This window comes from Carcharhinus amblyrhynchos, unplaced genomic scaffold (genome assembly GCF_965287045.1).
Source record: "Carcharhinus amblyrhynchos unplaced genomic scaffold, sCarAmb.v2.hapA chromosome_222, whole genome shotgun sequence".
NCBI classification, from domain to species: Eukaryota; Metazoa; Chordata; class Chondrichthyes; order Carcharhiniformes; family Carcharhinidae; genus Carcharhinus; species Carcharhinus amblyrhynchos.
This window is the reverse complement of record NW_027649962.1, coordinates 87,391-159,479: the sequence shown is the minus strand read 5'-3', so window position 1 is coordinate 159,479 and position 72,089 is coordinate 87,391. Positions and strand designations below refer to the sequence as shown.

At 46.7% G+C, this 72,089-nt stretch overlaps 1 protein-coding gene across 2 annotated transcripts; it reads left to right on the top strand.

The window, feature by feature from the left end:
* The first annotated feature begins 12,613 nt into the window (after positions 1-12,613).
* On the top strand, positions 12,614-65,314 carry LOC145338896 (NACHT, LRR and PYD domains-containing protein 3-like). 2 transcript variants are annotated; one of them, XM_080183292.1, is made up of 8 exons: positions 20,148-20,318; positions 26,258-26,429; positions 26,533-26,598; positions 29,331-31,116; positions 42,521-42,607; positions 54,516-54,686; positions 60,285-60,452; positions 64,099-65,314. In XM_080183292.1, exons 1-8 carry the CDS (start codon positions 20,247-20,249, stop codon positions 64,184-64,186), a joined length of 2,610 nt encoding a protein of 869 aa, XP_080039418.1. In that variant the 5' UTR covers positions 20,148-20,246; the 3' UTR covers positions 64,187-65,314. The 2 variants fall into 2 exon arrangements, with proteins under 2 accessions (XP_080039417.1, XP_080039418.1); XM_080183291.1 differs by lacking the exons at positions 54,516-54,686; positions 60,285-60,452; positions 64,099-65,314 and adding an exon at positions 12,614-12,711 and having other exon boundaries at positions 20,152-20,318; positions 42,521-42,940.
* The last annotated feature ends 6,775 nt before the right edge of the window (positions 65,315-72,089 follow it).

Below are 72,089 nucleotides of genomic sequence, written 5' to 3'. Positions count from 1 at the left end.
ATTGAGACTAAGAGACCCAGAGGCCCTGAGACACTGAGACATTGAGACTCAGAGACCCAGAGGACGTCAGACACTGAGACACTGAGACCCAGAGGCCCTGAGACCCTGACACCCTGAGAAACTGAGACATTGAGACTCAGAGACCCAGAGGAAGTGAGACACTGAGACACAGAGACATTGAGACTCAGAGACCCAGAGACCCAGATGCCCTGAGACCCTAAGACACTGAGACATTGAGACTCAGAAACCCAGAGACTCAGAGGACATGAGACAAGCAGACCCAGAGGCCCTGAGACCCTGAGACACTGAGACATTGCGACTCAGAGACCCAGAGACCCAGAGGACGTGAGACACTGAGACACTGAGTCATTGAGACTCATAGACCCAGAGACCCAGAGGCCCTGAGGCCCAGAGACAATGAGACCCAGAGACCCTGAGGCCCTGAGACACTGAGACCCTGCGACCCTGAGACCCTGAGACCCAGAGGCCCTGAGACCCTGAGACCCTGAGACACTGAGACCCTGAGACCCAGAGGCCCTGAGACCCTGAGACTCTGAGACACTGAGACCCTGAGACCCAGAGGCCCTGAGACCCTGAGACACTGAGACACAGAGACCCAGAGACCCAGAGGACCTGAGACACTGAGACACTGAGACCCAAAGACCCTGAGACTCTGAGACACTGAGACCCCAAGACCCTGAGACCCTGAGACACTTAGACCCTGAGACCCTGAGTCCCTGAGACCCAGAGGCCCTAAGAACCTGAGGCACTGAGACACTGAGACTCAGAGACCCAGGGACCCAGAGGTCCTGAGACCCTGAGACACTGAGACACAGAGACACAGAGGCCCTGAGACCCGGAGACACTGAGACACTGAGACATTGAGACTCAGACACCCAGAGACCCAGAGGCCCTGAGACCCTGAGACACTGAGACAGTTTCTCTGACAAAATAGAATTAAATATCTAACGGTTGAAAACAAAGTTTTGTTTTTTTAACACATATTTCAACACTTTTCCTACATGATGATGTCTGAACCCAATAAAGGAACAATACGCTTTGCACATTGTTCTCTCTGGATGTTTATAGTCAAGTAATAAAGACATTATACAGTGGGTAACAAAATAAGGAAAACATCAAATCTAACAACTGTATAATGTTTCCCGGTAGATCGGAATTTACCAGGGGATGTATTACTCTCACAGGCACACAGAATGACTGACTTTGTTCAACTTGATCAGTGAATTATCGGTATAAGTTAATATAAATGAGAATATGAGTGATTCAGACCTAGCACTAAATTAGGGAAAATGTGATGAGGATTTGTACTGAGCAGGCTGAAGTTCATGTTTATGAATCTGCTGTGTGACAACAATTATCAAATTTTAACGAAGGGAAATTGTGAAATATTGACTTTTTGGTGCAGTCGTTATCTATCTATCTGTCTATCTATGTATCTATCTATCTATCTATCTGTCTATCTATCTCTCCCTCTCTCTCTCTATCTATCTGAGACACGTATATAAGTCCTCTGTGAAATTGGATTAGAAGTTTCTGAATCCTGTCACCAATTGTAACAGAGTCACACGAGTTAATGCTCAAAATGTCCATCATTTTGTACAACATTTAAATTTAGTGATTGAGAGCAAGTATGTTTCAAAGAAGAGAGTTTATTGTGTCCTGTTCTCTGCCGGATGAAACCCATAAATGAACATTGATCTTTGAACCTTGTTCTCCCGGGAATTGCCTCATTAAATAATAGATAAGTTAGACAGTGGGTGATAACATCTAACAACTGCTGACTATTTCTCTGTGGGTCTTAAAGAATCTGTGGACAATACTCTCTGTTATTAGGTACACAGAATGAATGTCTTCGTTTAAACTGATTACGGATTTATTGAAAGGATTCAGTAAAATTATACAGTTTAATTCAGACCCAGCTGGCATTAAGAGAAAGGTGTGGTGAGGAGTTGCACTGATCAGACTGAAGGTCGTATTTATGACTGTGTGTAACTGATCTTTACCCAGGGTGTGTTTGATAAGCGGTTGAATCCACTGTACGAATTTGTTCAGACTTTCTGGAACCAGGAGCGGGAACGGCTGTTCACGGTAAGAGCCCAGAATATCCTCACCACCTTTACGTTGTTTTAATGTAGGGAATCTGAACAATCTCGAGTTTTGGTGCCATGGATCGATAGGTTAGAAAGTTCTAGGAGGTCAGTGTGTCTGTGTTAGTTTTCCATAATACCAATCCAGCCAGTCCATCTTTCCCCTATTTGTCCATGTACCCCCTCATCCTTTCCTTCAAGAATTCTTCATTTCTGTTTAAACAAAGTGAAATGGGATAAAAATGCTTCCAAATCCTTCTAACAATGATAACAGTTTATCTGCAGTTAATATTAAACTGTTCAGTGTTTGTAACATCACGTGAAAGCTTCTATCGACCTCCCTTCCACATGTGCTGACAGTAATCATGCAACTGAGTTCCTTCATCCATGTATGATTTTACTAATTTTTCTTTGTCCTCTGTGAACCTTACATCTTCACTCTCGTGTGTGTCTTTTACTCGAGGGGATATTCCTGCTTGAAGCTGGAACAAAGTTTCATAAAGTTTCATTGTGACCTCCTAGGTCTGAGCAAGTCAAGTCTGACATGCAGTGTGGGGCCGGGGACATCCTAACTGTGAGGTATCCAAAGATGTCCCTACAACAGGCCAGAGGTCCTTTAGTCAGGGTTGTACCACATTGCCCAAGAAGTTCAATTCTGAGGGTTCCCACCACCTCTCCTGTGATAATACTGACACTCCCTCTGGTAGATCTGTTCTCTCATGTGACAGACATTGAGTGATTCCATTCCAAAAAATGAAACCAGCAGACAAAGGTAATTACCAAATATTGAGGCTAATTAGCTGCTATATTCCTGATCACATCTCAGGCTGTGAACAAAAAATAGCGCAGATAACCAACTGGAGACTAGTCTGAGACATTCTCCTCATTAATCTACTGTTGCTGGGAGAATTATCGATGATGGAAAACACACAAGTTCAGGGCAGTAGAATAGAATAGAAGCCTGGGTACCGAGATTAATGCATCAACAATATCAATAAATTACATTTACACAGATAGAATTGTAGCAAAATAAAGTGAAAATCTAGTGATTGAAAATGAAGATATTTTAATGGTAAATCTCAGTGTTTCCTATCCTCTGGTGTCTGAACCCAATAAACCAACAATGTTTGAGTTTTGAACTTTGCTATGTTTGAAAGTTGATATTCCAATAATAAAGGCATTATACAATACGTAACACAAAGAGAAAAAAAAAACATCACAGCCAGTAAATGGAGACTGTTTTTCTGTGTTTCTAAAAGAGCAGGGGGAAATGTAATCACTATCAACAGGCAACAAAATGAACATCCTTGTCAAAATTGGTCAGCAACTAATCAGAACAATTCAATTAAAATGATATGTTGTTTAATCCGGATGCAGCTCTAAATAAAAGTACAATGTGTTAATGGTTTGTGCTGATCAGGGTGAAGGTCTTGTTTATGACCCTGATGTGTAGTTATTCTTTACCCAGGGTGTGTTCGATAATCTGCTGTAAGCTCCACACTAATTTATCAGGACTCTCTGGAACCAGAATCAAGAACCACAGCACAAGGTAAGAACTGAGAATATACTAACAACTATTCCAGTGATTTAAGAAAGGAAACATGAGCCTTTGTTGCATTTTACAGGGTGGCCCAGTAGATTTATTGAATAGTTAACAGCACTGAGGAACGTCAGCGAGTCTGTGCCGGACACTGCAAGGTCAATCCTTCTAGCCCAAATATCCCACCTCCCTTATCACCCTGTTTCCTTCAAATCGATTGGTTTTCTTTGGAAGAGATCGGTGAAATTGAGACAAATATATTCAATTTTTCCAGCAATAGTTACAGTTTCTCTGCACTTCGTCTAAACCGCTCAGAACTTTAAACATCTATTGAAAATACTTCTCAATGCTGTTCTCCATGTTGCTAATGTATCTGAATGTTATCAGTGTAACTGAACGTAATGTTACCAATGTCATTTCTGGCACCATTTTTATCAACATTTTCTTCACCTCTCTGAACAGGTTATGTTCTTGTTTAAGTACATGTCCAATGTTCAACTCATTATTCCTGCTTAAGGCTGAACTAATGTTTTAGGTTATATTCAATTTGGGCTCATACTTTTCACACTCTGAGACATCCTAATTGGGCATACCCAAAAAAGATGCTGGAGACACCCACACCACACCCCAGAATCCCCCGGTAAATCTTGTGTGACAATTACCCGAGAAGTTCAATCTTTAACTGAGCCATCGTCCTGTAATGGATCCACCAGATATTGTGATGTAAATTACAAACTTCCGATTGTTCAGATTGACTGACAATAGTCATCACTTAGACCAATTTAGAAGAATTAAATCTACTTCAAATTTAGATCTCACTAGATTACTGAGGTATCTGTTGATAATATGGTGATCGATAGATCTTTAGATCCATAGACCACCCACCAGTGGCTAATAATCCAATAAGAACAATAGACTGCCATGACACTCCATGTTATTCCACATCTAACTTTCTAACATCCTGACCGTCCCCTCGATCCCCTCTGGCCAAATCCACAGAACATCTGTTCCCCTCCCCGTGTCCCGACTTCACCACCTCCACATTCCACTGGATCCCACGGAAAACCACCTGATCTACAGAGCACTTCTGACAGTGTCTTCCGTGTGAGCCCACCAGACCATGCCTGCCTACCAGACACTGCCATGTGAGTTATTATGACCCCCTTGGGGAAACCCCACCTCCCTTCCTCAGGACTACAAATTTAATTACCTCCAGTCAACTCGTCGCTGACTAAATGCCATTGAGCACCATTCACTACTGACCCCTATACCCACTGATCATCCAGACCATCTGAACATCCCCCTGCAGCCCACCCTCCCCACTGAGCACCATTCACTACTGACCCCTATACCCACTGATCATCCAGACCATCTGAACATCCCCCTGCAGCCCACCCTCCCCACTGAGCACCATTCACTACTGACCCCTATACCCACTGATCATCCAGACCATCTGAACATCCCCCTGCAGCCCACCCTCCCCACTGAGCACCATTCACTACTGACCCCTATACCCACTGATCATCCAGACCATCTGAACATCCCCCTGCAGCCCACCCTCCCCACTGAGCACCATTCACTACTGACCCCTATACCCACTGATCATCCAGACCATCTGAACATCCCCCTGCAGCCCACCCTCCCCACTGAGCACCATTCACTACTGACCCCTATACCCACTGATCATCCAGACCATCTGAACATCCCCCTGCAGCCCACCCTCCCCACTGAGCACCATTCACTACTGACCCCTATACCCACTGATCATCCAGACCATCTGAACATCGCCCTGCAGCCCGCCCTCCCCACTGAGCACCATTCACTACTGACCCCTATACCCACTGATCATCCAGACCATCTGAACATCCCCCTGCAGCCCACCCTCCCCACTGAGCACCATTCACTACTGACCCCTATACCCACTGATCATCCAGACCATCTGAACATCCCCCTGCGGCCCACCCTCCCCACTGAGCACCATTCACTACTGACCCCTATACCCACTGATCATCCAGACCACCTGAACATCCCCCTGCAGCCCACCCTCCCCACTGAGCACCATTCACTACTGACCCCTATACCCACTGATCATCCAGACCATCTGAACATCCCCCTGCAGCCCACCCTCCCCACTGAGCACCATTCACTACTGACCCCTATACCCACTGATCATCCAGACCATCTGAACATCCCCCTGCAGCCCACCCTCCCCACTGAGCACCATTCACTACTGACCCCTATACCCACTGATCATCCAGACCATCTGAACATCCCCCTGCAGCCCACCCTCCCCACTGAGCACCATTCACTACTGACCCCTATACCCACTGATCATCCAGACCATCTGAACATCCCCCTGCAGCCCACCCTCCCCACTGAGCACCATTCACTACTGACCCCTATACCCACTGATCATCCAGACCATCTGAACATCCCCCTGCAGCCCACCCTCCCCACTGAGCACCATCCAAAGACTTGACCATTCTAATGACTGACCCGGCTGACAATCTGACCGATCTCCACCAAGTAACGACGTCATTGAAAATATGACACCCCAGAGGAACTTCATTCACCGTTTGCCAACACCACACTGAACATGTCCTGTCCAAGCCTTTCACTGACCATCCCCCTGGCCACCTGTCCCTCTGGCAACTTCCTTGACCACCCAAAGGCCTAACATTGCCCACAGGTCCCACACTACATCCAAAACCCACTGCCATCACGTGACCTGCCTACAAACCTCCCAGAGATCCATGGGACAAAGCCATTTCTCTTCACCACAAGATTAGCCCCTCCATCCTGAATAGGGCAACATAACTGTCCCCCCACCAGCTGATGGATACAACACTGTCTCACTTGCAGCTCAGTGCACCCATCGAGAACCACCCAACATAGCACAGAATTCCAGCCCATCTTCCACAGCCGGGCCAACACCCCTCTGACTATTCTGATAATGATTTTCCAATCATCACTAGATATAGAGGAGATAACTGAGGGCTGCAGAAAGGCAAACTTAGTTCAATTGTTTTAAAAAAAGGTGTCAAGGGAAATGCCAAACAATTATAGGCCAGTTAGCCTTAAATTGGTGGTGGGCAAATGAATGGAAATAATCCTGAGTGGGCGGATTAATTGTCAAGTAGAAAGGCACAGATTTATCAGGAATGGTCAATGTGTATTTGTTAAAGGAAGATCTTGCTTCACAAATTTGATTGAATTCTTTGAGGATGTGATGAGAAAGGATGCTGGAGGTAGTGCTGTGTATGTTGTGTACATGGAACTTAGCCAGGTCTTTGACAAGGTCCCATATGGCAGATTGGTGAAAAGTGTAAAAACCCATGGGGTAGAGTGTAATGTGGCAAACTGGATAAAATGTTCCACAGTGCTCGCTTTTGCAGCTCCTTACACTTTGTGTTACAGATTAACATTGTGGAAATGAATGGGGCAGCATGATTTGGAAATTACAGAGTCATAGCCATAGAGATTTACAGCATGGAAACAGGCCCTTCGGCCCAACTTGTCCATGCTGCCCTTATTTTTTTAAACCCCTAGTTTAATCCCAATTACCCGCATTTGGCTCTTATCCCTCTATACCCATCCGACCCATGTAACTATCTAAATGTTTTTCTAAAAGATAAAATTGTACCTGCCTCTACTGCTACCTCTGGCAGCTTGTTCCAGACACTCACCACCCTCTGTATGAAAAAAGATGCCCCTCTGGACACTTTTGTATCTCTCCCCTCTCACCTTAAACCTCCAGTTGTAGACTCATCTGCCTTTGGGTAGGGGAGTCTAAAATTTGCAGATGGAAAAACATTGGCCCAGTAGTGAACAGTGTAGAGGGTAGCTATAATTTTGAAATAATATAAATGGGTTGGTGGAGTAGGTGGTGAAGAGGCAGATGCATTTTAACACAGAAGAGTGTGAAGTCATGTCATTAGGGAGGTAAAGCAGTTATAGAGATTACACGATAAATGGAAATATATTAAGAGGAATAGATAAGGTGAATGATCATGGTGTACAAGTACACTGGTGCCTAAATGCAGCAGTTCAAGTAGATAAGGTTGTAATGAAGGCACAGGAAATGTTCTCCTTCACTGCCAGAGGTATAGAATATAAAACTAGGGATGTAATGTTGGAATTGGACAAAATACTGATGAGGCCACAGCTGAAATGTAGTGTGCAGTTCTTGTCCCCATATTACAGTAAGAACGGAATTGTTCTGGAATGAATGTAGAGGAGGTTTACAAGAATGGTGCCAGGGCTAGAATACTGTTGCTATGAGGAGAGATTAAATAGGTTGTGGTTATTTTCCTTGGGAAATAGTTAACTTAACCCAAAAATTACTTGAGCCCGGGCACATTATTGGAATCTGGAGCTTTTTCCTTCACAAGTGATGAACACTGCACTATGGTTTTGTGACCGAGATATTCCACACTTTGCGCCTAGAAAATGCATTTGGTACAATTCTGATGCAATGCTGTTTCTGAAGACTCTAACACTTGATTCAGGGTTGCTGAGGTGTTCCTCCTCAGTTTTCCCTGTAATTAGATGTAATAAAAATGAACAGCTACAGGAGGAAAACCTTGTCACAGATTATCCATTGTTCCCAGCACGGTTTGAAAACAGAAACTCCAGGTAATCACGTACACACAGTATCATCATTTTTAATAACAGGGATATTTGATGCTCGCCAACTGAATGGACCCATCGAGTGGCTGCAAAGAATCAAACTCCTCCTCCTCCACTTTACCTTTCATGGTGAAGGACACTGTCCAGTACTTGAAAAAGTGAGGAGGATAATCTGTGGATCAACAAACAACTTCACTGTGGTGCCACGCAATGTGCCCAGTTCATCTGAATATTTCTGACTGGAATCCTCTGTCACCTTTGTGTGCTTTATTTCATCCCAGTTCTACAGAACTTCACTGAGCAGCCGTGTCCTATAGATAAGGCTCCTTCCCTTTTACCACAAGGACGTGTTCTCCCTTTGTGTGCAATGTCCATTTCTAACACTGGAAACAATGGTCTGGGCTCTCTGGTGTACATCTGAAGTTTGATCCCTGTCTGAGGAAGGGCTGGTGCCTGGTTAGAGTCCCAAGTTGTCTTGCTGGTCCTTTACAGAGGCAGAGGTTCCCGTGTCCACCACCACCTTGGTTTGTTTTCCACCGACCTTCACTGTTTCATAGATAGGTTTCACACACCCTGACTCACATTAAACATGTTGTAAGAGTGCTCCTAGAGCAAAGAAAAGTACAACACAAGATCACACCCTTCAGCCCTCCAAACCTGTGCTGATTATGATGTGCTAACTGAAATAAAAAGCCCTTCTGCCCTTACTCGGCCTGTATCCCTCTACTCCTTATTCATATACCCATCTAGGGTGGCACAGTAACACAGTGGTTAGCACTGCTGTTTCACAGTTCCAGGGACCTGGGTTCAATTCCCGGCTCGGGTCACTGTCTGTGTGGAGTTTGCACATTCTCCTCGTGTCTGCGTGGGTTTCCTCCGGGTGCTCCAGTTTCCTCCCACAGATGTGCGGTTTAGTTGATTGGCCACGCTAAAATTGCCCCTTAGTGTTCTGAGATGTGTAGGTTAGAGGGATTAGTGGGTAAATATGAAGGGTTGTGAGGATAGGGAATGGGTGGGATTGTGGTCGGTGCAGACTCAATGGGCCAAATGGCCTCATTCTGCACAATAGGGTTTCTATGATTCTATGATGGCCTTAAATGTTGCGAATGTGCCTGTGTCAACCACCTCCTCTGGCAGCATGTTCCAGGCTCCAACCATTCTCTGTGTGAAAAACTTCCCCTGCACATCTGTCTCAAACTTGCCCCCTCTTTCACCTTGAACCCTTTTACTGACACTTACACCCTGGGGAAAAAGCTTCTGAATCATGTCTGTGCATCTCATAAGTTTCTAAATCTCTATCAGGTCTCCACTCAGCCTCTGGCTGTCCAGTGAAAACAATCCTTGTTTATTCAACCTCTCACCATAGCCAACACCCTTCAGACCAGGCAACATCCTGTTGAACCTTATTTGTGTTCTGCAAAGCTTCCACACTCTTCTGGTGGTGTGGTGACCAGAACTGCATGCAATACTCCAAATGTGGCTGAACCAACGTTATATATAGGTGCAACATGATTTGCCAATGCTTGTGCTCAATACCCTGGCCATATGTCTTCTCAATAACTATGGCCACCGATGTTGCCATGTTTAGGGAACTGTGGACCTGCACACCCAGATCCCTCTGTGTCTTAATGTTCCAAAGGTTTCTGCCGTTTACTGAACAATTCACACATAAACTTGATCCTCCAAAATGTATCACTTCACATTTATCCAGATTACATTTCATTTGCCATTTCTGTGCCCAAGTTTCCAATCTATCTACATCCTGTTGTAAACTGAACACTATTGCCCTCTCCACCAATCTTCGTGTCACCCGTAAACTTACTAATCAGCCCATCCAGTTTTGTCCAAATGAAATAGGTCCCAGCACTAATTCCTGCAGAACATTACTAACTATAGATCACCATTCTGAAAAAAAAAACCCTTGCCCTGCTGCTTTCTGGGGAGAATTTTCCTCTTCTGCCCACCATGGGAATCCGAAAGCCGAGGTAAGGTTTGTTGACCTCGGGTTGGCTTTTACAGTTTTGGGACGAGCACAGCCGTAACATCCTGCCCTCTGTCTTCTATCACCAAGCCAGTTCTGTTTCCGTCTAGCCAGCCCACCCAATTCCTTGTGATTTCAGTTGTTGTACAAGTCTGCCAGGTGGGATCCTGTCAAACGCCTTAGTACAGTCCATATAAACTACATCCACAGACCTTCCCTCATCAGATATCTTTATCACCTCTTCGAAAACCTCAGTCAAGTTGGTGAGACATGAATTTCCCTTATAAAAACCACGCTGCCTGACACAAGCTAGTCAATGTCTTCCAAATGTGCACATATCCTCACCAGAAGCTTCTCCACCACAGACGTTAGGCTCAGTAACCCTTGATTTCCTGGATTATGCCTGCTTTCTTTCTGAAACAAGGGATCGCCAATGGCTATTCTCCAGTCACCTGAAACCTCACCTGTGGTTAAAGAGGATGTGAAGATATCTTTTTTACTCCCCTATTTCTTTCCTCCCACAGTAAACTGGGGTCGATCCCATCTGGCCCCAAGGACTTGTCTACCTTAATTTAATTTAGACACCTATCACTTTCTCCTTCGATGTATTGACATTCTCTCGAGTGTTCACACACCTATCCTTGGCCTCAACATCCTTCACACCCATCTCCTTGGCCTCAACATCCTTCACACCCATCTCCTTGATGAATACAGATACAAACAACTCATTAAGGATCTCACCACCTTCCTGTGACTCCACACATAACTTCCCTCCATTGGCCATGAGTGGGCCTGTTCTTTCTTGGGCTACCCTCTTGCTCAGTATACAGGCATAAAAGACCTGGGATTCTCCTTCGCCCTGTTTGCTGAAAACATTTCAGCCTTCGTAATTTGATGATTAAATTCCTTCCTATTTTCTCTCTACTCCTCAGGGGCTTTGTCAGTTTTTTAGTTGCCGAGACCTATTTTATGTTTCCTTTTTGACTAAGCTTACAATTTTCCTGGTCATCCATGGTTCCCGAATTCTGGGATTTCTATCCTTCATTTTTCCGGGTCAGGCATTTCCTGCATTTCAACCAATTGGCCTTTAAAAGCTTCCCACATGCCAGGCGTGGATCTGTCCTCAAAGAGCCGCTCCCAATCCACATTCCCCTGTTCCTGTCTAATTTGGATGTATTTGGCCCTTGTCCAATTGAACCGCGAGTCACTCTTGTCCTTATCCATTACTATCCAAAGTCTTTTGGAATGATATGGATTCCTTTGCTCCTGTATCTGCTCTAAGCTTTCCAGATGATGTGTAGCTGACTGATACTTTTTCAGATTTGAATTCCCTTGCTCCGCCATCGAATCGTGGAACTATAGAACACTACAGCACAGAAACAGGCCTTTTGGCCCTTCTTGGCTTTGCTGATCCATTGTTCTGCCTAGTCCCACTCACCTGCACTTGGACCATATCACTCCACTCCCATCTCATCTACGTACCTGAAGAAGGTTTTCTTAAATGTTGAAAGTGAGCCCCCTCTCACCACTTCATCTGGCAGCTCATTCCACACTCCCACCACTCAATATTTTCCTGAACTTCTTCACTCAAAGGGTGGTGAATCTCTGGAATTCTCTGCCCGTTGAAGTGGTGGAGGCTGCCTCGCTAAATATTTTTAAGACGCGGGTTGATGAGTTTTTGATAAGCGAGGGAATTAAGGGTTATGGGGAGAGGGCGGGAATGTGGAACTGAGCCACGACAGATCAGCCATGACCTTATTGAATGGCGGGGCAGGCTCGAAGGGCTAGTTGGCCGACTCCTGCTCCTATTTCTTATGTTCTTATGGTAACCTCTTCGAAAAACTTTAACAGGTTGCTTAAACATGATGTACCACGCACATAGCCATGTTGACTCTCTCTAATAAGCCCCTGTCCATCCAAGTATTTGTAGATCCTATTGCTTAGTACTCCTTCCAGTAACTTACCTACTACTCTATTCCCTTTAAACTTTTCCCCCTTCAGAGTTGGATAGGATAGTATTTGTGATTTTAACAGCAGTGACAGGGTACAAACTTGACTGTATGGAGCTTCTGCAAAAATGGTCCCGGATTTGGGAGGTAACAACATGTTCAGTGACTTTGGAGAGGGAAATGGAAACTGGGAATGGGACAGAGGATCGCAAGGGTGAAGGGTGGATTTTTCAGGGGACCTGATGAGGGTGACTGGTATTTTGTGAAACAGCTGCCACTAATATCGCGGTAACATGTGTAATTGTAATATTCTGAAATATATCTTACATCACAGTGAAGATCTTAATGCTCTGCTTCTGATTTTCATATTTACACCTGACCCTGACCCTGATATTATCCTTATTACAGAGTCTCAGAATCAGGGAACGTCTGTCAATATCATGGCTGAAGGTTCAAACAGGGGAGAATGTTCAACATCTCCAAAAAGAATGAGATTGGACACAGGTAGGATCACAAAAAATACAGATATAATTTCTGTCTTGTCTGCTGCTCTCACAGGAAGAGGGAACAGGACAGGGACTGAGTAGAAATTGGGAGTGAGGCACCATCTAGAGCAGGTTTATCCAAAGTTCAGCCCAGGGGCCGGGTGTGATTTGTGAATCTCCTCTGTGTGTCCCCGGAGGCAGTTTTCAAATTGTTGTCAAACAGCTGAGTTCACATTCAAATTTGGACATTGTAAGGTTGACAAAGGGTGACTCAAGCAGAGTGTTCCTGAGTAACAGTGAGAGACGTGGGCCACAGAAATAGGAGTGATAGTGGCTGGAGATTCTGTTGTCAGGGGAATAGACAGATTCTTCTACAGCCCTGGCACATCACGAATGGTAAGTTACCCCCTCGTACCAGAGGGAAGAATATCCTGGAACTGGTGGGATCGTCTTTGAGAAGGAGGAAAGACCAAAAAGATCCATGTTTTGAAGTAGTGACACAGATGGAAAGATGTTCATAGAGAAGCTGTTAAAACTGAAGCACTGGAATGAAAAACAAAGCATGAGTTAGTGATATCGGGATTATTCTGTGCTGGGTCAGGTCAGGAGGGAAATAAGAGGCTGGGTCAATGTGAAACTGCAAGGCTGGAACAGGAGTGGGGTTTCTCATTCTCGGTTTCAGAAGGAAGGGCCCCAGTGTCTGGACCATGAACCCATCAAGGACAATGGAAAGATAAGTGGAAAAGGGAGAACAAACAATTCATACAAACATCTGAAATAGGAGCAGAAGGAGGCCATTCGGCCCCTTCATCACTTCTGCTGTTCAATGGGATCGTCGCTGATCTGTTTATGTTTCAAAATCAACAGCCTCTGAAAGAAAAAAAACTCATCATCTCTGACCTAAAAAGACAACTTTGTTTTAAATAGTGTCCTGGACTTACCCACAAGGGGAAACATACTTTCCATGTCCTCAGTGTCAATGCTGGATTTTAGAGGCTTCAATCAAGTCACTGCTCACTTTTCTGGACTCTGAAGGAAACAAGCCCAGTCTGTCTCGTGTTTCCTCATAAGATAACCCGCTTCTTCTGGATATTAATCCAGTTAACTTCCTTTCAATAGAATCTAATGCACGAATTGTTAAATAATGAGCTTATTAACTAGGCACAATATTCATAAAGTCATTTAGTCAGAGGTTTACAGCAGGGAAACAGGCCCTTCGGCCCAGCTTCTCCATGCCAGCCTTTTTTTTAAACCAGTAAGCTGGTCCCAGTTGTCTGTGTTTACCCCATATCCCAATACCCATCTTACCCATGTAACTTCAAAATGTTTTTTAAAAGACAACATTGTATCTGACTCTATTAACACCTCTGGCAGCTTGTTCCAGACACTCACCACCCCCTGTGGAAAATACTGCCCCTCTGGTCTGTTTTGTATCTCTCCCCTCTCAGCCTAAGCCTATGGCCTCTAGTTTTAGACTCCCCCACCCCTTACATTTGGGAAAAGTTGTTGACTGTCTACCTTCCCTATGCCTCTCATTAATTTACACTCTGTATAATATGTCCCCTCAGCCTCCTACACTCCAGGGGAAAAAGTCCCAGCTTATCCAACCTCTCCTTATAACTCAAACCATCAAGTCCCAGGAGCATCCTAGTAAATCTTTTCAGCACCCTTTCTTGTTTAACACTGTCATTTCTAGAATAGGGTGATCAGAACTGTACACAGTATTCCAAGTGTGGCCTCAACAATGTCTTGTACAACTTCAACAAGACGTCCCAACTCCTGTATTCAGTGTTCTGACCAATGAAACCAAACATGTGGAATGCCTTCTTCATCACTCTGTGACTTCACTTCTGAGGAGCTGTGAGCCTGTTCCCCAAGATCTCTTTGTTCAGTAACTCTCCCCAACACCCTACCATTAACTGAGTAAGTCCTGCCCTGGTTCAAATCTACCAAAACGCATCATCTCACATTTATCTAAATTAAACTCCATCTGCTTTTCATCAGCCGTTCGAGATGTGGTCTTCCCAATTCCCTGTAAAACTGAAGCATAATATCCTTTTATCTTCAAATCCCCTCAAAATAAAGGACGATATTCTATTAACCTTCTTAATTACTTGCTGTACCTGGAAATTATTATTTTCTGATTCATGCACTAGAACACCCAAATCCAAATGCATCAGGATTCTGCAGCCATTCTCCTGTTTTGTAATTCTGCTTATTTCATTACCCTGCCAAAGCAAACAGATTCACATTCTCCCACAGAATACTCCATCTGTCAGTTTTACTCACCAATGTACAACCTCCTTGTATCCCCTTCACAATAACTTTTTCTACCGATGTTTGTATCATCTGTAAATTTAACCTTGGTGCCATTGCTTCTCTCAACTATTTCATTCATTTAAAAAAAAATAACAAGTTGATGTCACATCATAGACGCTTGCAGCATTCCACTTGTCCCAGCCTGCCAATCAGATAAAGCACCCATTCATAATTACTGTTTTCTACCAGTCAGCCAATCTTCAATCAATACTATTATGTTAATCCCTGCACTGTCATCTTTCATTTTCCACAAAACTTGCCCCTGGAATCCACGTGCAGCATGTCTACAGACTCCTCTTTATCCTTCAAAGAACAGCAAGAAGTCTCACAACACCAGGTTAAAGTCCAACAGATTCATTTGGTAGCAAAATCCACTAACTTTCAGAGCACCGCTCCTTCATCAGGCAACTGGGATTTCAGTTCACAAACAGGGCATCTAAAGACACAAACTCAATTTACAAAATAATGGCTGGAATGTGAGTCCCCACAGGCAGTCAAGTCTCAAAGGTACAGACAGTGTGAGTGGAGAGAGGGTTAAGCACGGATTAAAGAGAAATGTATTGTCTCCAGCCAGGACAGTTAGTGAGATTTTGCAAGTCCAGGCAAGTCATGGGGTTACAGAGAGTGCGACATGAACCCAGTATCCTGGTTGAGGCCATTCTCGTGTGTGGAACTTGGCTATCAGTCTCTGCCCAGTGACTCTGTGTTGTTGTGTGTCATGAAGGCCGCCTTGGAGAACACTTATCCGAAGATCAGAGACTGAATGCCTGTGACCGCTGAAGTGTTCACCAACAGGAAGAGAACAGTCTCGCCTGGTGATTGTTGAGAGATGTTTATTCATCCTTTATTGTAGCATCTGCATGGTCTCCCCAGTGTACCATGCCTCGGGACATCCTTTCCTGCAGCGTATCAGGTAGACAATGTTGGCCGAGTTACAGGAGTATGTACCGTGTATCTGGTGGATGGTATTCTCACGTGTGATGATGGTATCCGTGTCAGTGATCCGGCATGTCTTGCAGAGGTTGCTGTGGCAGGGTTGTGTGGTATTGTGGTCACTGTTCCCCTGAAGGCTGGGTAGTTTGCTGAGGACAGTGGTTTGTTTGAAGGCAGGAAGTGGGGGTGTGGCTACTTTCAAAGAACACCAATGAATTAATTAAGCACGATTTCCCTTTCCATGCTGACTCTCCCAGATTTCCTTGAGTTTCTCTGTGTCCAGGTACAATCTTCTTAATGATCGATTTGAGTGCTTTATCTGTGACAGAACTCAAAGTAACTGGCCTAGAGTATCTTTTTTTATCCTCCATCCCTATTGAATACACAGGTTAAATTTATCAGGTTTTCAGCCTGATGGAACCGTTTCACAAACTAGGGAATTTTTGAAAATTAACACCAATGTATCCAGTACCTCATTACCCATCTCTTTGTGATCCCACGATGAATGCCATCTCAATCTGGAGATCTGTCAGCCTCAGCTCTAGCAGTTTGCTCAGTACCATCCTTCTCGTGATTGCAATTTCATCAAATTTCTTTCCTAATCACTGTCCTACAGCTATTACTGAATGTTTCTGTATCCTCTAGAGTGTAGACAGCAACAAATTGTGTTTTCATTTCATCCGCCAGTTCATTATTATCTGCTAGTGTCTTCCCATTGTCACTCTCCACAGGGCCAGCACCAACTGTACTGACTCTTTTCCTGTTTGAATACTTGTAAAAACTCCTACTATCAACTTTCACCATTTTTACCTGCTACCTGTTTATTTAAGTGGAGAACACAAGTCTTAGATCCATTCTTCAGCCTCAACCTGGTTCTTGTCAGGCAACATTTTTTACACTCTTGCTGTTTACTGCAGTGAACAGTGTCATTCCCCCTCACTAAATTCTTTTGGGACAGAGTGTCCGGCTATTTCTCTCCCTGCCTGATATTACACAGTGTCTTCAGTTCAGCTTCCAGATCAGTAATCCTGATACGAATTTCCTCCAGCTGCTTATACTTTTCCTGACAAATACATCAGCAAATCGCCTTGTAATTCAAAAGCTCCCACATTTCCACAGCTGCAACGTAGCACCAGTGGTGCCTTTGCTACTTATGTTATTTACTTAAATTGATTGCTCATTTAATTAACTTAGAATAATTCCTATATCTCCCACACCTCTCTCCCATGCACTGAAATCCCACTTGAAGCTAATTTGCTGCTCTCGGTCACCGTCTTACTCTGGTGTAGTTATGTATCCCTAACACCCCTTTTACACAATACAAAATTAATATAGATACTGTTACCTGGAAAGAACAGCAACGAGTGAAAAAAACATATTTCGAGAGCATGAAATGAAACTTGCAGTGGTATTAAATCAACAGTTATTTTGGTTACATTTGGGAACAGACGGTGGTCAGTAATAATGTAGACTCTGTGAAAACTGATAATAGTGATATTGTCGGTGAAAATATGGAAATGGGGATATGTCAAATGCCAAATTTGCATCAGAATTTACAGTGAATTAGGGAATAACATGCCAGACATCTCCAGGAATCTAATGATGAATCAGAGATGAGGTTCATTCCAGTGTTTTAAACAAAGTCGGTGAGGCATTTTTCTCAGATTCATTATAGAGGTTTGAGCCTTGTTGGTAAAACCAGTATTTATTACCCATCTTATCTTCCCTTGAAAGGTGGTGATGAGCTGCTGCTGACTTGAACCTTTGCAGTCCATGTGGTGCAGGTAGACCCACAGTATATTAGGAAGGGAGTCCCGGGATTTTGAAAGAAGTGGGATATCAGTCCAAGTCAGGAACTTTCATGTGGTCATGTTCCCATACATATGCCACCCTGCTGGGGGTAAAGGTCATGGGCTTGGAAGTTGCAATAGTTTGCCAATCAAGCATGTTGTTTTGTCGTTAATAGTGTTGAGCTTATTGCATGTGAATGGAGCTGGTTTCTTCTGGGCACGAGATGAATATTCCATCACTTTACTGATTGTGCATTTTAAACAGTGAACAGGCTTTGGGGAATTGGGGAATGAGAAATATCTGTTGCAGAATTCCCAGCCTCTTACCTGCCCTTATAGCCACAGAATTTATATTGTTTGTCAAGTTCAGTTTTGTCTCAATGGTAACCCAGGGAATATGGTCAGTGGAAGATTCAGTGATGGTAATTCTGTTGAATGCCATGGGGAGATGATTAGATTCTCTGTTGGCAGTGCTCATTGTGTGGCAGTTGTCTGGTGTTGGTGTTACCTGCCACTTATCTGTCCATGCCTGGATACAGTCTTGTTCCTGTTGTATAGGGACAGATAGCTCAATTGTACAGCACCTCACTCCCTTAGCCACCAATGCATAAGAACATAAGAAATAGGAGCAGGAGTCGGCCATCTAGCCCCTCGAGCCTGCCCCGCCATTCAATAAGATCATGGCTGATCTGAAGTGGATCAGTTCCACTTTCCCGCCCTCTCCCCATAACCCTTAATTCCCCTGTCTATCAGAAACCTATCTACCCGTGACTTAAATATATTCAATGAGGCAGCCTCCACCACTTCAATGGGCAGAGAATTCCAGAGGTTCACCACCCTCTGAGAGAAGAAGTTCCTCCTCAACTCTGTTCTAAACTGAACACCCCCCCCCCCTCCTTATTTTGAGGCTGTGCCCTCTTGTTCCGGTTTCCTTTTTAAGTGGAAAGTATCTCTCTACCTCTATCCTATCTAGCCCCTTCATATTCTTATATATCTCTATAGATCACCCCTCAGCCTTCTAAACTCCAACGAGTACAGGCCCAATCTACTCTATCTCTCCTCAGAAGCGAACCCCTCATTTCCGGTATCAACCTGGTGAACCTTCTCTGTACTCCCTCCAAGGCCAAAATATCCTTTTGCAAATAAAGGGACCAAAACTGCATACAGTACTCCAGCTGCGGCCTCACCAGTGCCCTGTACAGTTGCAGCAAGACCTCCCTGCTTTTATATTCTACCCCCCTCGCTATAAAGGCCAGCATTCCATTCGCCTTCCTGATCACCTGCTGCACCCACAGACTGGGTTTTTACGATTCATGCACAAACCCCCAGGTCCCTCTGCACACTAACATGTTGTAATTTTTCACCATTTAAATAATAATCCATTTTAATACTATTCCTTCCAAAGTGGATAACCTCACACTTGGCAACATTATACTCCATCTGCCAGGCCCTCGCCCACTCACTTAGCCTATCCAAATCTCTCTGCAGACTCTGTGTCCTCCACACAATTTGCTTTTCCACTTATCTTTGTGTCTTCAGCAACCTTTGTTACCCGACACTCAGTCCCCTCCTCCTCATCTATATAAATGGTAAATAGTTGAGGTCCCAGCACCGATCCCTGCGGCACTCCACTAGTCACCAACTGCCAATCAGAAAAAGCACCCATTTATTCCAACTCTCTGCTTCCTATTAGACAACCAATCCTCAATCCACGCTAACACCTTACCCCCAACTCCATGCACCTTAATCTTCTGCAGCAACCTTTTGTGAGGCACCTTATCAAATGTCTTCTGGAAATGTGAAAACACCACATCCACCTGTTCCCCTCTGTCTACAGCACTAGTCACATCCTCATAAAAAAATCCAGTAAATTCGTCAAACACGACTTCCCCTTCATGAATCCGTGCTGTGTCTGCTTGATCGAACCATTCCTTTCCAGTGTAATATATCCAATATATGCACAGTGACAGTAATATGTATCATTCACAGGAGGAACTGCAGCAACCCACCAAAGCTCCTTCAACATTTCCCAATCCATGATCTCTGTCACCCTTGAGGGACAAGGGCAGCAGATATATGGGAAGGCCACTAACTGCAAGTTTCCCTCCAATGGCAGTTCAGGAAAGAAAACAAATTCAGGCCTTACCAGCAACCCCCACATCCAGTGAATAATTAAACAAAAATGTTGGTTTTATATTTGGAATTGATAGCCTTTTAACAATGGATCTTTATGGATTTGGGGCTAAGTTTGTTACAGGGGTACGGTCAGATATACTTTCACTGAATGTTTCTGTGTTCCCAGAAGTTGTTTGATAATACGGTTCACAGGGGGCTTCAGTTGCTTCTTGTAAAGTGAAGAGTAACAACATGGATAGAAACTCATTGACAAGTTTAATTTTCTCCATTTGTGTTCACAGATCCAAACTCCACAATCCCTGAGTTCCTGACAAACTGTGATGAATATCAACTGTTCAAATTGACAAAATTCTACCGGGACAGACTAGAGCAGGCGATGGAAGGGGGAGTGGATGGAGTCAGCTTATCCTTAACATACGAGAGGATTTTCACTGGACAAGAACATGGGGTAAGTGGGGGGGACACAGAATGAATTATTTCAATCAGTGCAGGACTTTCAGGATATATTGATCCTGATGGTAAAAGAACAGGTTCTGTCCAGATAATCTTCGAGTATACAAGGAATCACAAGCTGCACTGATAATGGAGTTATTGACTAATAATATTCCTGTCTGTAAGTCTACACCAGACCCAGGTACCCCACCCCGGGGACAGGAGCTCGGCTGCACTCGCCCCCCCCGGGGACAGGAGCTCGGCTGCACTCACCCCGCCCGGGGACAGGAGCTCGGCTGCACTCGCCCCCCCCGGGGACAGGAGCTCGGCTGCACTCGCCCCCCCCGGGGACAGGAGCTCGGCTGCACTCGCCCCCCCCCGGGGACAGGAGCTCGGCTGCACTCGCCCCGGGGACAGGAGCTCGGCTGCACTCACCCCCCCCGGGGACAGGAGCTCGGCTGCACTCGCCCCCCCCGGGGACAGGAGCTCGGCTGCACTCGCCCCCCCCGGGGACAGGAGCTCGGCTGCACTCGCCCCCCCCGGGGACAGGAGCTCGGCTGCACTCGCCCCCCCCGGGGACAGGAGCTCGGCTGCACTCGCCCCCCCCGGGGACAGGAGCTCGGCTGCACTCGCCCCCCCCGGGGACAGGAGCTCGGCTGCACTCGCCCCCCCCCGGGGACAGGGGCTCGGCTGCACTCGCCCCCCCCCGGGGACAGGAGCTCGGCTGGACTCGCCCCCCCCGGGGACAGGAGCTCGGCTGCACTCGCCCCCCCCGGGGACAGGAGCTCGGCTGCACTCGCCCCCCCCGGGGACAGGAGCTCGGCTGCACTCGCCCCCCCCGGGGACAGGGGCTCGGCTGCACTCGCCCCGGGGACAGGAGCTCGGCTGCACTCGCCCCCCCCGGGGACAGGAGCTCGGCTGCACTCGCCCCCCCCGGGGACAGGGGCTCGGCTGCACTCGCCCCCCCCGGGGACAGGAGCTCGGCTGCACTCGCCCCCCCCGGGGACAGGAGCTCGGCTGGACTCGCCCCCCCCGGGGACAGGAGCTCGGCTGCACTCGCCCCCCCCGGGGACAGGAGCTCAGCTGCACTCGCCCCCCCCGGGGACAGGAGCTCGGCTGCACTCGCCCCCCCCCGGGGACAGGAGCTCGGCTGCACTCGCCCCGGGGACAGGAGCTCGGCTGCACTCACCCCCCCCGGGGACAGGAGCTCGGCTGCACTCGCCCCCCCCGGGGACAGGAGCTCGGCTGCACTCGCCCCCCCCGGGGACAGGAGCTCGGCTGCACTCGCCCCCCCCGGGGACAGGAGCTCGGCTGCACTCGCCCCCCCCGGGGACAGGAGCTCGGCTGCACTCGCCCCCCCCGGGGACAGGAGCTCGGCTGCACTCGCCCCCCCCGGGGACAGGAGCTCGGCTGCACTCGCCCCCCCCCGGGGACAGGGGCTCGGCTGCACTCGCCCCCCCCCGGGGACAGGAGCTCGGCTGCACTCGCCCCCCCCGGGGACAGGAGCTCGGCTGGACTCGCCCCCCCCCGGGGACAGGAGCTCGGCTGGACTCGCCCCCCCCGGGGACAGGAGCTCGGCTGCACTCGCCCCCCCCGGGGACAGGGGCTCGGCTGCACTCGCCCCGGGGACAGGAGCTCGGCTGCACTCGCCCCCCCCGGGGACAGGAGCTCGGCTGGACTCGCCCCCCCCGGGGACAGGAGCTCGGCTGCACTCGCCCCCCCCGGGGACAGGAGCTCAGCTGCACTCGCCCCCCCCGGGGACAGGAGCTCGGCTGCACTCGCCCCCCCCCCGGGGACAGGAGCTCGGCTGCACTCGCCCCCCCCCGGGGACAGGAGCTCGGCTGGACTCGCCCCGCCCGGGGACAGGGGCTCGGCTGGACTCGCCCCCCCGGGGACAGGAGCTCGGCTGCACTCGCCCCCCCCCGGGGACAGGAGCTCGGCTGCACTCGCCCCCCCCGGGGACAGGAGCTCGGCTGCACTCGCCCCCCCCCGGGGACAGGAGCTCGGCTGCACTCGCCCCCCCCGGGGACAGGAGCTCGGCTGCACTCGCCCCCCCCGGGGACAGGAGCTCGGCTGCACTCGCCCCCCCCGGGGACAGGGGCTCGGCTGCACTCGCCCCGGGGACAGGAGCTCGGCTGCACTCGCCCCCCCCCGGGGACAGGAGCTCGGCTGGACTCGCCCCCCCCGGGGACAGGAGCTCGGCTGCACTCGCCCCCCCCCGGGGACAGGAGCTCGGCTGCACTCGCCCCCCCCCGGGGACAGGAGCTCGGCTGCACTCGCCCCGCCCGGGGACAGGGGCTCGGCTGGACTCGCCCCCCCCGGGGACAGGAGCTCGGCTGCACTCGCCCCCCCCGGGGACAGGGGCTCGGCTGCACTCGCCCCGGGGACAGGAGCTCGGCTGCACTCGCCCCCCCCGGGGACAGGAGCTCGGCTGCACTCGCCCCCCCCGGGGACAGGAGCTCGGCTGCACTCGCCCCCCCCCGGGGACAGGAGCTCGGCTGCACTCGCCCCCCCCCCGGGGACAGGAGCTCGGCTGCACTCGCCCCGCCCGGGGACAGGGGCTCGGCTGGACTCGCCCCCCCCGGGGACAGGAGCTCGGCTGCACTCGCCCCCCCCGGGGACAGGGGCTCGGCTGCACTCGCCCCGGGGACAGGAGCTCGGCTGCACTCGCCCCCCCCGGGGACAGGAGCTCGGCTGCACTCGCCCCCCCCGGGGACAGGAGCTCGGCTGCACTCGCCCCCCCCCGGGGACAGGAGCTCGGCTGCACTCACCCCCCCCGGGGACAGGAGCTCGGCTGCACTCGCCCCGCCCGGGGACAGGAGCTCGGCTGCACTCATAAGAACATAAGAAATAGGAGCAGGAGTAGGCCATCTAGCCCTTCGAGCCTGCCCCGCCATTCAATAAGATCATGGCTGATCTGTCGTGGCTCAGTTCCACTTTCCCACTTTCTCCCCATAACCCTTAATCCCCTTGCCTACCAAAAACCCATCTACCCGTGACTTAAATATATTGAGCGAGGCAGCCTCCACCACATCAACGGGCAGAGAATTCCAGAGATTCACCACCCTTTGAGTGAAGAAGTTCCTCCTCAACTCTGTCCTAAACTGCGCCCCCCCCCCCCCCCTTATCTTGAGGCTGTGCCCCCTAGTCCTGCTGTCTTTTCTAAGCGGGAAGAATCTCTCTCCCTCTACCCTATCCATCCCGTTCATCATCTTATACGTCCCTTCACCGTCAGGGCAGATTACCTGAAGGTGCTGGGGATATGGTTTGGAGCGGCAGGGGCTTGCATCAAAAACTGGGAGGAGCGCATCACCAAAGCCAGGCAGAAACTGGGCTTGTGGGAGCAATGCTCGCTCTCCATGACAGGGAAAAACCTGGTGATCCGGTGCGAGATGCTGTCCGGGTTATTGTACGTGGCGCAGGTGTGGCCTATCCCCAAATCCTGCGCTGCAGCAGTGACACGGGCCATCTTCAAGTTTATCTGGAGATCAAAGATGGATCGTGTCCGGAGGGAAGCGATGCACAAATCTCCAGAGAACGGAGGGAAAAACGTTCCCAACGCCACCCTCATCCTGATGGCCACCTTTGTGTGCGGCTGCATCAAGCTGTGCGTAGATCCTCGGCACACTAACAGCAAGTGCCACTACTTTTTGAGGTTCTACCTGTCCCCAGTGTTGCGAAGGACGGGTCTGGCCACACTGCCGTGGAACGCTCCGAGTAGTTGGACCGTCCCTCAGCACCTGTCCTTCGTGGAGAAATTTCTCCGGAAACCCTCCTTTGACCACACGGCGATTAAGCAGTGCTCAGTGCGTGACGTCCTTGGGGCCCTGAGAGAAAAGGAGATGGTGGATCCTGTCGGATGGTTCCCTGAGCGAACTGTCAGTGTCATCTGGCAGAACGCCTCATCACCAGAACTGACAAACAAGCACCAAGATCTGGCTTGGCTGGTGGTGAGAAGGGCACTCCCCGTCAGATCCTTTATGCACGCTCGAGGTCTCAACATCACCGCACGCTGCCCTCGAAGCGGCTGCGGGGCTGACGAGACGGTCGCACACCTCCTTGTGGAATGTGCCTTTGCAAAGAAGGTCTGGAGCGAGATGCAGTGGTATTTGTCGAGGTTCGTCCCGAGCAGCTCGGTGACGCAGGACTCTGTGCTCTACGGGCTGTTTCCGGGGACGCACACCGAGACAAATATCAACTGCTGCTGGAAGGTCATCAACTCGGTGAAGGACGCACTTTGGTCCGCCCGAAACTTGCTGATCTTCTAGCAGAAAGAACTGTCCTCGACCGAGTGTTGCAGACTGGCACATTCCAAGGTCCAGGACTAAGTGCTGAGGGACGGGCTGAAGCTTGGGGCAGCCGCCGCAAAGGCACAATGGGGAAAGGCCACACTGTAAGGCCTTTTAACGGAGGCAGACCGAGGGCCCGGGAACTGCAGAATACCCTCGACCTGCGGAGCTGTGTGCCAATCTGAGCACTAACGGCACACAGTCATTTATTGAGGCATGTAGAAAGGTTTAGGTATTGAAATGTAATCATTGTAATCAGAACAAATCTGTAAATATTGAGACGTGGATATAGTTTTTTAAGTTTTGAAATGTAGTCATTTTAGTTTATACAGATCTGTAAAAGTGTTTTGATTCCACGTTGTGTTTGCTGTTGAAAGCCCTGTATATTTGAAATAGATTAATAGAGTTTTTTTTATGAATAAAGTATATTTTTGGTTAATAAAAAAAAAGTCTCTATAAGATCCCCCCCTCATCCTTCTAAACTCCAACGAGTACAGACCCAGTCTATTTAGTCTCTCCTCATAGTTCAACCCCCTCAACTCCGGTATCAGCCTAGTAAACCTCCTCTGCACTCCCTCCAAGGCCAAAATATCCTTGCGTAAGTACGGCGCCCAAAACTGCACACAGTACTCCAGCTGTGGCCTCACCAATGCCCTGTACAGCCGCAGCAAGACCTCCCTACTTTTATATTCAATCCCCCTCGCTATGAAGGCCAGCATCCCATTAGCCTTCCTGACCACCTGCTGCACCTGTAGGCTGGGTTTTTGTGACTCATGCACAAGGACCAGCAATGGTAACCACTGTGTGGCTAGGAGTAGGCCTTTCAGCCCCTCAAGTCTGTCCCGCTCTTTAATAACATCATGTCTGATTTGATTGTAGCCTCCAATCTGCAGACTGTCTATCCACGATACCCATAACTCTTGCTTACCAAGACGCCATCCCCCTCTCCGTTCCGAACACCGTTTCAGGAAGAGTGTTTTGGAGAAAAAAAACACAGCCGCATCTCATCCGGATTTAAGTGTGTGGAAAAAGTGGATCATGTTATCAATCAGTAATCGAATGTCATAGAAACCATACAGTGCAGAAAGAGGCCATTCTGCCCATCGAGTCTGTACTGACCACAATCCCACCCAGGCCCTACCCTCCCATCCCTACCCATTTAACTGCTAATCCCTCTAACCTCTGCATCTCAGGACACTAAGGAGCAATTTTAGCATGGCCAATCAAGCTAACCTGCACATCTTTAGACTGTGGGAGGAAACCGGAGCATCTGGAGGAAACCCACACAGACATTAGGAGAATGTGCAAACTCCACACAGACAGTGAGCTAAGCCAGGAATCGAATACAGGTCCCTGGAGCTGTGAAGCAGCAGCGCTAACCACTGTGTCAATGTGCCTTCCCATCGCGTTGGTCACTGAAGGACAGACAACTAATCACATGATTTCTAGTTCAGTTGATTCACATTTGTTTATTGATAATGATTGGAAGGAGATTTTAAGAGAATTTTCAGTCCGTGTTTATTATGGATCAGGACCTGTCCCAGTGACTGATTTCTGAGCTGAAAACAACTGGGAAATCCCATCACTGAGCAGATCCTTTCCTTCTCATTCTCAGTGTTTATCTTTCACTCTGTGTCTCATTATTCTTCATTATTATTCTTCATAGAAAGTCACTGAGCTCGTGGAGAAGGGAAACCGGAGAGACAGTTCCAAACTTCTCCTCAGTCTGGTGATGGGAAAAGGATCTCGGGCTCGAAGGGTGATGTGGGAATCCTTTGTGAGAATGCGTCACGGAGTCCCAAAGCTGGATAAAATACTGAAAGAAATAGAGGAGCTTGGTACGGTAAAATCACAGTGAATTCAATTTCCCATTTAAACACTGCCGATATCACTGTAATATTACACAGAGCTGTTTTCATGGAAGTTCATTTATTTAAACAGGTGCTGATTCGTTTGATTATATGGACATCACACATGGTTTATCTGAATTACCCAGTAACCTGAAAGGTAAGCGAGGAAATGGAGATTATAAACCATTTCACTTCTGAGAATCTGATTGGAGCCTTTTTTAAGAGATTGTGAAAATCTGGGATAGTGAAAATTAAAGACTGTGGAAATTGGGTAGAGCATGATTCGGTTTTATCATTAATACTCAACCATACATAGTTTCAAATTACAATTCATATCATCTCTCGTTTTTTTTCCAAGAATGTGTGACCATTGCATCTTTACACTTAATCCAGCTGATAATTGCTATTAATTCTGAAGTCTTGTACACACCTGGTTGAAACCCGGTACTGTGTGAATCTCAGTACAGAGCTCCTGTGTGTCTGGATGTTCTAACTAACAGAAAGCAAAGAGTGGGGTTAAATGGGTGTTTTCTGGTTGGTGACCAGTGACTAGTGGTGTACCTCAGTATTGGAACCACAATTGTTTATGATTTACATTGATGATTTAGAGTTGGCGACCAAGTGTAGTGTGTCAAAATTGGCAGATGACACTAAGATGAGTGGCAGACCGAAGTGTGCAGAGGATGCTGAGAATCTTCAAAGGCAAATAGATAGTCTAAGTGAATGGGCCAGAGTCTGGCAAGATGGACTACAATGTTGGTCAATGTGAGGTCACCCATTTTGGTAGGAATAACAGCAAAATAGACTATTATTCAAATGGTAAACAATTGCAGCATGCTGCTGTGCAGAGGGACATGGGTGTCATTTGTTTATAGGTGCAGCAGGAAATTAGGAACTCAAATGGAATTTTGTCTTTCATTGATGGATGGAGTTTAAAAACAGCGAGGTTATGTTGCAGCTGTATGGGATGCTGGTGAGGCCACACCTGGAGTACTGTGTACAGTTTTGTTCTCCTTACTTGAGAAAGGACATACTGGAGGGGGTGCAGAGGAGATTCACTAGGTTGATTCCGGAGATGAGGGGGTTGGCTTTAGAGGGGAGACTGAGTAGACTGGGGCTATATTCATTTGAATTCAGAAGAATGAGGGGAGACCTTATAGAAACATATAAGATAATGAAGAGAATAGATAAGATAGAAGCAGGGAAGTTGTTTCCACTGGCAGGTGAAACTAGAACTAGGGGCATAGTCTCAGAATAAGGGGGAGCAGATTTAAGACTGAGTTGAGGAGGAACCTCTTCACACAAAGGGTTGTGAATCTGTGGAATTCCCTGTCCAGTGAAGCAGTTGAGGCTCCCTCATTGAATGTTTTTAAGGCAAGGATAGATAAATTTTTGAACGGTAAAGGAATTAAATGAACGGTGAGCAGGTGGGTAAGTTTCACGCGATAACAGCGTGATAGAATAGCAGAACTTCACATGTTCAAAACTGTTGCTTTTCTAATACACACAATATGACAGAGAACCTATTGAAATTTCAGTACAGTAACAGTGAGACTCCTGAACAATTACAGTCTCTCCCGCTCCCACACAGTCTCTAATATCCCACTTACCATTTCTGCAGCAGATTGGGAGCTCTGACTAGTTCACAAACTATGTTGACTGTTATATAAAGATCTACCAATGGGATGTCTATAATAAGGGCAGGGAGGAAAGTATTAACCATCAGAGTTAAAACATCACCTTTGTAAAATCAATGGGGGTGATTCTCCCAGCTCGCTGTGCTGTTTTTATAGGGCAGGAGACCGGTGCAGAGCCGTTTCACAGGCTCCCCGCTGGGGAAATAGCCTGCATGTGTCTCCGGCAGCTGGATTTCAGGCACAGTCAGCTCTGTGCCAGAGAGATCGGCGCGGAGCTGTATAAATTATTACAATGAGCATTTGAATCTGCTTAAAAATCATTAGCGAGCCCAGCACTGAAATTTCCAGGCCCTCTCGCCTCTCGCCCCACCACCCCCTCACATCAGGAGGGGTTTTGTATAACTTCCTATTTGCAGGGAGCTGGTGACCAGACCCCGCTGGAGTGAAGGGGATGACATTGAGGTCTCCAGAGGGTTGGGGGTGGGCTGGGGTACCCTGGGCATTGCCAGCCTGGTCCCCTGGCATTTCCAAATGGGCAAAGTCTTAATGTCCAGGACACCTTGGCACTGCCGACTGGGCATTGAACAGTGCCAAGGATTCAGGACCTAATGAGGATCTGGCCTGTGGGAGTGAGGGTGGGGAGTCCTGCTTCCAGTCTGCATTCGGGCTGAGTGACAGAGGGAGGGAGGACAGCGATTGGGGATGGCCATCAGGGTGGGGAGAGGGGATCAGCCTGTGGGGGGTGCTGAGATTACGGTGGGGTCAGTCTGCTGGGGTGGGGGGAGAGGGGGCATTGGGACTGTGTAGGAAGGGGAGAAATGTCGGCATTGTGAAGCCAGTAGGTATGTGCCAATCTCTGCGCTGACAGATCATCGCACGCACAGTGGCCGCTCAGCGCGATGCTGCCGGTCTCTCCAACCGGAATAGGGCCCGTCCACTCTGCTGTGCACAGATTGTGGGAGATTCATTCTGAAACTCCCGCTGAAAAGTCCAGCATGATTTACTCCAGTTTTTACACACATTCGACATTTAGATTCCTGTTTGGGAGAATCACCCCCAACATGTTATAGAAATATTGGAATTAAATGACAATCTGAAACTTTGTGGAAATTAATCATTGTCAAATGAGGTTTCCAATTAACTCAATTTTATATCCTACTCAAACCTTGACTGACAGTGTAAAATAAATCCCTCAAATCAGCAAAGACAGTGTCTTAATGTAACTAACATTTTCTCTCTGTTCTGATTGAAGATCTCCAACAGAAACACAAGGAGACACTCCGGGTACAAACTGAAACTCTGAGAGTGAACACTATCCTCATAAAGGAGAAGGTTAAGATTTTCCAGCTGGTTGATCGATACGCTGAGCTAACGGTTATTTCCAATGTTCGAGATCGGAGACTTGTCGAACATGAACTGCTGGCAAGAGGCCGAGACCATGAAGAATGGAGAGAGAAACATCTCCGGAGAGAACTGGAAAAAATCCGAACTGATCAATTGTTCCAGAGCAGCTTTTCCCAGAGGGGCAGTTTGCTGCAGAAAATGAGGAGATTATTCTACCTATCCCATTCTGAATCCAATTTGGGGAGTTCAGCAGCAGTGAGCGGAGTCCCGGGAATTGGAAAAACAACAATGGTACAAAAGATTGTTTATGACTGGGCCACTGGGAAAATATACCCACACTTTAAATTTGTCTTCAGTTTTAAATTCCGGGATTTGAACGCTATTAACTGTAGAATAAACCTGAGGAATCTGATACTGTTCTTCTATCCTTACCTTGGGAATATTCTGGGAGAGCTCTGGAAGAACCCAGAGGGATTGCTGTTTATATTCGATGGTTTGGATGAATTCAAGGACACGATTGATTTTGCTGACAATCGGAGAAATACAGAACCTCAGTCCATGTGCACAGATCCTGAATTCCGGTGTAAAGTGTCTGACATTGTGTACAGTTTAATACAGCACAAGCTGCTCCCAGGATGTTCAGTGCTAGTGACCAGCCGCCCCACTGCATTACATTTATTAGAAAAGGCTGAGATCAGTGTCTGGGCTGAAATCCTGGGATTTGTTGGTGATGAACGGAAGGAATATTTCAACAAGTTTTTTGAAGATCAGGCGGTGGCAGCAGCTGTTTTCAAACACGTGGAGGAGAACGAGATCCTGTACACCATGTGTTACAACCCTTCCTACTGCTGGATCCTCGCTCTGTCACTGGGTCCCTTCTTTACACAAAGAGACAGGAAACAGCAGCAAGCTCCCAAGACCATCACCCAACTATATTCCTACTATATTTACAACATTCTGAAAAACCATGGCCGAGAGATTGAAAACCCCCGTGATGTGTTACTGAAGCTTGGTGAGATGGCCTACACAGGAGTCTCCCAGAAGAAGATTGTGTTTGGAAATGGAGATTTGATTGAGTACAATCTACAACCTTCCCAGTTCCTGTCTGGGTTCCTGATGGAACTTTTAGAGAGAGATGATTCTGCCCAGAGTGTGGTTTATACATTCCCACACCTCACCATCCAAGAGTTTGTATCTGCACTCACACAATTCCTGACTCCAGATCCCGGGGAGATCGGGAAACTCCTCAGTGAAGCTCACAGCGAGGAAGATGGGCGATTTGAGATATTTCTCCGTTTTGTTGCTGGTCTCTCCTCCCCACAGTCAGCTCGACCCCTGGAGAAGTTTCTGGGTCCATTTCTTCATCAAACAACCTGCCGAGTGATTGACTGGGTGAAGGAGAAGGTTGAAGGGCAGATTGGAAACACACAGACTGAAACTGAGAAAAGGAAGCTCCTGAACACATTCCACTACCTGTTTGAGTCTCAGAATAAAGCACTGGCTGAGAACACAGTGGGATCTGTGAAAACACTTTCATTTAGTGGATTGGGACTGACCCCGATTGACTGTGCAGTCCTGTCTCATGTCATTGGACTCTGTGATACAATAAAACACCTCGATCTATGGCGATGCTACATTCAGTGTGAAGGGATCCAGCGGCTGGGACCCGTTCTGCACAAGTGTCAGGAGTTGAGGTAACTGTTTGTTTGGTCTCATAGCAAATATTTTCATTGTTGAAAAACCATTTCCTTTGCTCTAATAAAACAGAGGCATGTTCATTCGAGGAAGTCGAGAGAGAAACAATGTCCAATGGTCACAGAGAAAGTGTGGGAGAATGGTGTAAAGTAATAATGTTCATTTCAGAGCAGCTGCAGACATGATGGGCCGATTGGCCTCATTCTGAACCTGTAATAAATCGATGATTCTCTGATAAAACTACATCATTTCAAGAAGGCAGATTCTCGTGGGCAAATAGCCATGGGCAGTAAATGTTGGCAAAACCAGCGATGATCACATTCCTTGAATGAATAAAAACATTATTGGGGTTAATTTTAAATAATTGGAGCTGTAAAGGCCTCCCTCCAAAATCTGAAAAAGGATCTTTCCCTCTCCCAACAGAAACCATCTGATTATGTACGATGCTGTACAGAAATTAGTTTCTCTTGTTCGGTACAGCTTACAGTTTGTGTTTAATTATTATCAGGATTATTTTACTGAGCTCTCCCTCTGTTATATATTACAGTAGGTGTGTGTTATATTGGGACGATGTCCCTTTATAAGACACATGATCACTGGTGACATCCTCAGTTAGGGTTGGTTTCTGAATCCCTGCATTGCCCTGCCTATACTGGCAGCCTCTGTGAACACCGTCTGGAACTCAGTGTTTCTATCATTCACTGTGAGTCTCTGAATATAAGAAACCATTTTTTTAACCTCTATAACTCTTATAACGTCAAAAACATTGAATTAAAATGCAGGAACAGTTTAAAGTGAAACCAGGCAGGCAGCTTTATTTAACATGAAGTGAAATTAAAGTTTTGGCCCTTTCTTAGCTCACAAGCACAGAAACACAAATTAAACTTCAACTTGTGAATTATTGTCTAATGCCCACAAAGACAAACAAAGTCCAAGATGCTGTATTCTTTATTATCTGCTATTTACACTTACTTTCCTAACAGCAATGATCAGTGTACATATTCGTCCAGTCTCTCTGATCCTGCAATCCGTTAACAATTCTACTGATTATTTTATATTGCTTTCACATATGACTCAGATTGCATCAGATGATTTTTGAATATCCGTGTACACCACATCAACACCAGAACCATCATTGATCCTTTCTGTTGCAGCTTCCAATTCACAGCAATATAAAACCAGTTGCAAACGGCATTTTTTTTAACCAACCAATGAATTTAGTTTCCTCTGTGTCACTATTAGATTTACCATTTCTCTTGATGTCCGTGGTAGGGAAGTTGTTGGAGAGGATTCTTAGAGATAGGATGTATGCGCATTTAGAACGGAACAATCTCATTAGTGACAGGCAACATGGTTTTGTAAGAGGGAGGTCGTGCCTTCCAAATCTGGTGGAATTTTTTGAGGAGGTGATAAAAACGGTTGATGAAGGAAGAGCCGTGGATGTCGTCGATATGGATTTCAGTAAGGCGTTTGACAAAGTCCCTCATGGTAGGTTGGTGAAAAAGGTTAAGGCTCATGGGATACAAGGACAGGTGGCTAGATGGGTTGAGAACTGGCTTGGTCACGGAACACAGAGGGTAGCAGTGGGAGGGTCTTTTTCTAGCTGGAGCTCTGTAACTAGTGGTGTTCCGCAGGGCTCCGTACTGGGACCTCTGCTATTTGTAATATATATAAATGATTTGGAAGAGGGAGTAACTGGTGTGATCAGCAAGTTTGCAGATGACACAAAGATGGCTGGACTTGCTGATAGTGATGAACATTTTCAGACAATACAGCAGGATATAGATAGGCTGGTAAATTGGGTGGAGAAATGGCAGATGGAATTTAATCCGGATAAATGTGAGGTGATGCATTTTGGTAGAACTAATGTAGGGGGGAGTTATACAATAAATGGTAGGACCATCAAGAGTATAGAAACACAGAGGGACCTAGGTGTGCAAGTACACAAGTCCTTGAAGGTGGAAGCACAGGTGGAGAAGGTGGTGAAGAAGGGATATGGTATGCTCGCCTTTATAGGAAGGGGTATAGAGTATAAAAGCTGGAATCTGATGTTGCTTTTGTACAGAACGTTGGTTCGCCCACATTTGGAGTACTGCGTCCAGTTTAGGTCGCCACACTACCGGAAGGACGTGGAGGCTTTAGAGAGAGTGCAGAGGAGGTTTACCAGGATGCTGCCTGGTATTAGCTATGACGAGAGATTGGGCAAACTGGGGTTGTTCTCCCTGGAAAGACGGAGAATGAGGGGAGACCTAATAGAGGTGTATAAAATTATGAGGGGTATAGATAGAGTGAACAGTGGGAAGTTTTTTTTCCCCAGCTCAGAGGTGACGATCACGAGGGGTCACGGGCTGAAGGCGAGAGGGGTGAGGTATAACTCAGATGTCAGAGGGACGTTGTTTACACAGAGGGTGGTGGGGGCCTGGAATGCACTGCCAAGTAGGGTGGTGGAGGCAGACATGCTCGGGTTGTTTAAGACTCACCTGGATAGGCACATGAGCAGACTGGAAACGGAGGGATACAAAATGTTCTAGTTGAAGATCAAGAGCCTCAGGACATTCCTGGGAATGAACAGATTCCTATCAGTCATCCAACACATTTGAAGACTCACCTTGTCACTTACATTGGCGCTATTGGGGAACTTCCATTACTGTCTGTGTAGCCTGTTGTATGTCCATTTATGTTTATTGATGTCTCTTTTTTACATCCACAGGTGATTCGGTCCGCCTTGTTACCCAACAAGGGGCATACACGCGGTGGGTCGTGCGAGGGCTGCTCTTGGATGTTGCTTCGAGAGTTGCTTAGTGCTTCACGTCGTTAGTGTTTGCTTAAACTGGACCAATTGACGTGCAACACGACAGCTCAGTGACTATCACTGATTGCTGTACAGTTACAGGGACGCGGGTCGGATCTCCAGCTTGGGTCGGTGTCTGTGGGAGTTTGCACATTCTCCCCGTGCTTGCGTGGATTTTCTCCGGGTTCTCCGGTTTCCTCCCACACCCGGAAAATGTGCTTTTTAGGCTGGTTTGTGTCAATAAATTATCCCTGAATTGGATCTCCCTTCATCTGGCGCACATATAATTCCCTAAATTTCCACCCCCCTTTATTGTGGAGTCCACTAGAGGTAGACAGAAACATTGACGAGTGACGACAGACTTGAATAAGGTGCTCACTGAGTGTTAAAATGGGTGGTGCGGGCTTGTAGGGCTGAAGGGCCTGTTTCCTGTGCTGTCCTTTGTTCTTTTGAACTAATCGTGGGCCAGCTCAGAGTAGCTGAATGATCAACTCCCCTCTAACCCTTGGCTAAGTTTAACACTGCTACTCCAGTCTGGAGCCACAGACTTGATGAAAATGAATTGAAACCACTCTTTTCGGTTGTGGTTACTGGCTCCTGGCCTTCTCTTTGTCCACTCTAACAAACGGAGACAGCTGGGAATTAAACTCGTATCATTGCCTGGAGAACAATTATGCTCATTATTATATTAACGTCATTGCATTTAGGGACTCCCGTGGTGTAGGTGCACCCACAGTGCTGTGAGAAAGAGAATCCCAGGACATGTGACCCAGTCACTGTGAAGGAACGATGATATATTTCCAAGTCAGGATGATGTGTATTTTGAAGGAAACTTCCAGGTGGAGATGTCTCCATTTATCTGCTGTTCTAGTCCTTCTGGGGATAGAAGTCACAGTATTGGGAGGTGCTGTGTAACGAGCCGTTGGGAATTGTTACACTGCATCTTGTAGATGGTACACACTGCTAGCTCTGTATCTCTGTGGTGGATGGAATGAATGTTGACGGTGCTGGGTGATGTACCAGTCAACAAGCAGAGTTATCCTGGATGGTGGTGAGCTTCCTGAATCTTGAGCTGCTCTCATGCAGACAAGTGGATGGTTTTCAATCAAATTCCTGATATGTGTCTTGTAGATGGTGGAAATGTTTTGGGAAGTCAGGAGGTGGGTTACTCTGTACAGAAATCCTGGTCTTTAATCTTCCCTTACAGCTACAGTGTTGATATGTCTTGTCTGCTTCTGGCCATTGGTAGCATCCAAGGTGCTGATAGTCGGGATCCAGGGGATAATAATCCCATTGAATGGAAAGGGAAATGACTCTATTCTCTCTTGGTGGAGATGGTCATTGCCTGGCACTTGTCAGCCCTTCCCTTAATATTGTTCAAACCTTTCTAAATATGGACAGGTTCCACATCACTATCTTGCGGAGTTGAGAATGGTGCTGAACGTTGTGCAGACATCAGCAAACATCTCCAGTTATAACTTTACGGTGGATGAAATGTAATTGATGAAGCAGCTGAAGATGGTCGAGATGAGGGCCCTCTCCTGAGAAATTCCTGCTGTGATTTCCTGGAGATGAGATGACCCTCTCTTCACCCACTCCAACAAACTGAGAAAGCTGGGAATTAAACCCCTATCAACTCTTTGGAGAGCAACTCTGATTATTATTATATCACCGGCATTGCACTTAGGGACTCCTGTGGTGTAGGTGCACCCACAGAGCTGTGAGAAAGAGAGACCCAGGATTTTGACCCAGTCACTGTGAAGGAACGGTGATATATTTCCAAGTCAGGATGGTGTGTATCTTGGAAGGGAACTTCCAGGTGGTGATGTCTCCATTCATCTGCTGCCCTTGTCCTTCCAGGGATAGAAATCCCCAGTTTGGAAGGTGCTGTGTAACGGGCCATTGGGAATTGTTGCACTGCATCTTGTAGATTGTCCAACAACCACAACTATCTTCCTCTGTGCTGGTGTTACTCCAACCAGCAAAGGTTTTTTTTTCTCTTATTTCCATTGATTTCAGTTTTTCTCTGGCTCCTTTTTGCTACACGTGGTCATATTCTGCCTTGATGTCAAGAGCAGACACTCTCATCTCACATCCTGTGTTCATCTGTTGTCCGTGTTTGCATCAAGGCTGTAATGCGGTAGGAGACTGAGTGACCCTGAGTAAGCACAAGCTCAGAGTCAGTGAGCAGGTCATTGCTACAAAGAACACAGCACAGGAAACAGGCCCTTCGGCCCATGAGCCCGTGCCACCCATTTTAACACTCAGTGAGTGCCTCATTCCAATCCTCCTTCTACCCATGACTTCTGTCTCCATCTCAGGGACTCCACAATAAAGGGGCACACATTTAGGGAATTATATGTGCACCAGATTAAGGGAAATCCAATTTAGGGACAATTTATTAAAACCAATCAGCCTAAAAGCACGTTTTGTGGGGTGTGGGAGGAAACCGGAGCTCCCAGAGAAAACCCACGCAAGCACGGGGAGAATGTGCAAACTCCCACAGACACTGACCCAAGCCGGAGATCCGACCCGGGTCCCTGTAACTGCACAACAAACAGTGATAGTCACTGAGCTGTCACGTTGCCCATCAGTTGGTCCAGTTTAAGCAAACACTAACGATGTGAAGCACTAGGCAACTCTCGAAGCAACATCCAAGAGCAGCCCTCGCACAACCCACCGCGTGTATGCCCCTTGTTGGGCAACAAGGCGGACCCAATCACCTGTGGATATATAAAAAAAGACATCAATAAACATACAACAGCCGATACAGACATCCAGGAAGATCCCCAGAAGCTCAAACGTAAGAGACAGGTGAGCCGTAAACTATGTTGGACGGCCCATAGGAATCTGTTAATTCCCGGGAACACCCTGAGGCTCTTGATCTTCAACTGGAACATTCTTTTGTATCCCTCCATCTCCAGTCTGCGCATGTGCCTATCTAGGTAAGTCTTAAACAACCCTAGCATGTCTGTCTCCACCACCCTACTTGGCAGTGCATTCCAGGCCCCCACCACCCTCTGTGTGAAAAACCTCCCTCTAACATCTGAGTTACACCTCGCCCCTCTCACTCTAAGCCCGTGACCCCTCGTGATTTTTGCCCCTATTCTGGGAAAAACCTTCCCACTGTTCACTCTATCTATACCCTTCATAATCTTATACACCTCTGTGAGGTCTCTCCTCACTCTCCATCTTTCCAGGGAGAACAACCCCAATTTGCCGAACCTCTCCTCATAGCTAAGACCCTCCATACCAGGCAGTATCCTGGTAAATCATCTCTGCACTCTCTCCAAGGCCTCCATGTCCTTCCGGTAATACGGCGACCAGAACTGGACGCAGTACTCCAAATGCGGTCTAACCAACATTCTATACAACTGCAGCATTAGACGCCAGCTCTTATACTCTATACCCCTTCCTATAAAGGTAAGCATGCCATATGCTGTCTTCACCACCTTCTCCACCTGTGCTGCCACCTTCAAGGACTTGTGGACTTGCACACCTAGGTCCCTCTGTGTTTCTATACTCTTAATGGTCCTACCATTTATTGTACAACTCCCCCCTACATTATTTCTTCCAAAATGCATCACCTCACATTTATCTGGATTAAATTCCATCTGCCATTTCTCTGCCCAGTTTACTAGCCTATCTATATCTGGATTTGGTGCTGGGTAATGAGCCAGACCAGGTGCTAGACTTGGAAGTTGGTGTGCATTTTGGGGATAGTGACCACAATTCGATTACGTTCACCTTAGTGATGGAAAGGGATAGGCATGAACCTTGGGCCAGTGGTTTTAGCTGGGGGAAGGGTAATTATGAGGCTATTAGGAGAGAATTAGGAAGCATAGGTTGGAGTAGGAGATTACAGGGACTGGGAACATCCGAGATGTGGAGATTTTTCAAGGAGCAGCTACTGTGGGTCTGTGATAGGTATGTCCCTGTCAGGCAAGGAGGATTTGGTAGGCCCAGGGAACCGTGGTGCACTAAAAAAGTTGAATCGTTGGTTAGGAAGAAAAAGGAGGCTTATCTTCGGATGAGGCTTGAGGGCTCAGGTAGTGCATTAGAAAGTTTTAGATTGGCTAGGAGGGAGTTGAAGAGGGAGTAAAGAAGGGCTAAAAGAGGACATGAGAAGACTTTGGCTGATAGGATTAAGGAGAACCCTAAGGCGTTTTACAGGTATGTCAAGAACAGAAGGTTGGTTAGGGCAAGATTAGGGCCAGTTATAGACAGTAGAGGGAAGTTGTGTGTGGAACCGGAGGAGATTGGAGAGGCGTTGAACCAATATTTCTCTTCGGTGTTCACGCAAGGGGACATGAATATAGCTGAGGAGGACACTGGGGTGCAGGGGTGTAAAATAGATAGTATTGCAATTGATACGGGGGATGTGCTGGATATTTTAGAGGGTTTGAAAATAGATAAGTCCCCTGGTCCGGATGGGATTTACCCTAGGATTCTCTGGGAGGCAAGAGAGGTGATTGCGGAGCCTCTGGCTCTGATCTTCAGGTCGTCGTTGGCCTCTGGTATAGTACCGGAAGATTGGAGGTTAGCGAATGTTGTCCCATTGTTTAAGAAGGGGAGAAGAGACTTCCCTGGGAATTATAGACCAGTGAGTCTTACTTCTGTGGTGGGTAAGGTTTTGGAAAGGATTATTAGAGACAGGATTTATAGTTATTTGGAGAGTAATGAATTGATTAGAGATAGTCAGCATGGTTTTGTGGCGGGCAGGTCGTGCCTTACTAACCTTATTGAGTTTTTTGAGAAAGTGACCAAAGAGGTGGATGGGGGTAAGGCAGTGGACGTGGTGTATATGGATTTTAGTAAGGCGTTTGATAAGGTTCACCATGGTAGGCTTCTGCAGAAAATGCAGATGTATGGGATTGGGGGTGATCTAGGTAATTGGATCAGGAATTGGCTAGCAGATAGGAGACAGAGGGTGGTGGTTGATGGTAAATATTCATCATGGAGTTCGGATACGAGTGGTGTGCCTCAGGGATCTGTTTTGGGGCCACTGCTGTTTGTAATTTTTATTAATGATCTGGATGAGGGTATAGTTGGGTGGATTAGTAAGTTTGCTGATGACACCAAAGTCAGAGGTGTGGTAGATTGTGAGGAAGGGTGTCATAGTTTGCAGGGTGACTTAGACAGGTTGCAGAGCTGGGCCGAGAGGTGGCGGATGGAGTTTAATGTGGAGAAGTGTGAGGTAATTCATTTCGGTAGGAATAACAGATGTGTTGAGTATAGGGCTAACGGGAGGACTTTGAGTAGTGTGGATGAACAGAGGGATCTAGGTGTATGTGTACATAGATCCCTGAAAGTTGGGAATCAAATAGATAAGGTTGTTAAGAAGGCATATGGTGTCTTGGCGTTTATTGGTAGGGGGATTGAATTTAGGAGTCGCAGCGTCATGTTGCAACTGTACACAACTCTGGTGTGGCCGCACTTGGAGTACTGTGTGCAGTTCTGGTCCCCACATTACAGGAAGGATGTGGAGGCTTTGGAGAGGGTGCAGAGGAGGTTTACCAGGATGTTGCCTGGTATGGAGGGGAGGTCCTATGAGGAGAGACTGAGAGATTTGGGGTTGTTTTCGCTGGAAAGAAGGCGGCTAAGAGGGGATCTTATTGAAACATATAAGATGATTAGAGGTTTAGATAGGGTGGATAGTAATAGCCTTTTTCCTCGGATGGAGAAAGCTAGCACGAGGGGGCACGGCTTTAAATTAAGGGGGGGTAGTTATAGGACGGATGTCAGGGGTAGGTTCTTTACCCAGAGGGTGGTGAGGGACTGGAATGCCCTGCCAGCTGCAGTTGTAAATGCGCCTAGTTTGGGGGCGTTTAAGAGATCCGTAGATAGGTTTATGGATGAAATGGGATTGGTTTAGATTAGTGGGTTAGTGTTGTTTTTTTTAAAAAAAGCTGGTCGGCGCAACATCGTGGGCCGAAGGGCCTGTTCTGCGCTGTAATGTTCTATGTTCTATATCCTGCTGTATTGCCTGACACTGCTCCTCATTGTCAGCAAGTCCAGCCATCTTTGTGTCATCTGCAAACTTGCTGATCACACCACATACTCCCTCTTCCAAATCATTTATATATATTACAAATAGCAGAGGTCCCAGTACTGAGCTCTGCAGAACACCACGGACCTCCAGCTAGAAAAAGACCCTCCCACTGCTACCCTCTGTCTCCTGTGGCCAAGCCAGTTCTCAATCCATCTAGCCCCCTGTCCTTAACCTTTTTCTACCAACCTACCATGAGGGACTTTGTCAAACGCCTTACTGAAATCCATATAGACGACATCCACGGCCCTTCTTTCATCAACCGTTTTTGTCACCTCCTCAAAAAATTCTACTGGTTTTGTAAGGCACAACCTCCCCTTTACAAAGCCATGTTGCCTGTCACTAATTAGAGTACTATGTTCTAAATGAGTATATATCCAATCTCTAAGAATCCTCTCCAACACCTTCCCTACCCCTGACGTTAAGCTCACTGGCTTATAATTTCCCAGGTTATCCCTACTACCCTTTTTAAACAACGGTACCACGTTCGCTACCCTCCAATCCCCTGGGACCTCACCTGTGTCCAAAGAAGAGACAAAGATTTGCAATTCCATCTCTCATCTCCCTGAGCAGTCCAGGATAAATGCCATCAGGCCCCGGAGATTTATCAGTTTTAATGATCCCTAAAAAACCCTAACACTTCCTCCCTTGTAATGGAGATTTTCTCCAACGGATCGACAACTCCCTCCAGGACACTTCCAGACAACAAGTCCCTCTCCTTTGTGAATACTGACGCAAAGTGTTTATTCAGGATCTCCCCCATTCCCTCGGGATCGAAACATAGTTCCCCTCCTCTGTCCCTGAGAGGACCGATTTTTTCTCTAACAACTCTTTTGTTCCAAACATATGAATAAAATGCCTTTGGATTGACCTTAATCCTGTCTGCCAAGACCATTTCGTGTCCCCTTTTCGCTCTTCTAACCCCCTGTTTGAGTTCCCTCCTTCTCCCCCTTTATTCCTCCAAAGCTCTCTCTCTCCTCAGTTGCCTGGACCTAACATACTAATTAATTGTCACTTGTTAGTCTTGTTAGCCTTTCTGTGCTGATGATCGAGAGTAGACTGATGGGATGGTAAATGGACAGATTGGATTTGTTCTCTCCTTGTTGTTTACTGTCACACATGGAAAATTTCCCACCATTTTGGGTAAACATCAGTGTTGTAGCTCAACTGGAGCAGCTTGGCTAGGAACAGAGCAGCTTCTGGAGCAGTAATCTTCAGTACTGGAATATTGTCAGGATCTGTGGTCTTTGCAGTATCCGTTACCTTTAGTTATTTCTTCATATCATATGGAGTGAATCGAATTAGCTGATGATATATCTGTGAAGCTGGGGACCTCTGGATGGTTCAGTCACTGAAGTTAGTTACTAATATTTGAGCCATATCTTTTGTACTGATGTGTGAGTCTCCTCCGTCCATGAGGATGGGATATTTGTGGATCCTCCTCCTTCTGTTATTTCATCATCCACTACCATTCACAGTGAAATGTGGCAGGACTGCAGAGCTTAGATCTGAGCCGAGGAAACCAGAATTTCCTGAATGAGGAAAATCTCCAGTCAAACTGTCAGTGATATGAAACAGGATTTTCGGATAATCCTTTTCCTATGTGAGGATCTACCAGGAAGAAGGAACTCCCGGTAATTCCCGGAGATAGAACACTAGCCATACCTGCAGAAAATATAGAGCCTGTTTACTGTGGAATGTAACGGGAGAAACCCCTCCCCTATAAACTAATCAAACAGAAATATTTCAACTTTCTAATGGGAGAATAATCTTTCCTTGTTGTATAAAATCTAGGGGATGGATCTTAAAGCAACAGTTAGCACAGTTTCACACTTTAACTCACCCTGAGATATTATACATGTGATGTAATGTCAATAGTTAAGAAGCACAGAAAATCCTGAGAGATCCACTCTCACAGCTTTACCATTTAACTCTCAGTAAAATCTACAATTCTCATAAAATCCTGGATTTATGTAACAGCAGAAATGATTTGAATTTCCGGAAACGTAGCAGGGTCAGTGAGATTCAGGAGGGTAATTCTGATGATCAGGAAATGAGACCAGAATGTGGGACATGTTTAAAATTACTTTCTTGTTCACAGGATATGGGCAGCTCTAGGGGCCTCTAGGGGCCATGAGCAGTGGGAAATAAATGCTGGTCTAGCCATCGGCACCCATATCCCATGGACAATTAAACAAAATATACATTTTGAGAGGTGTAAAAGTGGTTTTCCCCCAATAGGCAAACCAGTGAGAGTGAATTGTTCATCATTTTTCAATGCTGACTGTTGCCTTTTCCATTCAACAGAAAGGGTTTGATATTATTTATTATTGTCACATTTATTAGTGCCCAAGCTTACCGTACAAAGAGAAGGAAAGGAAAGAGTCCAGAATGTAGTGTTACAGTCACAGCTAGGGTGTAGAGAAAGATCAACTTGGGTGAGGTATCGTAACTTAAATCAGTTCACCACTGGTGCTAAGTTTCTGACACAAAAATAGACCCAGCTATTTCTCCTGCTGAACATTAATCTGAATTTAATGTGTTTCTCACTTTCTCCATTTAGTCTGGGTGCCAATAAAGTGGGAGATTCAGGAGTGAAACTATTGTCTGCGGCTCTGAGGAATCCAGAATGTAAAATACAGAAACTGGAGTAAGTATCAGACTGTGTGAGATTGTGTTAATAATCAGTGAATGTCTAACACTGTAAATTATTATCAGTGTCAGTAATAGTGTCATTAATAACCATTCCACATCATTCCTGTCAGTATTCGTGTTAAACATCACGGATTCACTCTGATTCCTGAAATCTTTCTCTCTCTGATCTCCAGTTTGGAGAGTAACAGCCTCAGATATTCTCACCTCTGCTCTCAGTACAAACCAGTCAGTGATGTGTCTGAACCTGAGTTACAATAAACTGTGAGATTCAGGAGTGAAAGATTTAACTAATCATTTATAATTATTCTCAAAACCATTCATGAGAATAAAAAAGATGGACAAAAAAATTAAATGTTTATAGAATTACCAGATATGGCTGGTTACATGTTTAATTTAGTTTAATTTGTCATTCAGATTATAGATGTTTCTGTCTGTCAGCTTCTCAGTTTGATTAAACATAGAAAACTGCTGTATATTGGTAAGGCAGATTACAAACTACATGGAATTCTGATGAGTTTTATCCCGAGGGATCCACTCTCAAATTTATATTAAACTGAGCTTAAGGAGCATCTTAAAAGAGAATGCAGAGATGGAGGTGGGGAGGGTTATGAAGAGAATTCCAGAGCTTACAGCCCAGCAGTTCAAGGCACAGCTCAGCTGGAAATGGCAATAATCCCAGTGCAGAATAGTCTGAATCATGTCCCTATTAATAATGGACATTGTTTTTAATAACATAAATAGCGATACTAAATATACCATTACTATCAGTATTCGTGTTATTAAAAACACTGTTCACTATTAGTAAACACATAATAAGCTTGGGAGCAAAGTTGGAGACCCTGAAATAAAAGAGACAAAGGCAGCCTGGATATGAAGTTATCTGAGTGACAGGAAACAGGCAGGAGAGGTGAACTGTACCTTTTCATTGATAGGAAGCTGACAGTGACTTTCCCCAGCAACCAGTACTGTGTTACTACGACTAATTTTCTTTACATAGATCAACAAATGAGACTTGGGTTTATCTAAAAATGAGATGTGAACCTGGTGAAGTTCCAGCACACGGCCACCAGACCACAGAGTGGATACAGCATATAGAACATTCCAGCGCAGTACAGACCCTTCGGCCCTCGATGTTGTGCTGACCAGTGGAACCAATCTAATGACCCTCTAACCTAAACTATTCCAATCTTATCCATATGCCTATCCACTGACCATTTGAACACCCTTAAAGTTGGCGAGTCCACAACTGCTGCAGGCAGGGCATTCCACGCCCTTACTACCCTCTGAGTAAAGAACCTACCTCTGACATCCGTCCTATAATTACCACCCCTTAATTTAAAGCTATGTCCCCTCGTGTTAGCCATCACCATCCGAGGAAAAAGGCTCTCACTGTCCACCCTATCTAACCCTCTGATCATCTTGTATGCCTCAATTAGGTCACCTCGTAACCTTCTTCTCTCGAATGAAAATAACCTCAAGTCCCTCAGCCTCTCCTCATAAGACAAAAGAACAAAATCAGCCCGGGAAACAGGCCCTTCGGCCCAACGAGCCCGCGCCGCTATCCCAACACCACCAGTCCCCCTCTCCACCCATGACCCCTGTCTAATGTTTTATGGCCATCCAGATTGAGGGAAACTGATTTAGGGACAATTTATTCCTGCCAATCAGCCTAACAGCCCATCTTTGGGGTGTGGGAGGAAACCGGAGCACCCGGAGAAAACCCACGCAAGCACGGGGAGAATGCGCAAACTCCCACAGACACCGGCCCAAATCCATGTGTCTGCACAGCAATCAGCAATAGTCACTGAGCTGTCGTCTTGCCCAGTATCTGGTCCAGTTTAGGCACACACTAACGACATGAAGCACTAGGCCAATCTCGAACAACCAAGAGCAGCCCCAGTACGACCCATCGCGTGTATGCCCCTCATTGGACACAAGGCGGACCGACTTAAAACCCGTGAATGAAAAGGAAAAAAAAACATTATTATTGTACCATATCCATTTACATTACCAGGGACGTCCCAATGCTAATGACCCTTATTTAAAACAATCTCCTATATCCTCCCATCTCCAACCCACTCATGTGCCTGTCTAAGTTACTCTTAAATGACTCTAACGTTTTTGCCTCCACCTCCTTACTTGGCAGAGCATTCCATACCCCCACTACCCTCTGTGTGAAAAACCTCCCTCTAATATCTGTGTTATACCTCCCCCCCCTCACCTTAAGCCCATGTCCCCTTGTCCCCTTTATCTTGAGGGCACAGCCTCAAGATAAAGGGGGGGCGGTTTAGAACAGAGTTGAGGAGGAACTTCTTCTCTCAAAGGGTGGTGAATCTCTGGAATTCTCTGCCCGTTGAAGTGGTGGAGGCTGCCTCGCTAAATATTTTTAAGACGCGGGTTGATAGATTTTTGATAAGCGAGGGGATTAAGGGTTATGGGGAGAGGGCGGGAATGTGGAACTGAGCCACGGCAGATCAGCCATGATCTTATTGAATGGCAGGGCAGGCTCGAGGGGCTAGATGGCCTACTCCTGCTCCTATTTCTTATGTTCTTATGTTCCTATTTCTTATGGGTCTCTATTATAGGAAATAGCTTACCTCTGTTTACTCTATCTATACCCTTCATAATCTTATATACCTCTATTAGATCCCCCCTCAGTCAGCGTCTTTCAAGGGAAAAGAGCCCCAATTTCTTCAATCTTTCCTTATAATCCAGTCCTTCCATACCAGGCAACATCCTGGTAAACCTCCTCTGCACTCTCTCCAGAGTCTCCACGTCCTTCCGGTAGTAAGGCGACCAGAACTGGATGCAATGCTCTAAATGCGGCCTAACCAACGTTCTGTACAACTGCAACATTAGACTCCAGCTCTTATATTCTATACCCCTTCCTATAAAGGCTAACATACCATAGGCTTTCTTCACCACACTCTCCACTTGTACTGCCACCTTCAAAGACTTGTGCACTTGCACCCCCAGGTCTCGCTGCGTTTCTATACTCCTTACGGGCTTACCCTTTATCATATAACTTCCCCCTACATTATTCCGGCCAAAATGCATCACCTCACATTTATCCGGATTGAACTCCATTTGCCATGTATCTGCCCAATATACCAGCCTATCAATATCCCGCTGTATTGCCAGACACTGCTCCTCACTGCCCGCCAATCCAGCCATCTTGGTGTCATCAGCAAATTTGCTGATCACACCACTTACTCCCTCTTCCAAATCATTTATATACACTACAAAGAGAAGAGGTCCCAGTACCGAGCCCTGCAGCACACCACTAGTGACAGACCTCCAGCTAGAAAAGGACCCCTCCACTACTACTCTCTGACTCCTCTTTGCAAGCCAGTTCTCTACCCATCTAGATACCTGACCACGTATCCCATGAGCTTTAATCTTCTATACCAACCTACCATGAGGGACTTTGTCAAATGCCTTACTGAAATGCATATAGACAACATCAACGGCTCGTCCTTCGTCAACCGTTTTTGTCACCTCCTCAAAGAATTCTACCAGATTCGTAAGGCAAGACTTCCCCTTGACAAAGCCATGCTGCGTATCCTTAATCAGATTGCAACGCTCCAAGTGCGCATACATCCTATCCCTAAGAATCCTCTCCATCAACTTACCTACCACTGACGTTAAACTCACCGGCCTATAGTTACCCGGGTTATCCCTCCTACCCTTTTTAAACAACGGTACCATGTTCGCTATCCTCCAGTCCTCTGGGACCTCACCTGTGTCCAAAGAAGAGACAAGGATTCGCGTCAGAGGCCCAGCAATCTCATCCCTCGCCTCTCTAAGCAGCCGAGGATAAATGCCATCGGGCCCCGGAGATTTATCGGTCTTAATGCCCTCTAAAAGCCCTAACACTTCTTCCCTCGTAATCGACAGATCTTTCAATTGGTCTACCGCTCCCTCGATGACCGTACTAGACATCAAGCCCCTCTCCTTCATGAATACCGACACAAAGTATTCATTCAGGATTTCCCCCATTCCCTCTGTCTCTAAGCACGATTCCCCATGTCTGTCCCTGAGGGGATCGATTTTACCCCTAGCCACCCTTTTGTTCTTAAGATAGGAGTAAAACGCCTTTGGATTCTCCTTAACCCTCCCTCCAAAGCCATCTCATGCCCCCTCTTTGCTCTCCTAACTCCCTGTTTGAGATCCCTCCTACTCTCTCTGTATTCCTCCAACACTCTCTCCATTCCCAGCTGCTTAGACCTGACATAGAACATAGAACATTACAGCGCAGAACAGGCCCTTCGGCCCACGATGTTGCGCCGACCAGTTACAAAAACAATGACCCACTAACCTAAACCAATCCCTTTTCGTCCATAAACCTATCCACCAATCTCTTAAACGCCCCCAAACTAGACGCATTTACAACTGCAGCTGGCAGGGCATTCCAATCCCTCACCACCCGCTGGGTAAAGAACCTACCCCTGACATCCGTCCTGTAGCTACCCCCCCTTAATTTAAAGCCATGCCCCCTCATGCTAGCATTCTCCATCCGAGGAAAAAGGCTATCACTATCCACCCTACCTAAACCTCTAATCATCTTATATGTTTCAATAAGATCCCCTCTTAGCCGCCTTCTTTCCAACAAAAACAACCCCAAATCCCTCAGTCTCTCCTCATAGGACCTCCCCACCATACCAGGCAACATCCTAGTAAACCTCCTCTGCACCCTCTCCAAAGCCTCCACATCCTTCTTGTAATGTGGGGACCAGAACTGCACACAATACTCCAAGTGCGGCCGCACTAGAGTAGTGTACAGTTGCAACATGACGCTGCGACTCCTAAATTCAATCCCCCTACCAATAAACGCCAAGACACCGTATGCCTTCTTAACAACCTTATCTACTTGATTCCCAACTTTCAGGGATCTATGTACACATACACCTAGATCCCTCTGCTCCTCCACTCTATTCAAAGTCCTCCCGTTAGCCCTATACTCGACACATCTGTTGCTCCTACCAAAGTGAATTACCTCACACTTCTCCGCATTAAATTCCATCCGCCACCTCTCGGCCCAGCTCTGCAACCTATCTAAGTCACCCTGCAGACTATGACACCCTTCCTCACAATCTACCACACCTCCAACTTTGGTGTCATCAGCAAATTTACTGATCCACCCAACTATACCCTCATCCAGATCATTAATAAAAATTGCAAACAGCAGTGGCCCCAAAACAGATCCCTGAGGCACACCACTCGTAACTGAACTCCATGATGAATATTTACCATCAACCACCACCCTCTGTCTCCTATCTGACAGCCAATTCCTGATCCAACTTCCTAGCTTACCCACTATATATAAACTATATAAACAAGATATGCCTCTTGTTTCTTCCTAACCAGGTCTTCTACATCTCTGGTAATCCACGGCTCTCTAATCCTACCTTTCCCATCCTTTCTCCTAACCAGCACATGCCTTTCCTGCACCTATTGCAATTTTCCCTTGAACCTTCCCACCATACCAGACAACATCCTGGTAAACCTCCTCTGCACCCTTTCCAATACCTCCGCATCTTTCTTATAATGCAGCGACCAGAACTGTACGCAATACTCCAAGTGCGGCTGCACCAGAGTTTTGTACAGTTGTAACATGACCTCACGACTCCGAAATTCAATCCCTCTACAAAAAAAGCTAACACACCGTACGCCGTCTTAACAACCTTATCAGCCTGGGTGCCAACTTTCAGGGATCTATGCACATGTACCCCGAGATCTCTCTGCTTGTCAACACTACCAAGAGTCTTTCCATTAGCCTTATATTCTGTACTCCTGTTACTCTTACCAAAGTGAATCACTTCACACTTTTCTGTATTAAACTCCATCTGCCACCTCTCAGCCCAGCTCTGCAGCTTATCTATGTCCCTCTGCAAACTGTGACATCCATCCTCACTGTCTACAACTCCTCCGACTTTGGTGTCGTCAGCAAATTTACTAATCCATCCTTCCACACCCTCATCTAGGTCATTTATAAAAATGACAAACAGCAGTGGCCCCAAAACAGATCCCTGAGGTACACCACTTGTAACTGAACTCCAGGTTGAATATTTCCCATCTACCACCACCCTCTGTCTTCTATCAGCTAGCCAATTCCTGATCCAAACTGCTAAATCACCCTCAATCCCATGCATCTGCATTTTCTGCAATAGCCTACCATGGGGAAACTTATCAAACGCTTTGCTAAAATCCATATACACCACGTCAACTACCTTACCCTTATCCACCTCTTTGGTCACCTTTTCAAAAAACTCGATAAGGTTTGTGAGGCACGACCTACCCTTCACAAAACCGTGTTGACTATCCCTAATCAATTTATTTCTCTCTAGATGATTATAAACCCTATCTCTTATAATCCTTTCCAAAACTTTGCCCACAACAGAAGTAAGGCTCACTGGTCTATAATTCCCAGCATGGTCCCTACTCCCCTTCTTGATCAAGGGGACAACATTCGCTATCCTCCAGTCTTCTGGCACTATACCTGAAGCCAATGACGACATGAAGATCAAAGCCAAAGGCTCTGCAATCTCCTCCCTAGCCTCCCAGGGAATCCTAGGGTAAATCAAGGGGCATGCATGCGGCAGGTTGTAGTGGGCTGCTCTTGGACGTTGCTTCAGGAGTTGCCTATTGCTGCATGTCATTAGTGTGCTTAAACTGGACCATCTCGAGGGCAACATGACAGCTCAGAGACTATCTCTGTTGCTGTGCGGACACATGGATTTGGGCCTGTGTCTGTGGGAGTTTGCACGTTCTCCCCGTGGTTGCGTGGGTTTCCTCCGGGTGCTCCGGTTTCCTCCCACATCCCAAAGATGTGCTTTTAGGCTGATTGATTGGGTACTAAATTGTCCCTATATTGGACCTCCCTGATCCTCGCACATTAGGCGTAGACTAAAATCATGAATAGGTCACTGAGACAGTGGGATGGCGGCGCGGGCTCGTTGGGCCGAAGGGCCTGTTTCCCGTGCTGTGTTGTTCTTTGTATCCCATCCGGCCCAGGGGACTTATCTATTTTCACACTCTCGAGAATTGCCAACACCTTCTCCTTATGTACCTCAATTCCGTCTAGTCTACTACCTGGTATCGCAGTATTCTCCTCGACAACACTGACTTTTTCCTGCGTGAAAACTGACGAAAAATACTCATTCAGTGACTCTCCTATCTCTTCAGGCTCCATGCACTGCTGTGCAGAATTTATGAAGGTGGCTCACCACCTCCTTCTCAAGGGCAATTGGGGATGGGCTGTGAGTGTTTGCATTGCCCGTGATACCATCATCCCCTGAAATCATTAATAAAGACCAGCGCTACCCACTGAAGGGATGGGGAATTGTGCCTGTGTGTAACCCAAACACCGTCACAGAGGAGAGAAAAAACAGCTGCGAGAGGACAAATTGTGTGACCATTGTTCAGGCCAGAGGAATTCTAAAGATAGATCTGGTGGAACTATTCAATATACCCAGCGAGGGTCTCAATGCCCTGGTGTTGTGCTGTGTTCTATACAACCTGGAGTTAGAGTGGAGAAGCTTTGAACAAAGTGTGATGCAATACAATGTTGACCAGATGCTTCATGATGAGGAACCCCATGGACCACAGGCCAGAGACATGGGATATGTGTCAGGGAGGATGGAGATTCAGTAATACAGACATGTTCTCCATGGACCTTAACTCACACAGCCATTCAGTGTAATAAATCTTCCACCATCTCCAGCACTGTTACTGTTTCTGTGAATGTTTTATAATTTCCCTGGAGCCGTCACTACATGAAACAAAGACATTGGAATTGTATTGAGCTCATTCAGTGCTGTATTTCCCATCTCACATTCCCAGTGAACTGTTAAAGACCCAGTAATATGGTGAAGGATTTATTTAGTGGTGTTCCATCTCTGAATTTACTGAAAATACAAACATAGCAAAGTGACTGGTAACAACAAAGTATAACCCTGTGAAACCCAAGGCAGCAACCACCCCCATCCCTGCACTTTCCACTGAGCTACAGGCAGGATCTTTATCTCTCTCCTCTGGGAATTTCGATGACAGTGGCCTTTGTCCTCGGATTTCCTGAGTCCTGGAAGGATCCAGCCGACTGTGAATCCTCTGTACAGATACTGGAGTTGTCTCCGTGATCACAGCTTCATGAGGTGTTTCTGTTACAGTCGGAGCAGAAGAGGACCCACTGCCCACACCAGGGCCATCCTGAGAGGAGCTCCCAAATGCTGCAGGCAGCCGCTCCTCTATCCATTCAGGGCAAACTGGACCCTCCCTGTTCAGCTGGGAAGTCCTGACAGTGACTCCAGGATCATTTTCCCATCCCTCCCACAGCCCGTGTCCCACAGAGCTCCTGGAGGTGGTGAGAACATGCAGCTCATGTGTATTTCCTGTGGGTGATAGGCTGGATGTGACTCTCCATGAAGGTCACCAATCTCTCTGTGGAGGATGTTATTTGTGTTCATACCTGAGACATGGTAACACTGCTGGTCTGGATTGACTCCTCCATCCTTTGTGTATGGATACACACAGCCTTTGGAAACTCCACTGGATGTTAAAATACCTTACACTGCAGCTCCAGTATCTGCTGCATTGTTAAAGACTCCAGTCACATTTCACCTTCCACAAGCTGGCTCTGCCCTCTCCCCTCAAGAGTGTGAGTGAACTCAGCTATTGCTGCCTCCATCAGCTGCTCGGGTTTGTGTGTGCTGTCCAGTGCTGCCAGATTGTAACCCCTTTGCTACTCGTGTGAGACAGTATCTGCTCTGGTGGATGTTATGGGGAATAATGTAACAGAACACCCTCTGAGGACCCCTCCTCTTCCAAGGTAGACACTTGTCTCCCTCTCACCACAGCTGTTGATCTGTGAGAGGGTGAAGAATGTTAGAGGGTAATGCACATCCCAACATGTCCTGGAGACTGATCCTAACCCAGAGCTCCATCTGACCAATGGTGAACACACAAACACCAGGTTTTGGACTCAGCAGCAGAGCCTCTCCTGTGCCCATCACTCACTCACTCACTCTCTCTGGATCCACAACCCATCTCACCATCAGTGATTGCCCACCCAGTCTCCAGGTCTCCCAGCTCCAGCACTTCATCTTCCATTGGCATAAGGATGACACAATCCAGACACTCTCACTCTTGGCTCCTTCTCTGATGCTCTGTGCCCTCTTCTACAAGCACATAAATTTCCATTGTTACTCACCCATCAAAGACACACACAAGCCTATGGTGCTGCCAGACTGCCCATCATGGGCCCACCAGGATGGTCACTCAGTGTGGGCAGTGCAGCAGTCATCTCTGACTGACCGGAACCCTTCACAGAGAGGCTGACATGTTCCTGAAGATTGATGCTGCTGTTTGGACATTGCCAGTGTCTGGGTGGAGATGTTCTTTCCACAATTTCTCTTCCATCCTTATTCACATATCAGCCTGTAAGTTTAACGCTCACCTTGTCAGAACATATCAGGTTATTGATCCTTTTGCCTCACTGCAGCCACGTGCTGCCTGCTCTGGCCCTCGGCAGTTTCTATCCAGACTTGCTTGGGTTGATGTGACAGGTCTCCTCCTCCAGTCCTGAGGGAACAGAACCTCCCTCCGAACCGATATAGCCTTGAGAATTTCCAGGGAAGTGTCAGTGAATTGGGTTTAATCTGCCTTCTGCCATTTCAGCCCTTTGTTCATTAACCAGGGCTCCCTCACTGCTCCCTTCAGAGCCTTTAAAAGTGCTGCTGGCTGCCTTTAAATCTGGTGCCAGCTTTGCCTGAATGGGATCTTCCCCTGCAGCCAGTGGTTAAACTCTGGAATGCACAGGGTTTTGGGGGAAGGTGAGGGAATGACACTTAGTGAATTGCTCATTCGGAGAGTCAGTACAGACACAATGGGCCGAATGGCCTCCTTCTGCTCTGTAACAATTCTGTGATTCTGCCTGTGCTGCCTGAGTGGACGGATTCCCCTAACCTGTCAGATATTAATGTGTCCGTTCTGGTTCTGTGTGGAGTTGGTTAGTTCAGTTGGTTTGGTGTCTGGAGTGTGATGTGGAATGATGCTAATGTTGAGGGTTTGGTCCTTGTACCGGCTGTGGGGGTTCATGGAGTCCCACCTCCTCCCAGTGCCCCACGTTTACTAAGTTTTATCCCTGAAGCTCCATGTAACAAATTGTCTCTCTCTCTATTGGAGAGAAATACAGATATTTCATTGAGGACTGTGGCTACGAACACTGTCCACTCAGGTTCATTCTTACTCACATCTGAACATCACACCCCAGGCATCTTTCTCCACACCCATTTCAACATCCTGATCTTCACGTGGGGGGGGGCTACTCCTCTTACCGGTCTAAGGCTGGGTCTGTAAAGACAAATGCCTCCTTGTCCGTATATGTTCAGTTCAGACCTCTTACACACTCTCACACTCTTTCATCACAGATGAACATCTACTGCACCTACTGTACTTTGACCCATTCTTTTAAGTTTGGTGATCTATTCCGGGGCTCTGGTCATTCCAGAGTTTAACCACTGTCTGCAGGGGAAGATCCCATTCAGGCAAAGCTGGCACCAGATTTAAAGGCAGCCAGCAGCACTTTTAAAGGCTCTGAAGGGAGCAGTGAGGGAGCCCTGGTTAATGAACAAAGGCAGAAGGCAGATTAAACCCAATTCACTGACACTTCCCTGGAAATTCTCAAGGCTATATCGGTTTGGAGGGAGGTTCTGTTCCCTCAGGACTGGAGGGGGAGACCTGTCACCCTGAAGCTCCATGTAACAAATTGTCTCTCTCTATTGGAGAGAAATATTAATATTTCATTGGGGACTGTGGCTACTAACACTGTCCACACAGAAACATCACCAACTTCCAGCTGAAATATCGATACATTTCCAACCATTATCTTCACAGAATTGTTACGGTTCACAATGAGGCCATTTGGCCCATCGTGTCTGTACTAGCTCACCAAATTAGCATTAGGAATGTGTGTCATTCTCCAGCCTTTTTCTCGTATCCTCGTTCAATGTTTCTATTCAAATAATTATCTAATTTCTTCGATTCAGCCTCCCTCCACCACACTTCCCGGCTGTAATTCCAGACCCGAACCACTGGCAGTGTGAAAAAGGTTTCTCTCTCATCATCTTCAACCCCACCACACACTCCATTCCTGAGCCACTGACCTTATCTCAGGATGAGGACATGGGAAACCTGGACTTTATGGTACAGGATCTGTAGTCAGAGACTCTTTTCCTCGTGTGGATGTAGCTGTTACTCGGGGGCATAACTATTCAGTTCATGGTGGGAGATATAGGAGGGATGTCTGAGGTAGATTCTTTACTCAGAGAGTGGTTGGGGTGTGGAATGCACTGCCTGCTGTGAGAGTGGAGTCGGACACTTTAGGAACTTTCAAGCAGTTATTGGATAGGCACACGGAGCACACCAGAATGATAGGGAGTGGGTTAGCTTGACCTTGGTTTGGACATAGTTCGGAACAACATCGGGGGCCGAAGGGCCTGTACTGTGCTGTACTATTCTCTGCTTTCTGTTTCACCATCGTCCTTTTTATCATTTAATCACTCCGACACTTCCATTTTGTTCTTTCCTTGTCACCCGCCCATCCCCAGCTCCCTGTCTCTTCAAACAATTTAATTCACTGATACTTCCAAGTTTTAATTTTAACTAATTGAACTGAAACTAAATCTGTTTCTCTCTTCACAGATATTGCCTGACCTGATGAGAGTTTCCAACATATTGATTCATATTTCAGATTTACAGCATTAATATAATTTTTCCTTCTGTATGAACTGAAGTTGTGTTTCTTGAATGTCCCGTGCTGTACATTATTATTGTTAATGATCTTATTCTTAAAAACACTGTGGATTTACCCTGATTCCTGTTATTTTTCTCTCTCTGATCTCCAGTCTCTGGGGTAATCATCTCACTGATTCTTGTGCCGAGGACCTGGTCTCTGCTCTCAGTACAAACCGCTCACTGATAGATCTGAATCTGGGTAACAATAAACTGGGAGATTCAGGAGTGAAACGGCTGTCTGTGGCTCTGAGGAATCCGGACTGTAAAATACAGACACTGCGGTAAGTAGCAGACTGTGTGAGATTGTGTTTATAATAACTGAATATTCAACAATATAATTTCACCACTGGTATTTGTATAAAAAAACACTGCCCATTACTATTGGTGTCAGTTATGAATAAGGAAAATTGCTTTTCCTCTGACTCCTGTTGCTTCTCTCTCTGATCCCTGAGCAATGGGATGTCAGTCCCACAGATCCTTATGTTGAGGGTGTGGGGGAATAATGTTATGGTTCACCCTCTGAGGTTCTCTCCTCCTCCTCAGATGTACACAGCTCTCCCCGGACACAGCATCCATTGATTTGTGAAAGGGGGGAGAGTGAATAGATGACAGTAAATGGAGGACAGGACATGGTGGTGGAGACTCGCTGTTAGTAACAGATGACAGTACAGCAGCAAGAGGTGAACTTAGTTCCAATGATCAAGATACAGAATCAGTTTGGGTAGAGATAAGAATTAACAACGTTAAAAGATCACTTGTGGAAATCATTTATAGACCCCTAACAATATTGAGAATCTCTGACACAGTTTACAGGAAAAATAATGGGGTCTTGTAAAAACAAACTGCAATAATCACGGGTGATTTTAATCTCCATATACAAAGAAGAATAAAGAACCACACAACACAGTAACAGGCCCTTCGGCCCACCAAGCCTGCGGTGACTCTTAATCCTTATGTAAACCCAGTATTTACTGCCCAATTTATATTCCTCTGTTTATCTCCTGTTCGTGTATCTATAAAGATGCATGTTGGACATTGGTAACATGCCTGCTTCCATCACCTCCATTGGCAGTGCATTCAAGGCACCCACCACCCTCTGTGTGAAAAGTTTTCCATAATTGTGTTCACCTCCATCAGGTCATCCCTCAGCCTCCTTTTTTGTAATGAAAACAATCCGTGTTTATCCAACCTCTCCTCAAAACTTAACCCCCCCTTGACCAGGCAACATTCTGGTGAACCTTCTTTACATCCTCTCCAAAGCATCCCCATCCTTCTGGTATTGTGGCAAACAGAACTGTAAACAATATTCAAATGTGGCCAACTAAAGTTTCATACAACTGTAACATAACTTGTTAACTTTTATACTCGATGCCCCAGTCAATGCTGTCTGCCTTCTTCACCACCTCATCCACCTGTGTTACCATTTTAGGGATCTGTAGACTTGTACACACAGATCCCTCTGTAGGTCAGTGTTCCTATGGGTTCTTCCATTTACTGTATAAATCACTCAGATTGTCAGGAGTTGAATAGAAGATTAGTTCACAGAATGTATTCAGGTAATTTCCTGGAGAAGCATGTTCCAGTGTCAATCACAAAACAAGCTGTTTTAGACATGGTGATGTGTAAATGTGTGGTGTTTCCAACAAAAATAGATTCCTTTCATTTGAAAAACAGCAGCAGAAGTGTTCCAACTGTTACTAATTCAAGGATTGTATTAGATTAAGTGAAGATGTGGCACTGGGATTGGCACTGCTGCCTCACAGCGTCAGGGACCCAGATTCATTCCAGTCTGTGGAGTTTTCACATTCTCCCCGTGTCTGTGTGGGTTCCACCGGCTGCTCCCACAGTCCAAAAAATGTGTAGGTTTGGTGGATTGGCCGTGATAAATTGCCTGTTAGTGTCCAAGATGTGTAGGTGGGGGGATTAGCAGCGTAAATATGCGGGGTTACAGGAAACCAGGTAACTGCAGGTCTATTAGTCTGACAGTGAGAGTATGGAAGATCCTATAATAATCTATAATAAAGGAAGTGATAACAGAACACTTCAAAATTAATTTCAGGATTAGACAGGGCCAACATGGATTTATGAAAGACTGGCACGGTGACACACTGGTTAACATTGTTGTATCACAGCCACGGGCCCGGGTTCAATTCCAGCCTTGGGTGACTGTGTGGAGTTTCTCCATTCTCCCCGTGTCTGTGTGTGTTTCCTCTGGGAGCTCCGGTTTCCTCCCACACTCCAAAGATATGCATGGTAGATGGATTCACCATGATAAAATTGCCCTTACTGTCCCAAGATGTGTAGGTTAGGTGGATTAGCCCCAGTAAATTGTGATGTTGTGGGGAGCGGATCTTGGTAAAATACTCCATCCATGTGTATCCTACACTCGGGATTCTACAGTTGGATGATTCACACATAAGAGGTTATTAAAGAAAATTGGAGCACTTGGGATTGGGAGCAATATACCAGCATGGATTGAGAACTGGTTAGTGGACAGAAACAAGGAGTTGGAATAAATGGGTTATTTTTGGGTTGACAGCCTCTAACTAGTGGAGTACGGCAGGGATCAGTGTTTGGGTCTCAGCTATTCAGAATCTATATCAATGATATGGATGTGGGGATCAAATATAATATTTCCAAATTTGTGATGAATAGAAAACCATGTGGAAATCTGAATTGTGAGGAGGATGCAGTGATGTTTGAAGGGGATGTGGAGAGGCTCAGGGAGTGGACAAAAGTTTACCAGCTGGATGACAAGGTGGAAAAATATGAGGTTATCTAATTTTGTTAGAAAATAAAACTGACATTGAGGCAACTCCAAAGATATACATGGTAGATGGATTCACCATGATAAAGATAGTTGATATCCTTGTTCATGAGGAACTGAAAGTGAAGATGAGAGAAGTTAATATAACAAATGGTATGTTAGCCATTATTCTAAGAGGATTTGAGTTGAGGAAAAAGATGTCTTCCTGTAATTATCTGCAGCCTTGCTGAGACCAACCTGGAGAATTGTGGACAGTTTTGTTCTCCTGAACGAAGCAAAGACGTACTTGGCATGTAAAGAAGGTTCATTAAAATAGGTCCAGGGACAGATGGGTTGTCCTCTGAGGAACAAAAACACTTTATTCTCAGGCCTTTAGAAGAATGATAGCTGAACTTATTCAAACCTACACTATTTTACAGGGTTCAATAGACCAGATGCAGAAAGGATGTTTCCCCTTGCTGGAGGGTCTGAAACCTGGGACACAGTCTGAGAATAAGGGGCAGTTATTTAGGCTGAGATGAGGGGTATTTATTTCCCATTAGAATGCTGGTGAATCAAGGAATGCAGGGATAATGTTGGAAATGGTGTTGAAGCAGAGGATCAGCCATGGTCACATTGAATGATGGAGTGGATTTGAAGGACAGAATGGATGACTCCTGCTCCTGTTTCTTAACATTCTTATTGCAATAGGAATGGAAGGTAAGAGTAAGAAGGTTTTGCTGCAGTTTTACACGTCCTTCATTAGAACACAACTGGAGTAATGTGTATAATGTTGAGCTCTTTACATAAAGGATAGAATTGTATTTGAACCAGTTCAGAGAAAGTTCACACGGCTGATTCCTGGGATGGAGAGATTTATTTTGTGAGGAAAATTTGAGCAGATTGGAGCAAAATCTGTGAAAGTTCAGAAGATTAAAAGGTGATCGTATTGAGGGGATGAGACAGGGTGGTTACTGAGAGGCTGTTTCCTCTTGTAAGAGAGACCACAACAAGGGGACAGTTTTCAAATGTAATTGTCAGTCCCTTAAGACTGAGATGAGGAGAATTTATTTTTTAGATGGTTGCTGGTCAGTGGAATTCTCTTCCCTGGAGACTAGTGGAGGCAGAGTCATTGAATATATTCAAGGCTGAGTTAAGAATGATTTTGGATTGAGAAGTGAATCAAGGGTTACAGAGGAGCGAGCGGGAAAATAATTGTGACTATAATTCGATCAGCCGTGATGGAGCTCGAGGGGCTGAATGGCCTTCTGCTGCTCCTAGTTATTTTGTTCTGACCCCAACACGTCCTTCAGACTTCTCTCTGTGCCCAGTGATGGATACACAAGCTCTATGTTTTGTCCTCACCAGACACTCTCCTGTGTCCATTCATTAGGCCACCCACTCAACCCATCTCACCAGCAGTAATTACCCACTCTGTCCCCAGGCCTTCCTGATCCAGCACTTCATCTTCCATTGGTGTAAGGATGGTAAGACCTGGATGTCTCCACTCTTCTTCACTCATTCCCTGATGATGTTTGCTCTCTTTCCAAACACACAAATTGTTCCTCACTCATCAAACACATGGTCTAGCCCAGGGTTGTCCAACGTGTGGACCAAGGGGTGAATGTGACCCTCGAAGCCCCTCAATGCGTCCCCCGGAGCGAGTTTCCAGAATCTCAGTCACACAGTTCAGTTTGAATGGAAGAATCTGTATGGAGCTCCTCCAATCACAGGCCGTTTCTTTCCCATGTTTGCTGCTGATGGGTTTTTGAGCCAATCTGCAGCAAATGTGGGAGAGAAACAATTTGTGATTGATGAGGATTAAACTCTAATCATCATCTTTATTTATTCCTCATTATTGTGCTCAGCAAGTTGTTTCTTTTCATATCTCAGTTTAGTTTTTAATTGAAATTTCTGCTGTGCCAAACTTGATCATTCTGAAATTTACTCATCGGCCCCTTGAGTGAGAAAAACATTGCCATGTGTTTGCCCAGTGAATATGTTGGTGAACCCTGCTCTAGCCTATGCTGGTGCCAGCCTAACGGACATGTCTCTGACAGTCAATGCTGCTGCCTTTGCATTGCCGGTGTCTGGGTGGAGATGTTCTTTCTACAATTTCCCTCTCATCCTTATTCACATATCAGGCTGTGCTACACTCACCGTGTCAGAACACATCAGGACATTGATCCTTTTCCACACTGTAACCACGTGTCTGAAACCTGCTCACCTCCCAGCAATCTCCATCCAGACTGGCTTGTAATGATGGGATAACCTCCTCCCATCCTGAGGGAACAGGACCTCCCTCCGAGCCTGAGCAGCCGGGAGGAGCCCCTCCAGGGAGGAATTAGCAATTGGGGGACAATCCTTGCTCTGCTTTCTGACATTTCAGCCCCTCATTCAGTAAGCAGAGCTCCCTCGCTGCTCCCTCCAGAGCTGCTGTGTTTGAAAGTCCTGCTGGCTGCCTTTGGAGATGGTGCCAGCATTGCCTGAACCGGGACTGCCCCCTGCCCAGGCTGCCTCAGTGGGCAGCTCCCCCTGCCTGCCAGCCGTTAATTGTCCGCCTCTGACAATATCACCTTCATAACTCTGCCTATCCTGCCCACACAGACACACCACCCATTTCCAATACCCATGTTGGGAATTCACAGCTTCTGGGAAAATCACAGCCATTATCTTCACCCTCACCACAAACTGCATTCCCAAACCACTGACCATCCCATGTCCCTCCCGAGCCACTCCGAGTAAGGACATGGGGATCCTGTGATTATGGTCCTGTCCCATCATCACTTTTACCATTTAATCACTCCTGTAATTCCAGTTTGTCCTTTCTTTGTTTCATCCCCAGCCACCCACCGCTGTCCCTTCAAACCTGTCAATTCATTGCCAGTTCCCAGTTCCAATGGAAGCTCAAACTTTACCCCTGTTTCTCTCTTCACAAATATTTCCCTAACCTGCTGAGCATTTCCAGTTTATTTATATTTCATTTTCAGCATTGAGTATTTCCTCATTCTACAGAAATGCAAGTTGTGTTTTTGGAATGTCTCCTACAATCCATTATTATTGTTATTAACAGTATTATATAAAACACTGGGGATTGAGCCTGATTCCTGTTATTTCTCTCTCTGGTCTCCAGTCTGTATAGAAACGCTCTCACAGATTCTTGTGCTGAGGATCTCGCCTCCGCTCTCTGTACAAACCAGTCACTGAGGGGTCTGAACCTGGGATTAAACTCCTTCACAGATCAATCTGTCCCTGCTCTCCGCTGCCTCATACTGACCTGCAGGAGTCTGGAATGGATAGAGTGAGTGTTTGTGTTAATGTTTAGTGTAACAATTAAAATATAAATGGATTTAAAATATAAATGGGCCTGAAACTTCCAAGCAGCAGCAATGGTAAGCAGATTGCCGGAATGTGTGAAAATTCCCCCAACCTGAAACTGCTGCATATTTCTCCCAGAATCTTCAGCACAGTGACCCCGGGGAGATCCGTCAGAGCAGAGTCGGGGAAGAGAGAGCACACACCCTATTTACAGCACAGTGACCCCGGGGAGCTCCGTCAGAGCAGAGTCGGGGAAGAGAGAGCACACACCCTATTTACAGCACAGTGACCCCGGGGAGCTCCGTCAGAGCAGAGTCGGGGAAGAGAGAGCACACACCCTATTTACAGCACAGTGACCCCGGGGAGCTCCGTCAGAGCAGAGTCGGGGAAGAGAGAGCACACACCCTATTTACAGCACAGTGACCCCGGGGAGATCCGTCAGAGCAGAGTCGGGGAAGAGAGAGCACACACCCTATTTACAGCACAGTGACCCCGGGGAGCTCCATCAGAGCAGAGTCGGGGAAGAGAGAGCACACACACTATTTACAGCACAGTGACCCCGGGGAGATCCATCAGAGCAGAGTCGGGGAAGAGAGAGCACACACCCTATTTACAGCACAGTGACCCCGGGGAGCTCCATCAGAGCAGAGTCGGGGAAGAGAGAGCACACACCCTATTTACAGCACAGTGACCCCGGGGAGCTCCGTCAGAGCAGAGTCGGGGAAGAGAGAGCACACACCCTATTTACAGCACGGTGACCCCGGGGAGCTCCATCAGAGCAGAGTCGGGGAAGAGAGAGCACACACCCTATTTACAGCACAGTGACCCCGGGGAGCTCCGTCAGAGCAGAGTCAGGGAAGAGAGAGCACACACCCTATTTACAGCACAGTGACCCCGGGGAGCTCCGTCAGAGCAGAGTCGGGGAAGAGAGAGCACACACCCTATTTACAGCACAGTGACCCCGGGGAGCTCCGTCAGAGCAGAGTCGGGGAAGAGAGAGCACACACCCTATTTACAGCACAGTGACCCCGGGGAGCTCCGTCAGAGCAGAGTCAGGGAAGAGAGAGCACACACCCTATTTACAGCACAGTGACCCCGGGGAGCTCCGTCAGAGTCGGGGAAGAGAGAGCACACACCCTATTTACAGCACAGTGACCCCGGGGAGCTCCGTCAGAGCAGAGTCGGGGAAGAGAGAGCACACACCCTATTTACAGCACAGTGACCCTGGGGAGATCCATCAGAGCAGAGTCGGGGAAGAGAGAGCACACACCCTATTTACAGCACGGTGACCCCGGGGAGCTCCATCAGAGCAGAGTCGGGGAAGAGAGAGCACACACCCTATTTACAGCACAGTGACCCCGGGGAGCTCCGTCAGAGCAGAGTCGGGGAAGAGAGAGCACACACCCTATTTACAGCACAGTGACCCCGGGGAGCTCCATCAGAGTCGGGGAAGAGAGAGCACACACCCTATTTACAGCACAGTGACCCCGGGGAGCTCCATCAGAGTCGGGGAAGAGAGAGCACACACCCTATTTACAGCACAGTGACCCCGGGGAGCTCCATCAGAGTCGGGGAAGAGAGAGCACACACCCTATTTACAGCACAGTGACCCCGGGGAGCTCCATCAGAGCAGAGTCAGGGAAGAGAGAGCACACACCCTATTTACAGCACAGTGACCCCGGGAGCTCCATCAGAGTCGGGGAAGAGAGAGCACACACCCTATTTACAGCACAGTGACCCCGGGGAGCTCCGTCAGAGTCGGGGAAGAGAGAGCACACACCCTATTTACAGCACAGTGACCCCGGGGAGATCCATCAGAGCAGAGTCGGGGAAGAGAGAGCACACACCCTATTTACAGCACAGTGACCCCGGGGGAGCTCCGTCAGAGCAGAGTCGGGGAAGAGAGAGCACACACCCTATTTACAGCACAGTGACCCCGGGGAGCTCCGTCAGAGCAGAGTCGGGGAAGAGAGAGCACACACCCTATTTACAGCACAATGACCCCGGGGAGCTCCGTCAGAGCAGAGGCGGGGAAGAGAGAGCACACACCCTATTTACAGCACAGTGACCCCGGGGAGATCCATCAGAGTCGGGGAAGAGAGAGCACACACCCTATTTACAGCACAGTGACCCCGGGAGCTCCATCAGAGTCGGGGAAGAGAGAGCACACACCCTATTTACAGCACAGTGACCCCGGGAGCTCCATCAGAGTCGGGGAAGAGAGAGCACACACCCTATTTACAGCACAGTGACCCCGGGGAGCTCCGTCAGAGTCGGGGAAGAGAGAGCACACACCCTATTTACAGCACAGTGACCCCGGGGAGATCCATCAGAGCAGAGTCGGGGAAGAGAGAGCACACACCCTATTTACAGCACAGTGACCCCGGGGGAGCTCCGTCAGAGCAGAGTCGGGGAAGAGAGAGCACACACCCTATTTACAGCACAGTGACCCCGGGGAGCTCCGTCAGAGCAGAGTCGGGGAAGAGAGAGCACACACCCTATTTACAGCACAGTGACCCCAGGGAGCTCCGTCAGAGTCGGGGAAGAGAGAGCACACACCCTATTTACAGCACAGTGACCCCGGGGAGCTCCGTCAGAGCAGAGTCGGAGAAGAGAGAGCACACACCCTATTTACAGCACAGTGACCCCGGGGAGCTCCGTGTTAGTTGATTGGGGGAGTGAATGGGTTGGTGTGTCGCTGGATGAATGGTTAGTCAGGGAGCTGGGGAGAGGTTGGAGGATTAGTTCTGGGTGTCGGGGGACTGGACGAGTTGTATTGTGTTGGGTTGGAGGGTTAATCGGGAGTTTGGATGGTGACTGGGAGTTGGTCATGTTGTTGGGGTCTAAACAGATGTGGTTGTGTGGTGGGGGGTTGGGATTGGTTAATAGCTTTGAAGAGGGTAGTGGGGTGGGGGTTGGTTCTGGGGGAATGAGTTTAAGTCAGAGTTTTAGTCAAGAATGTATTCAGGAGGCAGCTGGATAGAGCACTTGGGGTGAACGGGATCAAAGGTTATGGGGAGAAAGCAGGATGAGGCTATTGAGTTGGACGATCAGACATGATGGTGATGGACGGTGGAGCAGGTTCGAAGGGCCAAATGTCCTCCTCCTGCTCCGATCTTCTATGTTTCTATGTCAGGTGAGGAGAGGTTGGCTCAGGATGAGGCCAAGTTGGGAGAGTTAGTCCGATTAGTTTGAGGGCTCATGGGAGGTCTCCAGGCTGGAGGGGAGGTAGGGATGAGTGGGTCTAGTCAGATTGTGGGAGGTGTAGTATGGGGGATCAGTGGGAAGTGATTGGGGGACTCGGTTGTGCTATTCAGGTATTAGCCCAGGTGGTGAGCTGTCTAACATTACCTGAGTAACTATCCAGGTCAATTTTGTGGATCTGTCCCAAGTCTCTGACTCTAACTGCAGCAGGGGACTTCCCCAATAGTAGTTACTGCCTCTGGGACAATTCCCAGGTAGATCAGTGTGTCAGGACATCCACAGGGTCCCGATGCTCATCTTCAGTTGTGTGTCTGGGTCTCTGGTGATCCAGAAACCAGAAGATTTGTCCCATTAACTCCAGTCTCCTGTTATTTACCCTGTTGATCAATCTGTTTATTTCCTGTTTCATCTTTAATCTGTTTCAGGCTGAGGGGAAATCAGTTCAGTCCAAATGGAGAGAGACAGCTGGAGTCACTGCGGGAATCCAGACGGGGACTGACAGTGACAGTGTGAACATTTCAATCTCTGAACATTGCTGCTCCACCGGTTACAGTGAAATCCTGAATTGTGAAGATCTTCGACAGCTCCTTCCAAACCCTTCATTCCTGCCCCTCTCCCTCCCTATTCCATCAGCCCCTCCGGCCTGGCAGTGATTTCCCTGCTTACCTGGTTTCCCAGCTGGAAAACTGTTGTAGTTTTAGTCTCCACATTGAAGGAAAGATTGCTGCAAACCATTGTTTAAGCAGCAATGTGTTGTCAGTGTTCTCAGCAACAGAGTCTTCACCCTCCTTTCAAAATGGAGCAGCAGAGATCATTCTCCAGAGAGAGGGAACAGTGTGTGTGATTCTGACAGTACCCAGCAGAGGACAGATTGGTTAATCTTGTCAGAGTTTCCTCTCTGTCTCTGTGAATGAATTAAAGGCTCCACCAGCCTCTCCTCAAAACCTCTTTCACTGTCTGGGGATTAAAGTCACACAATGCCACCATCTGCTGGCGGCTCACACCTACTGCAGGGGCTGCTCTTTGTGAGCCTCAGACAAGTTCAGTCAGTCCCATGTCTGCATCTGGGAACCGGTTACTGCAGTGTGAATATTGAACAATATTGACAGGGATTGGAGTTTACAGCAGGAACCTCGGCTGGTGAATTAACCCTTTTATCACCAGACACTGTACATGAACTCTGTTCCCTCATTCCCTATGGGAGATATTGTCTGGAGATTGTCATTGGGGATGATCTCAGACTGTAATGTGTACATTTGGTGCAGTTATTAGACACTAATTCCATTCAGAATGGGAGTGGGTAAACTGTGCTGCACTCTGTAATTCCTGTGTCAGACATTCAGTGTTTAATCTTCCACAGTGGATCTTACTAATGGATCTTTTAATATTTCCCAGATAATTGTCTCAATCTCACAGACTGATACTTTGAAAATTGGAAATACAAACATTTTGAGACTCAATTACAACCATTCATCAATTTTGTCCGTGCTCAAACAGAAAATAATTTCCAAACAAACTATTCCCCTTTTGCTTTTGCTTTACAATTCCACAGGTTGATACAGAGAGCAGTTCCATTGGAATCCAAACCTGCCAATTATCAACATCAACACAAGTTCCCACATATTTACCTGGGAAAGTTTCAGTGTTAACTTTGGTGAAGCAGGGTGTTGATTCCTTAACCCACAACACGCATACATACACACACATACACACACACACATACACACACACACATACACACACACACATACACACACACGCACACACACACACACGGTAAATGTTAATTCAATTATTTCTGGAACTGTTAAAATCCCAAATGCACAGGTTGATTAAAGTGTTTCCAAACCAAAGGTGGAATATGTTTCTGATTTATAATCTGAATCACACAGAGGCACTGACATTCGCCCACAAAAACATATAATCACAAGCATAATCTCACACACACACACACACACACACACACACACACAGAGACACAGTGGCACAATCATGGAACCAAACATACAGATACATAATCATACACATACACACAACTGTGCATCCTACACACATCCCTCCAAACACACACACTGATACACACAGACACAAACTGACACCAGGGACTAGGAACGTCTGAAATGTGGAGTTTGTTCAAGGAGCAGCTACTGTGGGTCTGTGATAGGTATGTCCCTGTCAGGCAAGGAGGAATTGGTAAGGCTAGGGAACCGTGGTGCACGAAAAAAGTTGATTTGTTGGTTAGGAAGAAGAAGGAGGCTTATGTTCGGATGAGGCTTGAGGGCTCGGGTAGTGCAGTAGAAAGCTTTAGATTGGCTAGGAGGGAGTTGAAGAGGGAGTTAAGAAGGGCTAGAAGAGGGCATGAGATGACTTTGGCTGATAGGATTAAGGAGAATCCTAAGGCGTTCTATAGGTATGTCAAGAATAGAAGGTTGGTCAGGGCAAGATTAGGGCCAGTTATAGACAGTAGGGGGAAGTTGTGTGTGGAACCGGAAGAGATTGGAGAGGCATTGAACCATTATTTCTCTTCGGTGTTCACACAGGACGATATGAATGTAGCTGAGGAGGTCACTGGGGTGAAGGGGTGTAAAATAGAAAGTATTGTAGTTGATACAGAGGATGTGTTGGATATTCTAGAAGGGTTGAAAATAGATAAGTCCCCTGGTCCTGACGGGATTTACCCTAGGATTCTATGGGAGGCAAGAGAGGTGATTGCAGAGCCACTGGCTCTGATCTTCAGGTCGTCGTTGGTCTCTGGTATAGTACCGGATGATTGGAGGACAGCAAATGTTGTCCCATTGTTTAAGAAGGGGAGCAGAGACTTCCCTGGGAATTATAGACCAGTGAGTCTTACTTCTGTAGTGGGCAAGGTTTTAGAAAGAATTATTAGGGATAGGATTTATAGTTATTTGGAGAGTAATGAATTGATTAGAGATAGTCAGCATGGTTTTGTAGCGGGAAGGTCGTGCCTTACTAACCTTATTGAGTTCTTTGAGAAGGTGACCAAAGAGGTGGATAGGGGTAAGGCAGTAGATGTGGTATATATGGATTTTAGTAAGGCGTTTGATAAGGTTCACCATGGTATGCTTCTGCAGAAAATGCAGATGTATGGGATTGGTGGTAATTTAGGTACTTGGATCAGGAATTGGTTAGCAGATAGGAGACAGAGGGTGGTGGTTGATGGTAATTATTCATCATGGAGTTCGGTTACGAGTGGTGTGCCTCAGGGATCTGTTTTGGGGCCACTGCTGTTCGTAATCTTTATTAATGATCTGGATGAGGGTATAGTTGGGTGGATTAGTAAATTTGCTGATGACACCAAAGTCGGAGGTGTGGTAGATTGTGAGGAAGGGTGTCGAAGTTTGCAGGGTGACTTGGACAGGTTGCAGAGCTGGGCCGCGAGGTGGCGGATGGAGTTTAATGCGGAGAAGTGTGAGGTAATCCATTTCGGTAGGAATAACAGATGTGTTGAGTATAGGGCTAACGGGAGGACTTTGAATAGTGTGGATGAACAGAGGGATCTAGGTGTATGTGTACATAGATCCCTGAAAGTTGGGAATCAAGTAGATAAGGTTGTTAAGAAGGCATACGGTGTCTTGGCGTTTATTGGTAGGGGGATTGAATTTAGGAGTCGCAGCATCATGTTGCAACTGTACACAACTCTGGTGCGGCCGCACTTGGAGTACTGTGTGCAGTTCTGGTCCCCACATTACAGGAAGGATGTGGAGGCTTTGGAGAGGGTGCAGAGGAGGTTTACCAGGATGTTGCCTGGTATGCAGGGGAGGTCCTATGAGGAGAGACTGAGGGATTTGGGGTTGTTTTCACTGGAAAGAAGGCGGCTAAGAGGGGATCTTATAGAAACATATAAGATGATTAGAGGTTTAGATAGGGTGGATGGTGATAGCCTGTTTCCTCGGATGGAGAAATCTAGCACGAGGGGGCATGGCTTTAAATTAAGGGGGGGTAGTTATAGGACGGATGTCAGGGGTAGGTTCTTTACCCAGAGGGTGGTGAGGGACTGGAATGCCCTGCCTGCTGCAGTTGTAAATGCGCCTAGTTTGGGGGCGTTTAAGAGATTGGTGGATAGGTTTATGGACGAAAAAGGAGTGGTTTAGATTAGTGGGTCAATGTTTTTTTTTAAAAATAAGACTGGTCGGCGCAACATTGTGGGCCGAAGGGCCTGTTCCGCGCTGTAATGTTCTATGTTCTATGTTCTAACACACACACATTCACACACTGACAAACTCTCACACAAGTTCCAGGTCACAGAGATACACACTCCCTGAAACACGCACATACAAAGCTGGACAAGTCCACACTCTTACCCACGTATTGACACACAGAGAGAGACTTCAGAGGGAAACACAGAATCTCTCTTAAATACACACAACACACATCACAAACCCATGCATTACAGCGGTTAATAAATTCTCAGCACCCCATAAACAAATGAAATTTAATTTAGACAACAGTGATAACATTTTCTCTGAAACCGACATCCCTTGACCGAAAACAACAAATGAACACTGGGGCAGCACTGGACAGGATCGGAGCCTCGGAAATACAGTTTCCTCTTTCCTTGTTCCTTATATCTCACTGAGCAGATGCAGAGCTATAGCACAGAAAGCTAGAATTCACAATTTCACTCTGTCCCTGCACACTCACCTCAGCTTTATTTAATTTCTGAATGTATGATTTATTTTGGATTGTCCCAAATATCTCAGGACAGATGCATGATGTCAGATATGACCATTATTTATCAAACTGTTTATTTTACCGTGACAGATATTACCTGGGGTTTGTCAGATTGTTGTTTTTCATCTATCTGCAGTTGCAGATGTCAGCGTTGAAAAGTGGAGAGATATTTTATACCATTAAAAACATCACATTGAATCAGGGAAATTCTTCAAAGACTATGAATTAATCACTTTCAAATTAGTATCATTTCTTCAGAACAAACTATTCACATCATCTATTATTACAATTTAAACTCACTTTATTGTGTTGTCTGGTCTGTACTAGTTTTAACTGAACACTGCTCAGTATGTGACATGATCTATGTTATTGAGTTTTGAAAGAGAAAGGGTTAATGCTGCTGCTCTGTAATTGTAATGGATATTCCTAATTTTATCATCTGTATCACTGTAGGTATTTGTAATTAAATATTGCATTTTTTTATGTTCAATGCTAATTGGTAATCACTGCACTCCTGAAACCAATACATACACAAGCTAATAAAGAGTGGGGGACTAGGATAAATACTGCAGCTAACAGTGAGAGTGAAATTAAAAAGACTGTAAGATACAGGAGCAGAATTCAGCTGTTCTGCTCATTGAGTCTCCTCCGTCATTTAATCACAGCTGATAACTTTCTCAACCCCATTCTCCCACCTTTCCAATCAAGTGCCTGTCTTTCCCTGACTTAAATACAATCAGTGAGAGAGAGAGTAAGCAGAACATGTGAGGGGGAGGGTCAGTGAAGAGTGAGGGTGCGGGGAGAGGGCGATGGGAGATAGTGTGAGGGAAGGAAGTGAGGAAGGAATAAATTAAGAGTGAATGAGGAGGAGAGATGGTGAGGGGAGCTGATGAGGAGAGAGAGTGATGGGGAGAGACAGGAGAGAGCAAGAGGACAGGGTGTGAGAGAGGGATGGGGAGAGTGTGTCAGGAATGGAGCGAGCTGGTGTGAGTGAGGGGGGGAATGGGGAGGGAGTGATAGGACAAGAGGCTGAGGGAGAAAGGGTGATGTCAGTGAGGGGGAGACACTGAGAGTATAGGGGAGAGAGTGTGGGGGAAGATTTTAGAAGAATAGTGTGAGATGCGGTGACTGAACAGGAGATATTGTAAGGGACAGATAGAGTGGGGGGAGGGATTGTGAGGGTAGATAGAGTGAGGGGAGAGATAGGGAGGGGCGAAAGTGAAGGGAGGGAGCATTGGGAGATAGATTGAATGAAGGGGAGGGAAGGGGCAGGAGTAGTGAGAGAAGGTGAGTGAATGAGGGAGAGTGAGTTGGGGGGAAGAGGGAATGACTGGGAGAGAGCGCAATAGGAGATAGATTGAGTGAAGAGAGAGGGGGAAGACATTCTGTGCGGGAGAGAAGGTGAATGAATGAGGGAGACAGAGGAAGGAGAGTGTAAGGGGAGAGAGTGAGAAGAGAGCGCAATGGGAGATAGATTGAGTGAAGAGAGAGGTGAGGGGGAGAAAAGTTGACACAATGAGGAAGTGAGAGTCAGGAGGGAGAATGAAGGGGAGAGAGAAAGGGCAAGAGTAAGTGAGAGAGTGAGTGAGGGGTAGAGTGTGAAGGGAGATGGAGTGCTTTATCCAAGGAATGTTTCATCATATTTTTATTTATTTAGGAAAAGCAGGAATTAAATTGCTCAGCATCCCAGTGTGGCCTCGTCTTTATTTCAATCAGCCCCTTCACATTCAAACATGAAGTTTCGGATACTGTCTGTGTCAGTGTTTGTGGATTCAGTCCTTCTCTCACTTTTTTCACTTGTCTGAAGAATTTGAATGATAGACATTGTTTAATCATTCCTGGAACTGGTGAATCTTCAGGGGTGACAATCTCATCAAACTAACAAAGAACTGTATCTTTATTCATCCATCATTTCCAATCTCTGAATAGCTCACACACATTTCCAGAATGCAGGAAGCTCTCAATAATCTCTAATTATTTCCCAAAACAATTGTTCCCACTTTACTGTGAGCTACATTCCACTGACACTCCCAAAGCAGGCCACAGAAAAGTGACTGGTTATTTTAAACCTTTAACCTGAGCTCTTTGAACTTACCATTCACTCACATTGTACAGAAATGTTGACCCTGTTTTGATGAGAGTGACCAGATTAACATTAAATCATGAAAGCAGTTTCCGTACTGAGATTAACCACATTGGCAGCAATTCCAGAATATCAGAGACATTGCTGTGTGTACTGTGTGAATCCAGCTGTGAAATATCGGAATATTTTTCAGCTTCCACATTTTATCGTTTAATAAAAGACATTATTCCATCCATTTTCAATCTAAATCGTGTCAATTTACATCTCCCTGCACTGAAACTCTCCATGGAATAACTCTTTGCAATTTGATATTTCCAGCTATACTGCTTCCAGTGCTGGCTAATGTTTTGTGTCCTTGGCAGACCAGGGTGTTTAGCATTCTGTCACATTAAATGGTCAACAAATATGTCAAAACTGTGGATACATTTCAGTGTGTGGGGGTGGGGGAGGTTGTCAGCATGTGGGTCAATGTATTTAAATCTCAAATATGTGCAGTTCTCGGCCGTTTGACTGAACGAACCTGATCCGGTGGTGAAAATGTGGAACAAGAATTTTCAGAGAATAATATGAGACAGATGAGGCTCTTCGACCTGTTCATGGGGCAACTAATATCATAACTAATTCAATATCTGGCTCACAGCTATGCATGTTATGATGTACCAAGTAATCATCCAGATTCTTTACAAAGGATGTGACACAACCCACCTCTACCAGCCTCCAGGAAGTAGATTTCAGACCATCACCGACCACCAAGTAAAACAAAATGGTCACATTCCCCACACGTCCTGCCTCTGACCCTTCAATTAATGGGAACGGATAGAAACGGATGTTCCTTATCCACTCGATCAATGGCCCTCATAATCTTGCACTCCTAAATTAAGTCACCCCTCAGTCATTGTTGCTCCAGTAAAAACAATCCAAGCCTCTCAATTCTATTTTCACAAGACCCTTGTCAGACCCCACTTGGAGTACTGTGCGCAGTTCTGGTTGCCTCACTACAGGAAGGATGTGGAAGCTATTGAGAGGGTGCAGAGGAGATTTACAAGGATGTTGCCTGGATTGGGAGGCATGCCTTATGAAGATAGGTTGAGGGAGCTGGGACTCTTCTCCCTGGAGAGACGAAGGATGAGAGGCGACCTGATAGAGGTTTATAAAATGTTGAGAGGAATAGATAGGGTGGATTCTCGGAGGCTATTTCCCAGGGCTAAAATGGTCGCTATGAGAGGACACAGGTTTAAGGTGCTGGGGAGCAGGTACAGCGGAGATGTCAGGGGTAAGTTTTTCACTCAGAGGGTGGTGAGTGAGTGGAATCGGCTGCTGTCAGTGGTGGTAGAGACGAACTCGCTGGGGTCTTTTAAAAGACTTCTGGATGAGTATATGGGATCTAATGGGATTGAGAGTTACACATAGGCCTGGTAGGTAGGGATATGATCGGCACAACTTGTGGGTCAAAGGGCTTGGTTGTGCTGTAGTGTTCTATGTTCTATAACTTCAATCTTCTAACACAGGCAACCCTCTTGTGAATCTGCTCTGTGTTTCCATGCACTGTCTTGGGACTCCCTGGCCTGTAGTTCGCTGGTTTGTATCCTCTAGAATATCTTCCGATTTTCAGTGCTTTTACCGGGCAGAGTATACCCGTGT

Bases quoted from the DNA above. Each gene is read 5' to 3' on its own strand.
- LOC145338896 (XM_080183292.1), top strand. From the start codon at position 20,247: ATGGAAGGGGGAGTGGATGGAGTCAGCTTATCCTTAACATACGAGAGG. The intron at 31,117-42,520 runs GTAACTGTTTGT...TTCTCCATTTAG, and splicing joins CACAAGTGTCAGGAGTTGAG to TCTGGGTGCCAATAAAGTGG. The intron at 60,453-64,098 runs GTGAGTGTTTGT...AATCTGTTTCAG, and splicing joins AGGAGTCTGGAATGGATAGA to GCTGAGGGGAAATCAGTTCA.